This window comes from Salvelinus sp. IW2-2015, linkage group LG30, assembly GCF_002910315.2.
Source record: "Salvelinus sp. IW2-2015 linkage group LG30, ASM291031v2, whole genome shotgun sequence".
Lineage (NCBI taxonomy): Eukaryota > Metazoa > Chordata > Actinopteri > Salmoniformes > Salmonidae > Salvelinus > Salvelinus sp. IW2-2015.
Genome location: NC_036869.1, coordinates 17,746,995 through 17,819,083, shown reverse-complemented (window position 1 = coordinate 17,819,083; position 72,089 = coordinate 17,746,995). Strand labels below are relative to the sequence as shown.

Here is a 72,089-nt window from a genome sequence, read left to right as displayed (position 1 = left end):
ATGTTTGTCTCAGCATAGAAGTGAAGGTTGCTCTCTTAGTCATGTGATGGACATTTGATTATCAAAGCTTGAAAAGGGCTCTTCCCTCACTAATAGGTCAACCTATCACTATTAGGCAACTGATTTCTTAGGGGCTTTACTGGGCTGTAAGCTGCTACATAAGCAAACTCAATAATTGTTCTGTTTAAGTCATAGCATAAAGGTGATTGAATTGTGCTACAGCCATTTACCTAATGTTAACAACGGCCAATAAAACGTATCTATTGTCATTAACAATATACAAATAATAATGCAGACATTGAGTACATTCACCTATGTCCCTGAAGTAAACTCTGTCCGGTGACCCCTGCTCCACATTCTCATGTCAAGCAGGGGCAGGTAGAGCACGAGTGTCATGCTAAAGTCAAAATGACCCCATTAGACTTCTCCCTTCTATCCACAGACGGCCAGCTTGAAGTTCCGTCCTGGCTGCTGTTCATACCCTCACAACCCAGCAACAAATGGCATAGCTTCGCATACCTTCACATACTTGCGCATGTCATCTGTCCAACCCTTCACAATGGAAACCACACACAGGATTGGTTTTTCTATGCAATCATTTCATTCTAAAAATGCTGCAATTAAAGTCGTAAACATCAAAGAGTCTCCGTGCTTACAAAATGTAAGTCTACCCCAATTGATAACACAATGACAAAACACTAACAACCATAGCTATGAAAATGCTACACCCCACGCAATGAAATAAATGACTCAGAATTACGCCCTAAACTCAGTAACCAGGAAAGCTACCCGGACTTCTGCATTTACCCTTTTTGCACTAACCTTTTTGGCTCATCCACATACGCTGCTGCTACCTGTTTATTACTCATCCATTTCCTAGTACATATCTACCTCAATTAACTGGTACCCCTGCATACTTGGACCCGGTACTGGTACACCTTGTCTGAGAGCCAAGTTAGTCGTTACTCATTCGTGTAATTTTATTACTCTCTCAGTGTTTACTTTCTATTATTCTCTATTTCTTTTCTTCTACATCTGTTGGAAGGACCCGTAAGTAACCACATTTACCACGTAGTCCACACCTGTGGGTTTACAAAGGCACCGTGACGATACGATTTTGATTTGATGCGAGTATGTCGGGACAATAATAAGGAACACAACTGAGGCCAAGTTACAGGAACAGCGTACTAGCCTGCTCTTTCAGTCCTACCTGAGGCACTCTAACGTCACTATGCTCCAACAGTGGATCTCCTATGCTTCTGTTTCTCACTGAGTCGTTGAATGACGGTACTCCGACCAATGGGACTGGTGTCAATATGATGCAATAGGGGAAGGAGAGGAATGTACCACTGTGGTGTGAGGGAGGGGTGGGGCTGCAGGGGGAAAACGCAGGGGAAACAGAAGGGCCTTTTGTAGACAGGACGCAGCATAGACGGGCCCAGAGTACAGCAGCAGCTTCGGAGAGGTGATCGGTGAGAGGAGGAAGGGAGGAAGAGCACGAAAAACTGTGAGGCTTCATCCCACACAGCCGTATCTAAGACCAAGCTGGTACAGTGGAAGTGCTTAATAATGACAAATCAGGGCAAACAATATTATACTGTAGGCCACAAGTTATGCCACATATTAAAAACAGCCTGGTACAATTAATCTTTTAAGACCAGTGTACCAGAAAGTCAACCACTTCATGAGTTTCCCAAACTGCAGGAGGGGTTGGGAAAAAGTGAGCACAAATGTGAATAGTCTTCCAATTCCCCATCACACTGATTTGAGCGCCTATACAGGCAAACCAGGATTCTAAACATGGCAAAACAATGACAAATAAGCTCACTGTGGCAACGCATAAATAGTAAAAAAACCCAGACAAAACTAAACAATTTTCATGAGGAGACGTGTGCAATTCCCACAGAAAAAAAGCACCCAATGTACATCTCTCTCTTGTGGGTGTGAAGACATGGAATGCAGTGTTTGGTAAAGACATGGAATGCAGTGTTTGGTGAAGACATGGAATGCAGTGTTTGGTTTTCGCCATACCCATATCATCCAAAAAGTTGACTCAAGTTTGCCAAAAAGCACCTGGAATGACCTGGATGATCGTCAAAATTCCTGGAAGAATGTTCTATGGACAGATGAAACCAGCCTTACAGTCAACGTGTGGTTGACTCTACAGTCTCTCTGATGAAGAGCAATATACTGGTAGCTATTTTACAGATGAAACCAGCCTTACTGTCAACGTGTGGTTGACTCTACAGTCTCTCTGATGAAGAGCTATATTACTGAGATAAAGCGTTTTTAAAGATGAAGCAGCTTATACGGTCACAGTGTGGTTTGATACTCTACTGTGTTTGGATGAAGAGGAGTATATTTACTAGATAAGCTTTTTACAGTGAAAAGAGCTTAACTGAGTTCACGTGTTGGTTGACTCTGACAGTCTCTTGATGAGTAGCTATTATATGTAGCATTTTACCAGATGAACCAGCCTTAATGTCAAGTGTGGTTGACTTACAGTCTCTCATGATGAAAGACTATATACTAGTAGCTATTTACTGGTAGCTATAATATTTTTGGAAGACTAGGTCCCGTTATGTCGTGTATGAAAACTGCATTCAGATAAGCAGTAAAGACCTGATACACTAAGGTCGCAGTGGTGGTGGTAGTGTGATGCTTTGGGATGCTTTGCTGCCTATAGTGGTGAGGAATTACCAAAAATGAGCAGCCTCTAGTGATGAGATGGTGACTTGGAATGAAATCATAAAAGTCATCAAATAAAACAAATGTAAATATACACAACAATTTAATATTTTATTAAAAGTTATGCAAATAAATGGTTAATAAGTGTAAAGAGTAATAGGCAGTCTGTAATGCCTGATTATACAGGAGCGCAGGAGAGCGGAAACGTGTTACAACGGTTGTGTTAGTAACCGTAACCACCGTCAACAGAACAATACAATAAATGGGATCATAACAACCGGTTAATATAGGCAGATGTAAAGTGACAACGCAATACAAAAACATTATGAAGCAAGCATGACAAGAGTCAGTAGGGGACAAGGGTTAAAGGTAAAATTAAATTGAATGGAATTGGAACCAGGTGTGATGGAAGACAAGACAAAACCAATGGAAAATGAAAAATGGATCGGCGATGGCTAGAAGGTCGGTGACGTCGACCGCCGAACGCCGCCCGAACAAGGAGAGGGACCAACTTCGGCGGAAGTCGTGACACAGTCGCTACAGACTTTTATTAATTGTTATATTATGTGATGTAATATAGCCWTCAACCCACATAATGCATAGTGCATTTAATGTAAAAAAWAWATATAAAAAATAAATCGAAACCGAAATGGAAAACCGTGATATTTTTTWWAATAATCGAACCGAAACCGAGCAGACCACAAASAGCACTAATCACACAGCACTACTACCTCAGGACCAGGACGACTTGCCATCATTGAAGAAACCAGAGAATTCTACAGGAGAATGTCAGGCCATCTGTCCATGAGCTAAAAAACACACAATCAAGTTTACATCAGAATGGCTGAAAAGTTTTGGAATGGCCTAGTCAAAGTCCAGACCTAAACCTGATTGAGATAGGGCAGGACCAAAAACTAGAAATGAATGCTTGAAAACCCACAAATGTCGCTGAGTTAAAGCAGTTCTGCATGGAAGAGTGGGCCTAAAWGACCTCCACATCGATGTGAAAGACTGATCAACAACTTCAGAAAATGTTTGGTTGCCGTTGCAGCTACTGTAAAAGTGGCACAACCAGTTATTGAGTGTAAGGGGGCAATTACTTTTTCACACAGGGGCATTGGGTGTTGCATAACTTGGTTTATTAAATTAATGACCAGATTTGTCTTTTTCTTTGGAAGTTTCCATCACAAGACTGCAACCAACCAGCACTAAAGCTATATATCCAAATTGTTTGTCTCACCATAGAAGTGAAGGTTGCCTCTTAGTCATGTGATGGTACATTTGATTTATCAAAGCTTGAAAAGGGCTCTTCCCTCACTAATTAAGGTCAACCTATCACATTATTTAGGCAACTGATTTCATTAGGGCTTTACTGGGCTGGTAAGCTAGCTACATAAGCAACTAATAATTGTTTGTTTAAGTCATAGCATAAGTATGAATGTGCTCAGCCATTTATCTAATGTTAACAACGGCCAAATAAAACGTATCTATTGTCATACAATATACAAATAATAATGCAGACATTGAGTAATTCACTTGTCCCTGAAGGAACTCTGTCGGTGACCCCTGCTCCACATTCTCATGGTCAGCAGGGGCAGGTAGAGCACAGTGTCATGCTAAAGTCAAAATGACCCCCATGACTTTCCCTCTATCCACAGAGGCCAGCTGAAGTTCCGGCCTGGCTGCTGTTTCATACCCTCACAACCAGCAACAAATGGCATAGCTTCCATACCTCACATACTTGCTGCATGTCATCTGTCAACCTTCACAATGGAAACCCACACGACAGGATTGTTTTTCAGTATGGCATCATTTCATTCTAAAATGCTCAATTAAAGTCGTAAACATAAAAGAGTCTCCTGTGCTACAAWATGTAAGTCTACCCCAATGATAACACAAATGACAAAAGCAACGTAACAACATAGCTATGAAATGCTACACCCAGGCATGAACATAAATGACTCAGAATTAGGCCCTAACTCCAGTAACCAGAAAGCTACCCGGACTATCTGCATTGACCCTTTTTGCACTAACYTTTTTGGCTCATCACATACGCTGCTGCTACTGTTTATTATCTATCCATTGCCTAGTACATATCTACCTCAATTAACTTGTACCCCTGCATATTGACTCGGTACTGGTACACCTTGTCTAGAGCCAAGTTATCGTTACTCATTGTGTATTTATTATTACTCTCAGTGTTTTACTTTTCTATTATTTCTCTATTTTCTTTYTCTCTACATTGTTGGGAAGGACCCGTAAGTAAACATTTCACCGTTAGTCCACACCTGTTGTTTACAAAGCACGTGACGAATACATTTTGATTTGATGCGAGTATGTCGGGACAATAATCAAGGAAACAACTGAGGGCCACAGTTTACAGGAACAGGTACTAGGCCTGTTTTCAGTCTACCTGAGGCACTCTAAACGTCCACTATGCTCAACAGTGGATCTCTATGGTTCTGTTCTCACTGAGGTGAATGAGGTACTCCACAATGGGACTGGTCAATATGGAATGCAATAGGGGAAGGAGAGGGAATGTACCACTGGGGTGTTGAGGGAGGGGGTGGGGTGGCAGGGGAAACGCAGGGGAAACAGAAGGGCCTTTTGTGAGACAGGACGCAGCATAGACGGGCCCAGAGGTACAGCAGAGCTTCGGAGGAGGGTGATCGTAGAGGAGGAGGAGAGAGACGAAAACTGTGGAGGCTTCATCCCACACAGCCGTATCTAAGACCAGCTGTACAGTGGAAGTGTTAATAATGATAATTCAGGCAAACAATATATACTGTAGGCACAATATGCCACATATTAAACAGCCTGGTAAATTAACTTTAAGGACCATTGTACCAAAAGTCAACCACTTCATAGTTTCCCAAACTGCAGGAGGGGGTTGGGAAAAAGTGGCACAAATGTGAAATAGTCTTCAATTCCCCATTCACACATGATTTGAGGCTATACAGGCAAACCAGGATTCTAAACATTGGCAAAACAATGACAAATAAGCCACTGTGAGCAACGGCTGAAATAGTAAATAAAACCCAGACAAAATAAACATATTTTCATGAGGAGACCGTGTGCAATTCCCACAGAAAAAAAGCAAATGTACTCAGCACCACAAGCAGCCAGAGYCCATTGGTTTCAACACTCCATTCCAATCCACATGAGATTCCACCTCCCCAGTCAGTTTTGATCCTGCAAAGCCCTTTGGCAGAACTGGACAAATTAAACCATCATCTGATGATATAATTAATTAATGATAATAAGAAGCAGCAGAGACGGGCCCAGTGATCATGCTCTAGAAACAACCCCCAGTCATTGGTTAGAATTGGTTAGGTGTAAGCAATATTGAGAGGGCAAGGTGGAGCAACGACCATATTTCTCATAGCTTACCTATACAATTATTTCTATCTACATGAAGTGCCTAGAGGCTATGGGTTGTTTTTGGACCGGGTCTTATCTACCTCCTAATAGGTGGCCAAGGGTAGGAATTATTCCTCACAATCAATGCATTTTGACGATTGGAGTCCTCCAGGGCTCAGTGCTTGGTTCCTTGCTGTTCTTTGTTTGGATTCCTATGATCACCTCATCAATATATCGAACAAAAGAATCACCAAAGATAAGCACGTGTTCAACCTCAGCAACCAGGCAGAGCCCAACTATGTGATTTTAGTCACGGCACCACAGTAACAGATTAGGTCCCATCCCTGACCCAACCTGGGCGCGAACCTCAGCTCCTTATGATTGGATAACTAACAAAACCCATCTTACATTTGGCGCTAATCCAGCTGCTGACCGTCTGGTCCTGACAAGTCCTGACTCCCGGTTGCAGTTTGCATCAAAGTAAAGCTGTCTGTAGTCCTGTACACAGTGATCCGATCTTACAACCTGGAAAGAGTATAAAAAAATATAGACATTCATAATCACTCATTTACTAATAGTATGTACACTATACGTATCTTATGAGTGCTTATTCATTAAAGTTACCAAATAGCAGGCAAATGATTGGCCTATAAAATATCTCCTCAGTGATCCACAGTGGTGAAACCAACAATAACAAGAAATAGAGATTGGGTATAGTTTGGGGCGGCAGGTAGCCTAGTGGTTAGAGCGTTGGGCCAGTAACCGAAAGGTTGCTGGATTGAATCCCTGAGCTGAACAAGACAGTTAAACCACTGTTCCCCGGTAGGCCGTCATTGTGAATAAGAATTTGTTCTTAACTGACTTGCCTAGTTAAATAAAGGTTAAATAATAATTTAAAAAAAGTTAATCAGGGCAGAGAGCACAATAAAAACAATCCCAAAATGAAAGGAATGTTTGAGGTCAGAAATGTCTGCATTTGGAAAGTCATCAAAGCGGTTCCTTGCTTGATCTCTGATTTTTGATTGGTCACATCCGGCCTATGCTAACACACAGAGAGCCAGTTAGAAGAATAAATAACTATGATGATACAGAATAATAATCCCTCCCTTTCTTCCTTCCTGTCTGTACTCTTCCCTTCCTTTACCCATTTCACCCTTCTCACGTTCACTCCTGGCAAGGACCCCACTACCAATACTCTCGTTTTCTTTGCAATGAATGACTGGCATACATGCCAAATCAATGTTTTTTTACCGTAAATGTTTTATCTACATTTTAGTCTACACTAGAATGTCATTGTTATTTTGCACAATGGGACAAAATATATGTGGGTCTCTGTTGTTTTCTGGTTGTAGATTTATGTTCTGCTCCTTTATGCAACTTCATCACATTGGGCCTCTAAATACTGCTGGCTTTGTGATGTGTGGTACTTTTCTTTTTGGAGCAGAATGGTATTCTCTCAGATCTAGAATTATACCGTATGGGCTGTGTCCATTCCACTTATTGCCCTCTTTAAGCTATTCTTAGAGGCCCTCGATGTCCACTAAATGTACATCTGAGTAGATTTGGCCCACAGTGCCTTCACATGCCCTTACTTTTTTCACATTTTGTTGTGTTACAGCCTGAATTTATTCATTGATTAAATTAAGATGTTGTGCCACTGATCTACAGACAAAACTCAATAATGTCAAAGTGGAATAGTTTGTAGAATTTAAAAAAATAAATGTAAAAAATCCAACGCTGAAATGTCTTGAGTCAATTAGTATGCAACCCTTTTGTTATGGCAAGCCTAAATAAGTTTAGCAGTAAAAATATGTTGAGCAAAAATTATAATAAGTTGCATGGACTCATTTCGTGTTCAATAATGGTGGTTTACATGATTAGAAAAACGACCCCATCTTTGTACCCCACACATACAATTATCTGAATTTCAAGCACATATTCCACCACAAAGACCAGGGAGGTTTTTCAGTGCCTCTCAAAGAAGGGCACCAATTGGTAGATGTGTAAAAATTAACAAAAGCAGACACTGAATATCCCTTTGAGCATGGTGAAGTTATTCATTACGCTTTGGATGGCTTATCAATACACCCAGTCACTACAAAGATACAGGCGTCCTTCCTAACTCAGTTGCCGAAGAGGAAGGAAACTGCTCACGGATTTCACCATGAGGCCAATAGTGATTTTAAAACAGTTACTGAGATTCATGGTTTTAATATTATAAAACTGAGGATGGATCAACAACATTGTAGTTACTCCACAATACTAACCTAAATGACAGCATGTAACGGGTGCGCTGAGAGTCGGGAAGCAAGTTCAGGGAGTGAGTGTTTTAATAAACAAAAGAAACAATGAACACGAGCAACAAACAACGCACTGACATGAAAACAGAGTCAATAACACCTGAGGAAAGAACCAAGGGGAGTGACAGATGTAGGGAAGATAATCAAGGAGGTGATGGAGTCCAGGTGAGTGTCATGAGGCGCCGGTGCGCAAGACGATGGTGACAGGTGTGCGGGATAATCAGCAGCCTGATGACCTAGAGGCCGGACAGGGAGTATACATGACACAGCATGAAAAGAAGGAAGCCTGTACAGAATAAAAATATTCCAAAACATGGATCCTGTTTGCAACAAGGCACAAAAAATGTGCCAAAGAAATTAACTTTTTGTCCTGAATACAAAGCGTTATGTTTGGGGCAAATCCAACAACACATCACTGAGTACCACTCTTCATATTTTAAAGCATGGTGGTGGCTGCATCATGTTATGGGTATGATGGCATCACCAAGGACTAGGGATTTTTTGGGGATAAAAAGAACGGAATACAGCTAGCTATAAGCACAAGCAAGATCCTATAGCAAAACCTGGTTGTCTGCTTTCCWACAGACACTCGGAGACTAGTTCACTTTTCAGCAGGACAATAACTTAAAACAAGGCCAAATCTGCAGTGTAGTTGCTTACCAAGACAACATTGAATGTCGCTGAGTGGCTAGTTACAGTTTTGACTTAAATCGGCTTGAAAATCTATGGCGAGACTTGAAAATGGCTGTCTAGCAATGATCAACAACCAATTTGACAGAGCTTGTACAATCCAGTTGTGCAAAGCTCTTACAGGCAGACTCAAAGCTGTTAATGCTCCCAAAGGTAATTCTAACATGTATTGACTCAGGGGTGTGAATACTTATGTAAATTAGATATTTCTGTATTTAATTTTCAATACATTTGCAAAAATGTCTAAAAACCTGTTTTTACTTTGTCAGTATGCGGTATTGTGTGTTGATGGGTGAAACTTTTTGTTTTTAAATCCATTTTGAATTCAGGCTGTAACAACAAAATGTGGAATAGGTCAAGGGGTATGAATACTTTCTGAAGGCACTGTACCTTCCCCAAGTCTACCTGCATCTTTCACTTTTGACCTTATAGTCATAGAAAGAAACAGGATGGGAGCGAAAGAAGAAAAAACAGGTAGGCTTTGTGAGCGATAACGGGATAGAATAAAGGCAGGGTTAATACTGAGAGAGGAACAAAGCCAGTGTCCTAAATCAGATGATTTAGACAGGAAGGAACAGGTGGGGTTAACAGAAAGAAATGAGATTTAAGAGACACAGCCACGCTGATTAAAACAGATATCAGAGCATGACCTTCGAACCAAGTTCTTCAGTGATAGCGTGTTTAACATGCAAACATATGCTTTAATATCTTAAAAGTGAGTAAAGTGTTTCTTAATTGCACTGTGATTAAAGCAATCAAACAGTACAGAAATCTGAAGCCTTTCCATATGTGAATATTTGCTGAGTCTAAGTGATCAGTACACAGGTTCAATAAAGTTTTGACTGCATGCAGCTAGGTGTGGGAGTTCCTTAACCACACATTGCCCACCAAAATGCTGGCATACGACTTCAAACAAATTGCTTAGTTCTCAAAACTCAGCAATAATATTAATTTAGAGTAATCAAACATTTGAGGCATGAGAGTTTAAAAAGAATGTGGAATTCCGTCCCTCCATGAAGGCCCATTATGCCACCCTTAACACATAGGGAAATGGACAAGGAGGAGAGATGGAGAGGAGTGGGAGGAGAGGAACAGGATTGGGGAGGGACTGGGAGTTGGAAAGGAAAAGTGTTAAAAATAACCTGAGAGAGGTTAAGAAGCCATTTGCAAGAGAGGCCTCCACAGTGTGTGCAGCTGAGAGCAAGGTAGTGTGAAAAACCAGCCACTGCAGATTCTGAAGAATGATTCACTGGCCTTAACAGGTTGTATATATTCCCTTAATTCAAGAATTTCAGCCGATGCATTCAAAACGTTACTAAATATGACTCAAAGATACAGTTGAAGTCAGAAGTTTACATACACCTCAGCCAAATACATTTAAACTCAGTTTTTCACAATTCCTGACATTTAATCCTAGTAAAAATTCTCTGTCTTAGGTCAGTTAGGATCACCACTTTATTTTAAGAATGTGAAATGTCAGAATAATGTAAGAGAGAATTATTTATTTCAGCTTTTATTTCTTTCATCACATTCCCAGTGGGACAGAAGTTTATACACTCAATTAGTATTTGGTAGCATTGCTTCAAATGGTTTAACTTGGGTCAAATGTTTCGGTGTAGCTCTTACAGCTTCCCATGATAAGTTGGGTGAATTTTGGCCCATTCCTCCTGACAGAGCTGGTGTAACTGAGTCAGGTTTGTAGGCCTCCTTGCTCACACACACTTTTTCACTTCTTGCCCACAACTTTTTTATAGGATTGAAGTCAGGGCTTTGTGATGGCCACTCCAATACCTTGACTTTGTTGTCCTTTAGCCATTTTGCCACAACTTTGGAAGGTTGCTTGGGTCATTGTCCATTTGGAAGACCATTGTGCGACCAAGCTTTAACTTCCTGACTGATGTCTTGAGATGTTGCTTTCAATATATCCACATCATTTTCCCACCTCATGATGCCATCTATTTTGTGAAGTGCACCAGTCCCTCCTGCAGCAAGCACCCCCACAACATGATGCTGCCATCCCCGTGCTTCACGGTTGGGATGGTGTTCTTCGGCTTGCAAGCCTCCCCCTTTTCCTCCAAACATAACGATGGTCATTATGGCCAAACAGTTCTATTTTTGTTCATCAGACCAGAGGACATTTCTCTAGAAAGTACGATCTTTGCCCATGTGCAGTTGCAAACCGTAGTCTGGATTTTTTATGGTGGTTTTGGAGGCGGTGGCTCCTCCTTGCTGAGTGGCCTTTCAGGTTATGTCGATATAGGACTCGTTTTACTGTGGATATACATACTTTTGTACCTGTTTCCTCCAGCATCTTCATAAGGTCATTTGCTGTTGTTCTGGGATTGATTTGCACCTTTCACACCAAAGTACGTTCATCTCTAGGAGACAGAACGCGTCTCCTTCCTGAGCGGTATGATGGCTGCGTGGTCCCATGGTCTTTATACTTGCGTACTATTGTTTGTACAGATGAACGTGGTACCTTCAGGCGTTTGGAAATTGCTCCCAAGAATGAACCAGACTTGTGGCGGTCTACAATTTTTTTTCTGAGGTCTTGGCTGATTTCTTTAGATTTTCCCAAAGAGGCACTGAGTTTGAAGGTAGGCCTTGAAATACATCCACAGGTACACTCCTATTGACTTAAATTATGTCAATTACTCTATCAGAAGCTTCTAAAGCCATGACATAATTTTCTGGAATTTTCCAAGCCTGTTTAAAGGCACAGTCAACTTAGTGTATGTAAACTTCTGACCCACTGGAATTGTGATACAGTGAATTATAAATTAAATAATCTGTCTGTAAACAATTTTAGGAAAAATTACTTGTCATGCACAAAGTAGATGTCCTAACGACTTGCCAAAACTATAGTTTGTTAACAAGAAATTTGTGGAGTGTTTGAAAAACGAGTTTTAATGACTCCAACTTAAGTGTATGTAAACTTCCAACTTCAACTGTACATGGGGGTCCATACATAGGCCTAGAATACATTGAACCACTGCTTGACATCAATCATCATGTCTCTGTGTCAGAGGTTATTTATTGTACCATCCTGCATACCACTGCTGGCTTGCTTCTGAAGCTAAGCAGGGTTGGTCCTGGTCAGGCCCTGGATGGGAGACCAGATGCTGCTGGAAGTGGTGTTGGAGGGCCAGTAGGAGGCACTCTTTCCTCTGGTCTAAACAAAGATCCCAATGCCCCAGGGCAGTGATTGGGGACACTGCTCTGTGTAGGGTGCCGTCTTTCGGATGGGACGTTAAAACGGGTGTCCTGACTCTCTGAGGTCATTAAAGATCCCATGGCACTTATCGTAAGAGTAGGGGTGTTAACCCCGGTGTCCTGGCTAAATTCCCAATCTGGCCCTCAACCATCAACGGTCACCTAATAATCCCCAGTTTACAATTGGCTCATTCATCCCCCTCCTCTCCCTGTAACTATTCCCCAGGTCGTTGCTGCAAATGAGAACGTGTTCTCAGTCAACTTACCTGGTAAAATAACGGATAAATAAAATAAAAAAATAAATTGTACGTGCTCCTCTGCCGGACACAATTGGAACAACAGACGCAGCTTCCTGAGTAGACCTACTACTAAATGAGGACAGGCTCCACTTCAGTCAAATGCCACGAATCACAATAAAGTTGGACTTTGTATTGCGTGTTTGACTCGGTATGGTGCCGAAATAACGCGAGTACATAGCAAAATGCCTTTTCAATTTCAGTCATAGCTGCTGCGTGACAGTTATTGACTAAGACGTTTAGACTAGCATACCGCCATTTGCCACAAGGCTACTTTACGCTGACCAAACCTGCAAAACGTCACTTTGAACAGACATGTTTGAAACTATTTAAAAAATAATGGGGAATTCAATTGTAACACGGTAGATACATCTGTGGGACTGTAGCCTCAATAAATGGGGACCATTACTGAAAATGTGCTATAGAAAGTTGTATAGTCCGAGGACTTGTTTTCAATTATATTGTATAGTCTGCTATTTAGGCTATTGACGTGGCCTGTGATATATGTTGGCATTTTACCGACTCGAAATGTACTGTCAATGGGCCCAAATCCTCGGGTTAATTGTGCATATCGTTTTAGAAGTGTTTTGTAATTTTGAGGGGAAAGGCAAACAATTGTTGACCGAGAAGAAATTTAAACCAATGAGTCAAAATTGAGGGAGGAGAAAGGGGCGGGGGGAGAGAACAAAAAATAAACCTGTACAGAGAAGCGGTCATGCCAAACAGCGATGAGAGAAGGACGGACACACTTTCCGCGGCTGGGCAGTTTGTTACAGCAGGCCGGGGTAGAAAGGACACAGGTCGGCGCTCCCTCTGGTGGATTCATGGCTAAACTACAGCGCCACTGGGCACTCGAGGCCCGGGGGTCCTGCTGGACTGAGGACCATACCATCCGATTTCTTGGCATGGGGAATACAAAAGGCCAATCGGGACATTACATTTATTGGACAACAAGTTGTTTTATGTATGAAGGTTGGGGAAAATGCTTACACTGATTTATATCAACTCAGAAGATCAGAATGTATAATTTATCTAAATACAATAAAAATGTAGTCTAATAGTACATGGTTGTCAAGCTTCCAACAAGTCAAATGTTCCACATTGTTCTTTGAATGCTTCTTTTGAAACATGCACTGAAAAGCATGGTACAGTATTAAAACCTTTACTTGGAAATGATACAACAAACAGAAACAGATTCCGAATGACAATTTGTTGTTGTTGCTTTCCATCCCCAAAACACACAAAAGTCTATARTTTGCACATGTATGCTGGAGTCAGAGATAAAAACTAGACAAAGAATTAACATGAGAAAAAGGAAACCCAGGTGATGAAGTTTTTGCATTTGTTTAATACTCCTGAATACAGAAAGATGAACAGCGTGGTCATGGGAAAGAGTCAAACACAGACAAAGAAGCAGTGTATTGTGGTGGGAGTCAATGACAGGACATCTCTAGATCTAATTAAAAAGAAAACAGCTTTTCTTGATCAACAAATCATCATCTGATCAAGTCAAAGTGCCCCACCCTAAACACCTCTCCAACTTTGAAAGCATTCTTTCAACTGGAGAGCACGACCTCCCTCCTATAAAGAGTGGCGTCTACCATGTTGAGTTGGCCCTCCCCTCAAGTTCATTCCATGTAATGGGACACTATCCAGAGGCGTGATTTCAGCGCGCACCTTTGGAGTCCATGCATTGGCTCCACTTTTTTTCTCAGCCGAAGCCAAGGTTTGCTGCAGTGTCCCAACACATATCTTTCGACGTAAACACTCCTGTTTGCGCTGGACATGGAAGATAGAACCGTGATCCAAAAAGCAGAATGATCTGTGCACGTTCCTAGCTTGTAACTCTGCCCTCTTGGCAATCAAAGCAAGGTTGACCCTTAAAAAAAGCACCAATGTATAGCATTAGCACCATAGGGGCCACTGGCCCTCCCCCCTTGCTGTGACACCCTTCTTATAAGGGGCCTTTAGTGACAAAGCACACCCCTCAGCATGGCACAGCATCAACACTGGCCTTCGCACCTGTTTGGCAGTGTTGCATCATCACATGGGTGGCGCAAACCAGCCAACCGCATGGGGTGTTTAGATCATTGCAGAGGGCCTTTGCTCCAGGGTGTCTATGTAAATAAGTATTGCGCCCCGCTACATACCAATACATGACAGCTTCACAGCCCCAGTTTTAATAAAGAAGCATTTTTTATTTATTTAAAGCAAGTGATTTCAAAAGTAAGTTGGAGATACTGAACGTAATCAAAGGTCCAGGCGTCTGCCTTGAGTGCACGCGGTCACGAAGGACACGCATCTTTGGGCCGCACGCCGGCGGTCTGTCTCCAAGGGCGACGACCGCAGCCGCACTGCCATCAAGTAATACCAAATGGCCATTGCACTCCGTTGGCAAGGGAAGAGGAAGAACGTGTTTGCCAATTTACACCSCTTCGCTTGCGCCTTGCTATTCTGTGCATCTTGTTGTTTTGTTGAAAACCTCTCTCCATGCTGCAGCAGACCCGAGCTTGCTGGTATAACCAGAACAAGGCTTCATTGTATGCAGTCAACATCATGACATATCAACATAGCTACATATCAACACAGTGACATATCAGAATACATAAAAAAWAAAAAAAATTACTTGGACCATCTTCTGATAAACTGTCTGCCTGAACAACTTGAAAATGCTTAGCTTATAAAACCTGTATAATTTGCATAGAGCTGTTATATGTATACTGTACTAAATAATCTCTGCTCATAGCAAAACTGCATTTTATAGGATAAAACACAGCATAGCAAGGGATTCACTTTAAATGCACTGTTTTAGCACTAGAAGAGGCAAGTGAGTAATTTTGACTTAATATGAATTTTAAATTGAAATATCTCTGCCAATTTTAAAGTCTGTCCTTGACTTTTCCTAAATAAGTCTGTTTAACACACATATTTTATCATTTCAATATCACAAACAGAATGTGTGTTATACGCAGTTTTAAAAGGACATGTCTTTTTCAGAGTGCCAAAAAGTGACTTTTTCAAATCCTCCTACAGAGTCACACAGGCATTTTGTTTTCGATATAGTATCCAGAATTAGCTCCATTTCAAAATATCACATTTCCCAATAATAACCACTGTTCCATGAGCTCCACACTTGAACATTAGGCAACAGATAGCCTACAGTAACATAAACTAACGAAAATTGTATTTTGTTCTTTGAAATTATAATTTTTTCGTATTCTGATGTTACACAAGACATCCATAAACACAACCAAAATATTATTTATCCGATAGCATATATGAAATGTACTTGTTAGACTTAGAATGTTGGAGTCAAAATGACTCGTTTGGTCCCTCGAGGCCAGGACTTTCTAGTGTTAAAGAAATGGGAGATCACATTAAACTGAGGAAGCTCCATAAAAACATGAGGGAATTGCAGAAAGGGCTGTTGCCAGCATCGTGGAGGTGTGACCAGATCATGGTTCACACTGGGGATGCACACATAAGATAGTCTACCCTGAGGTTCCACTCTGAAACCGTGGTGCGTCAACAAGCAACCGCACCTCTCCTCTGTACATTCACAATCTGGACACTGAGGAACAGAGCATTTTCACATGTATAGACATGCATAAACCAACAGGTATGTAAATAGTCTACAGTGCTCCTATTGCTTGTTCACAGGCTTGGAGTAGGACACACAGGTATAATCCTCCATATCCATATATTACATGGGGGAGGTGTTCCTCTCACCAGAAAGGGCTGACAGCAAGTAAATCTAGGGGATCGGCTGAAAAGAGTACAGCTGAGTGGGAATCCAATTTTAAGTAGCCATCGGTTTCAAGACCAAAAAAGGTGAAGTGTGTGTGTACTTGCACACTCTTAGCCTTGTGTTTGTACTGTGTCTGCGTTGGTGTAAACCAGAGGAGGCTGGTGGGAGGTGCTATAGGAGGACAGGCTCATTGCAATGGCTGGAATGGAATTCATGGAATGGTACCAAATATGCTTTACTCCGTTCCATTTATTCTGTTGCAGCCATTACAATAAGCCCATCCTCCTATAGCTCCTCCCACCAGCCTCCTCTGGTGTAAACAAGCATGTCTATAATTGTAAGACCATATGAGTAGCACCCAGTTTAGGACAGCTGAACTACTGTCCAGTAAGGTGATACAGCAACTTCTATTCTTCATCATCATTTCTGAATGGTAAATAATACCAATCTCTAAATACACTTCAGAAATCACCCATCTAAATCTTTTTATGGCCACAATATGGAAAGGGATACCTACAGTGCCTTGCAAAAGTATTCATTCCCCTTGGCGTTTTTTCTATTTTGTTGCATTACAACCTGTAATTTAATTTCATGTAATGGACATACACAAAATAGTCCAAATTGGTGAAGTGAAATGAAAAAARATTACTTGTTTCAAAAAATTATAAACGGAAAAGTGGTGGGTGCATATGTATACACCCCCTTTGYTATGAAGCCCCTAAATAAGATCTGGTGCAACCAATTACCTTCATAAGACACATAATTAGTTCAATAAAGTCCACCTGTGTGCAATCTAAGTGTCACATGATCTCAATATATATACACCTGTTCTGAAAGGCCCCAGAGTCTGCAACACCACTAAGCAAGGGGTACCACCAAGCAAGCGGTACCATGAAGACCAAAGAGCTCTCCAAACAGATCAGGGACCTGAGTACACCATCCCCATGGTGGCAGCATCAACTGGTCAGAATTGAAGGAATGATGGGTAGCGCTAAATACAGGGAAATTCTTGAGGGAAACCTGTTCCTGTTTCTTTGTGGGCTGTACTCGGCCTTGTCTCAGGATGGTAAGTTGGTGGTTGAAGATATCCCTCTAGTGGTATGGGGGCTGTGCTTTGGCAAAGTGGGTGGGGTTATATCCTTCCTGTTTGGCCCTGTCCGGGGGTATCATCGGATGGGGCCACAGTGTCTCCTGACCCCTCCTGTCTCAGCCTCCAGTATTTATGCTGCAGTAGTTTATGTGTCGGGGGCTAGGGTCAGTTTGTTATATCTGGAGTACTTCTCCTGTCTTATCCGGTGTCCTGTGTGAATTTAAGTGTGCTCTCTCTTCTCTCTTTCTTTCTCTCTCTCGGAGGACCTGAGCCCTAGGACCATGCCTCAGGACTACCTGGCATGATGACTCCTTGCTGTCCCCAGTCCACCTGACCGTGCTGCTGCTCCAGTTTCAACTGTTCTGTCTGCGGCTATGGAACCCTGACCTGTTCACCGGACGTGCTACCTGTCCCAGACCTGCTGTTTTCAACTCTCTAGAGACCCCAGGAGCGGTAGAGATACTCTTAATGATCGACTATGAAAAGCCAACTGACATTTACTCCTGAGGTGCTGACTTGTTGCACCCTCGACAACTACTGTGATTATTATTATTTGACCATGCTGGTCATTTATGAACATTTGAACATCTTGGCCATGTTCTGTTATAATCTCCACCCGGCACAGYCAGAAGAGGACTGGCCACCCCCCTCATAGCCTGGTTCCTCTAGGTTTCTTCCTAGGTTTTGGCCTTTCTAGGGAGTTTTTCCTAGCCACCGTGCTTCTACACCTGCATTGCTTGCTGTTTGGGGTTTTAGGCTGGGTTTCTGTACAGCACTTTGAGATATCAGCTGATGTAAGAAGGGCCATATAAATACATTTGATTTGATTCAGTCTTTCAGAGATTTGAGACTGGGATAGAGGTTCACCTTCCAGCAGGGCAATGACCCGAAGCATAATGCTAAAGGAACACTTGAGTGGTTTAAGGGGAAACATTTAAATGTCTTGGAATGGCCTAGTCAAAGCCCAAGACCTCAGTCCAATAGAGAATCTGTGGTATGACTTAAATAGTGCTGTACACCAGCTGAACCCATCCAACTTGAAGGAGCTGGAGCAGTTTTGCCTTGAAGAATGGGCAAAAATCCCAGGGGCTAGATGTGCCAAACTTATAGAGACATACMCCAAGAGACTTGCAGCTGTAATTGCTGCAAAAGGTGGCTTTACAAAGTATTGACTTTGGGGGGGGTGAACAGTTATGCACGCTCAACAGTTCTGTTTTTTTGTCTTATTTCTTGTTTGTTTCACTAGAAAAAATATTTTAATCTTCAAAGTGGTAGGCATGTTGTGTAAATCAAATGATACAAACCCCCCAAAAATCAATTTTAATTCCAGGTTGTAAGGCAACAAAATAGGAMAAATGCCAAGGGGGGTGACTACTTTCGCAAGCCACTGTATATGGTCTCATTCATTATGCATCCACCGATACTGCTTACGTTGTGTGTAATGATGCTCTTTTTATATTTCTGTTCATAGTTTGTATCTAATGTGTTGACATCCATTTCTGTTATGGGGAGCTGAATCAGCCCCTGGTGCATAGCTTTGTGTAAGCAGACCACACATTACATCCGCTGAAGCCTGCTAAACAGGAAGTATCGTCTGAAGCTGGTCAGCCTAAGGGGGCAGGGTCTATCGCCCTGCCCGTGACACTGCCGACAGTGGCCCGAAAGAATACCATCACAACTACTAGTACAACTACTAGCAACCTACTAGTCAGTGACAATTAGGTGGGTTTTTCAAGCTTAAAATCCAGTCTATTGGTAAAACCCTTAAAGTTTTTTTTACAGTACATGTTGAATGTGTAAAATAGCTGTAGCTCGTGCTATCGGTACATACTTTTTGTTGTGTGTGGGTATTAATATGCTCGCTAACGCCTGTGTCTTCCCTACTGTATGCATAGATTGGGATTACCCAATCGTACTCTAGTGAAGGAGTAGATGTGTCATCTTATTTACAGGTGGTAAAAAGTTAACGGAAAGAGGCTGCAAGCAAGGAAAGAAACAAGCGGAGGATTCAGAAGGGGGGTTTGTAGGGGTATTGTAAGCCAATAGAACAAGATATCCAATGATATCCTGGCTTTCTTAGAACGGACGGCCATTTCACAGAACGAAGCACCCTCATTAACATATTGGTTCTTAAGAAGACATATGATGAAAGATGGGCAGAGGTTCATTCGATGACGTGTGTGTTGTGGTCGCCCCCCAGTTTCTTAAAGATGGGCAGAAGGGTTTCTGCTAAATGTTTACTTACACAGTAACGTTTCACAGAGTGCAAAAATGACCATTAGCAAGGATAGGGTATGAAACAAAAGAAAGATCTACAACAGCACCAATGAGCGCAGTGCTCTTGAACAAGGTTGCACTTTCTGTGCCCAATGGCCCTTGTTGGGACTTGAAGACCAAACGCCACAAAGAAACAAAAGAAAACATCCTATAAGTCACCTTCTTTCTTTGAAAGCCTGGTGTGAGCTTTAAGAAGGGCCAATCAAAGTGCCCCCTCCTTGGATTTCAATGCCTTAAAAATGTCTCCTTTTATGAGTACAGTACTTCAAAACAAATTCAGCGCATTTCAGCGTGAATAAAGCATCGTATTCAAATCACATTCGGATTGGTGAACTGAGAGGGGCGCGTCTGCCTCCGTTGGTTGTGTCCCGACCAATAGAAGCTGGAAAAGTTGGGAGACTTGATTGAAATATTACGCACCTGATTATGACGGGTTTGGGGTAAACCCAAGAGTAAAACCAAAGACAGAGTAAGCCACTCGTCATATCTATGCGTGCAGCAATGTATCTGAATAACCTACGAACCCCACAAGAAGCTGAGAGGTCTACCGGATATCGCAGAAGCGTTTACACTCAAAGCTGAAGGCTACAAACTGATAGCTAACTCATGATAAAACTTGTATATATGGTTAAAAATGAGATATATCCATGTGTCTTAACCACTACTGTGAAAAAGTGTTTGTTTTTGACAGCATATGGTCTTTTGGAGCTGTATCAGCTTGGGGGGATTTAATGAGTGAAGAAGGTTGGTGGGGTTTGTGTGAGCGGGACGTCAAAACCAGCAGACATGGTGAAGTCCCAGAACCAGGGTGCCAGAACTAGAACCCCTGATGGACCAGAGCAGAACCTGGTTCCTAGGTCAGCTGGTGGGGCGCCTCCAGCATCTCCATGAGGAACGTGTCGATAGGGGTGTCGCCAATCAGCTTGAAGAAGAACAGGTGCTCCAGGCACTTCAGGCCAATGGAGCGTAGCGCTGGCAGCCGGAGGAGGAGCTTAGCGAACCTGGGGCGATGGGGGAGAACGAGTGAGGTCAATCATGGCGGTGACGTGGGAGTATTGTGTGTAAGTGCTATAGTATGTCTGTGTGTTTCTCTTGTACCTGCCCTGCTGGTCGGGGTATCTCTGTTTACAATAGGACTCCAGCGATGCGTACACCTTCTCCCTCAGCAATTCCACTTCACTGGAGCTGGAAAGGCCCTTGGCATCTGAACGCAGGAACAAACACCGGCATTATAGCACTGAGATTAATTAACGTGTGATTCTTCCTGACATCATGCTATATTTGGGACGAAATGGCTTATCTTGTCTCAAATTATTATTCGAGCTGAAATAATTACCTGGGTTGAAGAGGATGATGGCTCGGAGGCACCCGAGCTCGGTCTTGTCCATCTGCATGTCTCTCATCTTACTGACCAGCTCAGTGAGAACTCTACAACCGGGGTCGAGGAGAAGGAGGTGTGACAGAGGGACGAGAGAGCGGGAGGAGATGGGTTAGCATCTTCTCTAGCGTTCACCACAGTTCCACTCAACGATGCAGCAGTTATATAGAGAAATTAACAAGGGCAGGGGGGCTGGGATACAAGTCTTACATCCTCTTTACACTTTGTATTTACACTTTACACACAATCTACACATAACCTTATAAATGATAGAAATTGCAACAAAGCAATAGCCCAAACCACCACGTATTTATAGACTACGGCACATCGCAATAATGTTGGGTAATGTAAAGAACACAAAAGGGAGGAAAGTAAGCAGCCTGTGTTTTGTCGACACTGCGCCAGCGACCAGTCGAGCCTAAGGTCCGACAGAAAAGAGGAGAAACAGAACACAACACTCACTGAAACACGTGTGGACAAGATACACACGACCCGCTTTTATTCCTGGGCATATTACAGCACTTTCTTTGCCAGATTCGCTCATTCTCAACAACTGGGCCAAGATTATTTTTTTTGGGGGGGTGGCGTTATTTGTTTTGTTCGTTGTTGATAGGGGAAGGTGGGTGTGTAGTGATGTCATTACCTGTCAAATATGGCCCCAACCTCTGCATTGTGCGCACTCTCCCTGTGTATGCAATTACAATGTGTTATTACAATGTTATTACACAGTTACAATGTTATTACATTGTCCCCCCTGTGTTGGTTTGGGCCCAGAGGAACAGGTAAGTTAGACTCTGCAGTGCATTTTGGTGCCCAGTTCCACTTATGGGAGTAACAGGCTACAGGCTCTTGTTGATGGAGACTTGACCTGATGAAAAGGTTTTAGATAGCACTAAAACTAAAGGAAGTAAGGCACTAAAACTACAGGAAGTAAAGCACCAAAACTACAGGAAGTAAAGCATGAGGAATGACAAAAATACAAAAGATATGACAATGTAACACAGCAACAAATAGATCTGAGACGTTTGAGCAGAGACAAGATCTAGAGGAGAAAACGTTCATATTGGGTCAGATTGAAACAAGATAAATAGTTCTATGCAGTATTACCCAAGACCTCTGCTTAACTTAACTACTGTAGTGTTCATTCATTGTACCCTCGATAATTATCATATACAACTTCCTTGGTAAGTACGCATCATTTAAAAAATTATAAATGTAACTGGTTTATCCAAATCAGCACAAAAAGGGTTATGTGTATTAGCATGAGCCAATGACAGTAGAACAGAAGAATAGGAAAATCGAAGAGCGTAATAAATAGGCATCAAAGGAACAATGCAGTAATATGATCAGGGCTGTTTAATCATGTAAATTCAACCGATTTGGCATAAATCATAAAAGAATGCAAAGAAAATAATATTGTATGAATCAAACAAAAAAAGAGAAGTGAGGATAAAAACATGAGAATTGAGAAATGTCAATAAAAATTAAAAAAAACATTCACTGGACCACAAGGATGTCTAGATTGTGATGAATCTGAAACAAAAGCCTGCGACCGGTTAATCCAAGATATGCTTAAATTCCTGTGGGAATTGGGAGTCTTGCGGCTTATGAACTATTCATAAAGTAGTTACTGTGTAATAAACAATGAATTCACACCATGTGATGTGGCGACCCTACTGAGTTGGGGTGGGCACGCCTGTTCCTTGAGAGCTGCGATGAGCGCAGGATTTTACTCAAGACAGGTGCCATGCTACTGAATAAAATACTGACATCTGCCAATGTAAAACAGAATAGATGAATACTCCCTTCAGTCAGGAAAATGATTCAACTCATTTCAACAAATCATCTGGACTCCAAAGAGAAACGGACATTTAAATGAACAGTAAACTGCATCAGGCATAATTGGCCACCATTTCAATGCTTCAACGGATAACTATGACAGCCAGTGTATATATGACGGCGTGTATGATCAAATAAAACAAACGGCCATTACAAAAACACTAGACATTTATTGTTTAAACCAATGAAGAATGCTTTAATCATTCAGAGGCACCTTTTTTCAATCTTTCTCCCTGCAGTATACGACCTTCTCTTTGAAAATGAACATGCAAAAGGTTGCTTCTATGTGCTTCACCGAGGTCCATGGCACGTGTGTGTGTGTGTGTATGTGTGTGTGTGTGTGTGTGCCTGTTACCTGTCGAAGATGGCTCCCACGCCAGCGCTGTGGGCGCTGTTCCTGTGCACATGCAGGCCGGTGGCCAGTAGGATGCCATCTTTCACGCTGATGGAGCGGTGAGAGAAGGAGGCAATCAGCAGCTCGTTCCAACCTGGAGAGAAGAGAGAGACCGGGTCATCCATCTATTTATTAAGGATCCCCATAAGCTGCTGCCAAGGCAGCAGCTACTCACACGACTGGACAGTAAGTCCAGGTGCGACAAAACCAGGGCCCGTAGGACCTGCAGAGTTGGGACCAAGTCACTATTATTCGAGTCCCGAGCAAGTCTCAAGTCACAAGGTGTGAGTCTCAAGTCAAGACTCGAGTCAAGTCCAAGTCGTGCATTCTAAGAGCAAATCAAGTTGAGTCACGTTTTTCAAGTCAAGTAAAAAATATATATATACAAGCAACAACTTTGTCTATTTATTGAGGCTACYAGAMAGCCATTTTCAWTATTTTGTCTACTTGTAGCAGGCATGAAATCAGCWGAAGGCAAGGCAGTTTGACTGCTCAGAGTGTAGATTTATTTACAGGTCTTGATGATCCAATGGTGAAAGCRCCATATCATACCAAATATACAAGTAGATTTACMAAATATACACGGGMAATAGCCCAAAAGAAATAACCTCGGTCCCTGTATCAGGCTTAACCGGCTCTATCTTAACAGACACAGGTAGAGGGCAAGACTGTGCAGCCTCTCCTGGAGAAACCACATGGAATCAGGAGCTCAAACAGGTAGGCCTACATTTATATACGAACTTGGCTCCCAGGACCAAACAATTACCCAACTGGCAATTACAACCAATCAACTGATTCTACAATGTAAAAGGCAATTTTCACATCAATTGTTACAATCGTCTTAATCAGATTTAATAATTTTTCAAACCCACRCATACATGGAACAATCAGTGCGTTCTATGCACACAACAGAAATGACAGAAATATAGGACACAGACACACCGAACTCTGACATGACCCGGAAAATWTGAACAAAGGAAACCMTATATTTAATTAAACAAACAGAACTTCTACCTCATGAGTCTTGCGAACGTTCATGCGCACTATAAAGTGCACTGCCTACTCAGAGCAGGGTAAGAAATGGTTGGCTAAATGAAAATGTGTTGTAGGCCTATCAAACATGAAACAGAAATGTCTACGTGTTGCAATAAATGGTACGGGATGGAATGATGAAACGCTATTAATGACTTTACTATTAAATGGAATATATGGTGCCTTCCAAAAGTATTCCGACTTTTTCCACCTTTTGAAACGTTACAGCCTTATTCTAAAATGGATTAAATAAAAAATAAAAACTCAGCAATCTACACACAATACCCCCACAATACAATAATGACAAAGGGAAAACAGGTTGTTATTTAAAAAAAATWAAGAAATACCTTATTTACATAAGTATTCAGACCCTTTGCTATGAGACTCGAAATTGAGCTCAGGTGCATCCTGTTTCCATTGATCATCCTTGAGATGTTTCTATAACTTGATTGGAGTCCACCTGTGGTAAATTCAATTGATTGGACATGATTTGGAAAGGCACACACCTGTCTATATAAGGCCCCACAGTTGACAGTGCATGTCAGAGCAAAAACCAAGGGATGAGGTCAAAAGAATTGTCCGTAGGATAGTGTTGAGGCACAGATCTGGGGAAGGGTACCAAAAAATGTCTACTGCATTGAAGGTCCCCAAATACACAGCGGGCTCCATCCTTCTTAAATGGAAGAAGTTTGGAACCACCAGGATTCTTCCTAGAACTGGCCGCCCGGCCAAACTGAGCAATCGGGAAGCATGGTGGTGGCAGCATCATGCTGTGGGGAGGTTTTTCAGCGGCAGGGACTGGGCGACTAGTCAGGATTGAGGGAAAGATGAACGGAGCAAAGTACAGAGAGATCCTTGATGAAAACCTACTCCAGAGAGCTCAGGACCTCAGACTGGGCACGAAGGTTCACCTTCCAACAGGACAACGACCCTAAGCACACAGCCAAAACAATGCAGGAGTGGCTTCGGGACAAGTCTCTGAATGTCCTTGAGTGGCCCAGCCTGAGCTGGACTTGAACCCRATCGAACATCTCTGGAGAGACCTGAAAATAACTGAACAGCAACGCTTCCCATCCAACCTGACAGAGCWTAAGAGGATCTGCAGAGAAGAATGGGAGAAACTCCCCAAAAACAGGTGTGCCAAGCTTGTAGCGTCATACCTAAGAAGACTTGATGCTGTAATCGCTGCCAAAGGTGCTTCAACAAAGTACTGAGTAAAGGCTCTGAATACTCATGTAAATATAATATTTCATTTTTTAAAATATTTTTTTTTACATTTTAGCAACAAAAAAAGTTATCTTTGACATTATGGGGTATTGTGTGTAAATTAATAAGGGCCATTTAAAAAAAAATATATTAGAATAAGGCCGTAACGTAACAAAATGTTTGTAGTTAAAAGTGTTAAAAGTCAAGGGGTCTGAATTCTTTCCGAAGGCACTGTACATTTACCACATAGGGCCTATGCATTTAAAAGTGTGAAAGCAACAGGAAACATTTCATCAAGAGAAAAGGCAAATGCACGCTTCATAAGTAAATGATCAATTTCAAGCAATTGTTAGGCCCACATACTAAAAGACCAATAGGCCTATGCTAGTAATTGTTGCGCCTATGCTAGTAATTGTTGCGCCTATGCTAGTWATTGTTGCCCCATTGCTGGGGARCTTGCAAAGTAAACAGTTAATATTATTGATGGCAAAACATTTTTGAAGTTGCATATTTATTTATTATGACAATTCTCTCTCCCTATAATTTGACGTTTGCGTTGCACCGATCCTATAGCTGTACARAAAATCAGCAATCTGCTCGCCAGCTCATCCAACCTGTGTTGATTGACAGTATGCTGGTGTAATCAGAGTGCAGAGTTTGCATTTCACTAAACAATCTGTTGTAAACACTAAACAACATGTTTTTTTACAAGGGCGATGCGGCGACTACTGTCTCTGGCTGCGTGAGTAATCCACAGAGACTCTGTGCCACAAAATGAGTGACAAAACATTACAAAACCTGGCCAGATAATATCAAGTCATCAGTCAAAGTTGAGTCCCGAGTCTTGAGGCTCCAAGTCAAGTCTCGAGTTATTTTATTTTCTATCAAGTTGAGTCTCAAGTCATCAAATCAGACTCGAGTCCAAGTCATGTGACTGAGTCCACAACTCTGAGGACCTGCCTTGTTTATAGTGTTGTTAAGAAGGCAGAGTAGCGCTTTATCATGGACAGACTTCTCCCCATCTTAGCTACTGTTGCATCAACATGTTTTGACTTGCTCAATTTCATCATTATTAWTTACAAGATTTAGTTGATTGGTTTAGTGAATGATTTGTCCCAAATACAACGCTTTTAGTTTTTTAAATATTTAGGACGGACTTATTTCTTGCCACCCATTCTGAAACTGACTGCAGCTCTTTGTTAAGTGTTGCAGTAATTTCCCTCACTGTAGTAGCTGACGTGTAAAGTGTTGAGTCATCCGCATACAAAGACACTAACCTTACTAAAGGCCAGTAAGGGGCCTAGACAGCTGCCATGGGGAAATCCTGATTCTGCCTGGATTATGTTGGAKAGGCTTCCATTAAAGAGCACCCTCTGTTCTGTTAGACAGGTAACTCTTTATCCACAATATAGCAGGGAGTGTAAAGCCATAACACATACATTTATCCAGCAGCAAACTATGATCAATAATGTCAAAAGCTGCACTGAAGTCTAGCAAAACAGCTCCCACAATTTGATCAGCATCAATTTCTCTCAGCCAATCATCAGTCATTTGTGTAAGTGCCGTGCATGTGCCGTCCTTCCCTATAAGTGTGCTGAAARTCTGTTGTCAATTTGTTTACTGTWAAATAGCATTGTAKCTGGTCAAAATGTGAGGCAACTGTATTATAAAAGATAGTCCACGAGGAGAGTCAGGGTTATCAGCCTATCCATGTAGGGCTGTGTACGGCTGTGTTTTAATGAAGTCAAAGCTGAGCAGGGCCGTGCTCATTAGGGTGCATGAAATAAACTTTTTAAATGGAAAACAAATGTTTTATTGGATATGTCCAGGTATTCCTCCCTGCTTCAGTTTGCTTTCTTCCATTTGGTGGCAATGAACATGAAAGGCGAAGGCTTTTTGAACGTACCGGCGCGTAGCAGGATGACCTGGTCGTCCAGGGCCAGCTCAGAGAAGTGGGGGACCCTCTTGGCCCACTCCACCAGGGTAAACAGCTGCTTGTCTGCAGCCTGGCAAATGTTGGTGACCGGGTCGTTGGGCTGGAGAGARAAACAGAGGGAGAGAGACTGGCTTCAACATAGGGTACAAAATAGAGACTACAGGCCTTATGATCCTTTTTTTTTTTTTAAGTGGGTCTGTGGTCTCAGAATCTACTGTATCACAATAAATTGTTGGTGCAGTCGCACAATCCCATGTCTAGGAATAATAATAGACAGTGTGAGGAACGGAGTAAGAGAAATTGGTATGTGTGCATCGCAGTGCCAGATGGTGGGTCACACACAGAAACACACACACACACACACACATTTACCGAGCTGCCCTCGGAGGTCCCGTCGGCATGCACCTCGGTCTTCTGCTCTACGGCCATCTCGGCCTCCAGGATCTTTTCCACGGGCATCTCCTCGTTGACGGCGCTGGTCGACTCCGCCTCACTCTCCCGCTCCTTGTTCCTCTGGCGCTCTTCCTGTACAGCTACAAGGGCACAGGAAGGGCCGAGGGAAGGAGCGGGAGAGTGAGGCGGAGGGGAAGAGAGTCGGGGGAGCGAGAAGGAGAAAGGCACAGGAGGGGAGGGAGGGTGAGAGGGGAAAGAAAGGGAGGGAGTAGGACGGATGGTGAAAAGAGAAAGAAAGGGCAGGAAAAGGCAGAGTGAGAGGGGGGAGAGCAAACGGGAAGCAAAGTGAAGAAAAAAAGAGAAAGGTGAGAGATAAGGGAGGGGAAATAAAAAGGGAAGAGGAATAGGGAAAAAATAAAGAGAACAAGAAAAAAGTGGATAAAGAGAGGAATGTAAGTAAAGCAGAGAGTAAAGAATGACAGGTAGAGAAAAAGAGAGCGAGATACACAGATATGTACATTTCCCAGTTAGTTCAAACAACAATGCTTTCTTTACCTTTCACACCAGGGGTCTCAAACTCAAGGCCTGGGGGCCACATCAGGCTCGCAAGCTGCTTTCTTGTGGCCCCAAGACTGATATCTGATTCCCATCAGCCCTCAAGAGGATTTTCCTATTAGAATCAACCCACAATAAGGTTTCTCACTATGGCACATTACAGGTTATATATATCTTTGGAGTCACCCCAGACCACATAAACTGGCACAGCAATACCAATCATCGGTGCACTACTATCAGAGAAGGCAGGGAAATATGTTAATCAGACCCTGACACCACAGTAATATATGATTGCAATACGATTATCCACAATGTCAGTGATACTGACAACACTAACACTTCCGCCCCACTAGAAGCGTCGCRCTGCGTTGCCATTAGCGTTGTGTCAATGTGATGTTTTTCCTGCTACAAGCACATTGTTGCTAGTGGTTGTACTAAATTGCCTGTTCAAGGGCAGAACGACAGATTGTACCTTGTCAGCTCGGGGATTTGAACTTACAACCTTTCGGTTACTWGTCCAACGCTCTAACCACTAGGCTACCCTGCAGCACTAGGCTACCCGGAATGGCCCTAGTCCTCACCCTCCGATCCAACAGGTCCCAGACGTGCTCAATATGAAAGATCCGGGCTCTTCACTGGCCATGCCAGAACACTGACATTCCTGTCTTGCACGAAATCACGCACAGAACGAGCAGTATGGCTGTTGGCATTGTCATCCTGGAGGGTCATGTCAGGATGAGCCTGCAGGAAGGGTACCACATGAGGGAGGAGGATGTCTTCCCTGTAACGCACAGCGTTGAGATTGCCTGCAGTGACAACAAGCTCAGTCCGATGATGCTGTGACACATCGCCCCAGACCATGACGRACCCTCCACCTCCAAATCRATCYYRCTCCAGAGTAYAGGCCTCRGTGTAACKCTMATTCCTTCRACGATAAACGCGAATCCGACCATCACCCCTGGTGARACAAAACCGCRACTCGTCAGTGAAGAGCACTTTTTGCCAGTCCTGTCTGGTCCAGCGACGGTGGGTTTGTGCCAATAGGCGACGTTGTTGCCGGTGATGTCTGGTGAGGACCTGCCTTACAACAGGCCTACAAGCCCTCAGTCCAGCCTCTCTCAGCCTATTGAAGACAGTCTGAGCACTGATGGAGGGATTGTGCGTTCCTGGTGTAACTCRGGCAGTTGTTGTTGCCATCCTGTACCTGTCCTGCAGGTGTGATGTTCGGATGTACCGATCCTGTGCAGGCGTTGTTACACGTGGTCTGCCACTACCAGGACGATCAGCTGTCCGTCCTGTATCCCTGTAGCGCTGTCTTAGGCGTCTGACAGTACGGACATGGCAATTTATTGCCCTGGCCATATCTGCAGTCCTCATGCCTCCTTGCAGCATGCCTAAGGCATGTTCACACAAATGAGCAGGGACCATGGKCATCTTACTTTTGGTGTTTTTCAGAGTCAGTAGAAAGGCCTCTTTAGTGTCCTAAGTTTTCATAACTGTGACCTTAATTGCCTACCGTCTGTAAGCTATTAGTGTCTTAATGACCGTTCCACCGGTTAATGGTTCATTGAACAAGCATGGGAAACAGTGTTTAAACTCTTTGCAATGAAGATCTGTGAAGTTATTTGCATTTTTACRAATTATCTTTGAAAGACAGGGTCCTGCAAAAGGGACGTTTCTTTTTTTGCTGAGTTTATTAGCTTCTTGACTTCATAAATCTTTGTACAATAACCAGTGGTGTATAGTCGAGGCCATATGCAACCAAAATCAACTTTATTTCTCATTACTCCAAATCACAAGATAGAATGAACGCGCGCGTCAAGTATTGAACCTCTGCGATTCTTGRGCTTGGACGCTGACATTGGATGTGATGCAACGTGAGTGCAACACGGGCAGTGAAGCAGCTTTCATTGATTTAAAAGGAACCATTTCCTCAACGGCTGACGGCAATGCCCGACGCCTGATGGCTATAGTGTAGCAGGGCCATAAGACTTACTTTGCGCCTGAAAATTTGAGTTTCAGACCCGTTTCATACCAATACATTCTGCAACGTACCTCACACAGAAATGGGCCATCAGAACAAAACAACATAAAATATTGTTTCTCACACACTCCCACATCACTCCTTCCCTCCCTCTTTTCTCCTTACATCTCTGTCGTTCATCTTGGACCACTACAGAAGAAGGGAGAGAAAATGAGAGGAAACAAGAGGGGAGAGAGGGGGACAGGGGTTAGTGTTTACAAGGCTCTCCATCCCCCTCTCTCCACCTCCTTTTCTCGCTCTTTCCATCYCCTTTGAGTACAATCAATACTCTCCCCKTAGAAATGTATATTACAATATTCRAATAAAATCTTAACGGCTCTTAGACATCTTTATTATGCATAAATTATTTCAGTGGATTTAAGACAGATATTTGAAATAGTTTCATAGCAAGTAGGCTATACAATCTTTTTGTCAACAATGTCAATGTTATTACAGCAGGACGGTTGGTGAGTGGAGGTTTTCCGGTTAGGGTACACCTGACCACACACAAGGTGTCCCATCAATCTTCTTTCTACTTTCTTACTGTAGCAAGTCAGACCCAATTTCAATAAGGATCCTAGCTCTCCCTCCCGCTTTCATCAGCCTCTCCTCTCCCTTGCTCGGTCTCRCTCTTTAGATCTCCCATTGCATCCCTCTCAGTCTCTCCCTCCATGTCAAGCCTTTACCCTACCTGGCGATAGCGTTGCCCTTTAATAAGATATATTGAACGCGAGTTGAGGACAGCAGACTGCCAGGCACCCCTACCTTCCCTCTTCATGCCACAGGCCAGGCACTTCTGGTAGCGGCAGTACTGGCAGCGGTTGCGCTGGCGCTTGTCCACCAGGCAGTCCTTGCTGTCCCGGCAGGTGTAGCTCAGGTCCTTGCGCACCGTGCGCTTGAAGAAACCCTTGCAGCCTTCGCAGCTGTACACTCCGTAGTGCTTACCTATAGAGAGAGAGGGAGAGAGAGAGAGAGAGAGAGAGAGAGAGAAACAAAGAGGAAGAGAGAAAGACAAAAAAGAGGAATGTAAAAAGACATGACAGAAAGAGAGGGAAGAGGGGGATAGAAAAAGGAGGGAAGGTAACTTCAGTAACAAACAACTTTCAATAATTCAGGCACAAAGCCTACAGCACATAGTTCTTCAGGTGTGATGGCAATGAAAGTACATGAAGTGTTTCGGTCCGTTTTAGTAGAACTGAACTCGTAAACAAACTGAGTAAATGCTTCGCACAGACAAGGGAGATATGAAAAACAATTCCCTGCTGGGTTTTTTATTTTATGCAGCTTTTTAAAAATGTTCTATGAAGAGGAAAGGAGTAGTTCACCCCAAAATCAAGGGTTATCTGATGTTTCCATACCTCAAGTGGTATAAGTCCATGTAGCCAATGCCATCTGTTGTGTAGATCCCACTATGCACAGCAGAAATCTGTGGGTGTCAATCCCAAATTCATGGGAAAAGAAAATCGACACACACCACCTAACTAAATTTCATTCAACGCCTGTCAAATTTCGGGCAGAACAATCCTTTAATAAACAAAGCATATCGCACCACAAGTGCGTCTCTCTCTGACACAGACCCTCAATCCCAAATCAAAATCCCACCCCAGCCTGTCCTAAAGATGGAAGAGTAAACAGTTCAACTTGTCTTCTCACAGGCTGGGTGGGATTTTTTGCCATATTACTTACACCATTCAATTTCTCTCCGATCTCCACCACAAGTGCATAGGGTCTAGGGGCCGATTTGGGACTCACCGGAGGAGCGGTCGCCGCAGATGGCACACAGGCGCTTCTGGGAGAGCATGGGGCCCCCTGGGCTGTGGCCCCCCAGCCCGAACGGAGGCTTCACGTCGTCCGAGCTGCTGACCGCGTGCAGTCCCGACATGGACACTGTGGAGTTGATCTGGAGGCCGAGAGAAAGGAGGAGGATAGGGGCAGAAGTGAGAGGGGAACTACTGAATTGAAGGGGGTGGGAGGAAAAGTCACTTATGTGTGACTTACTGGCAGCACATCAGTCATTAGTTCGATTACTTGGAGTCATCGATAYAGAGTTGTCATCAAAAAACATAATTTACCTTCATGCATTTAACAATGACATACATACTGCCAGTTCTCTCTTTGAGTGGGCTGATTGATCAGTATTAAAGCAACATTCAATTTCCTGTTCGCATGCCCAGGCATCATCGGCTGAGAAAGGAGCATCTGGGCCTCGCCTCCCTCGCCCTCAATGCAGTAGAGATTACAGAGCACTTCTCACCAACACCAGCTTAACTTCTTATGGCTGAAGGGGCAGTATTGAGTAGCTTGGATGAAAGGTGYCCATTGTAAACGGCCAGCTCCTCAGTCTCAGTTGCTAATATATGCATATTATTATTAGTATTGGATAGAAAACACTCTAAAGTTTCTAAAACTGTTTGAATTAAGTCTGTGAGATTAACAGAACTCATATGGCAGGCAAAAACCTGAGAAGTTCCACTTCCTGTTTGTATTTTTTCTGGGGGTGCCATATTTTCAACCAAGCTCTTATTCAAAATACAGAGACATATGGATGAGTTTTCACTTCCTAYGGCTTCCACTAGATGTCAGCAGTCAACAGAACTAAGTCTGATGACTCTAATGTGAAGGGGGGTCGAAGGAGACAGAATTTAGTATGAGGTGCCATGAGGTGACCATGCATTCAACACGCGCGTTCACGTGAGAGGCAGCTCTGTTCCATCTCTCAATTGAAGTCGATGTAGTTCTCCGGTTGGAACGTTATTCAAGATGTATGTTAACTACATTCTAAAGATTGATTCAGTACATCGTTTGCCATGTTTCTACTGACTGTAACGGAACGTTTGGACATTTCGTTCACTTTATATGTCGCGCTTTGAGGACTTTGGTTAGGTTTGGTAAACAATTCGAAAGTAGCTAATTTGACATAAATAACGGACATAACGAACAAATCAAGCATTTATTGTGACCTGGGATTCCTAGGACTGCATTCTGATGAATTCCTCAAAGGTAAGGAAACATTTATCATGTATTTTCTGTTTCTGTTGAGTCCAACTGATGGGCTAATTTGGCTAATCACCTGAGCTCCGTCTCAGATATTGCATGGTTTATATTTCCGTAAAGTTTTTTTTAAATCTGACACAGCGGTTGCATTAAGGAGAGTATATCTATAATTCCATGTGTATATATGTATTATCATCTATATTTATGATGAGTATTCTGTTTAAACGATGTGGCATGCAAAGTCACTTGATGTTTTTGCAACTAGTGAATCTAGTCGCCTCAATGTAAACTCAGATTTTTTGATATAAATATGAATTTAATCAAACAAAACATGCATATTGTTTAACATGAAGTCCTAGAGTGTCATCTGAGTAAAATAATCGAAGTTAGTGATTAATTTTATCTCTATTCTGGCTTTTGTGAAGCTATCTTTAGCTGGRAAAAATGGCTGTGATTATTGTGGTTTTGTGGTGAACTAACATAATCGTTTGTAGTGCTTTCGCTGAAAAGCCTATTTGAAATCGRACACTTTGGTGGGATTAACAACAAGATTACCTTTAAAATGATATAAGACACATGAATGTCTGAGGAATTTTAATTATGAGATTTCTGTTTTTTKAATTTGGCGCCCTGCACTTCGACTGGCTGTTGTCATATCGATCCCGTTAACGGGACTTCAGYCATAAGAAGTTTTAAGCAGGTTAWGTCTCAGGGCATCCTCATAGCCTGATTAAATCATGAGGACGTTTGAGTAGAATCAGAGGGAAAAAGTGAAATGAGGGGAGGAGAATGAAAGCGAAAATGCCAGGGAGGGATATGAGGGRAAAAAACACTGAGAAGGACCATCTGACATGAGAGAAGATAGAGGGAATAAAACAAATTTGTTTGGATATTCACTACAGTGTTGCCACTGCGAGCCCCTTGGACAAATAATATTGTACCTAGATGAAAAAAAKTAATAATTACAATGTTCACAGATGCACATACATTCAAAGTAGATTTAAAAACTGTACTTTGTGCATGTGAATTTATGCTTTTTATGTATATCTTTCATTGAAATATTGCAGAATACGTTCTCTATTTTCTAGACATAYACAGGAGGACAGGGAGAGTTTGACCTTTTGATGTGTGATTTTGAGGGCAACCAATGATTCATCCACTGGCACCCTTCATCTAAAATGTCAGAAATGAATCATTACTGAATTCATTTAATATTTTTGGAGGTTTTAAAAGTATGAACACGTTCAAAGTGTACGACCGAGAGACGAATAGCCTACTTCTACCATACAATTAAGAGCGGGGCAACATGTTAAAAAAGGACCCAGATAATGCTGTTTCATGGTTGATTTTGCAGACAAAAACTGAATTGTTACCTGGATTTTTAAGAATTACAATATCTATACTGAACAAAAAATATAAAATGCAACATGTAAAGTGTTGGTCACATGTTTCATGAGCTGAAATAAAAGATTCCAGAAATTCTCCATAACCACAAAAGACGTATTTCTCTAAAATGTTGCGCACAAATTTGTTTACATCCCTGTTAGTGAGCATTTCTCCTTTGCCAAGATAATCCATCAACCTGACAGGTGTGGAAAATCAAGAAGCTGATTAATCAGCATGATCATTACACAGGTGCACCTTGTGCTGGGGACAATAAAATGCTCACCTTCTAATTTGCCCTGTTTATCAAAAGTGTTGGAAAAACTTGTCAATAATCAACTGACTGTCTTTCTTGATGTCTATAGTATTCTCTCTGGTATGCAATCTGGAGTACTGGTGTCTCTGAGGGCTCAGGTTATGGATGTGTCACCATTGCCCTTCATTCTAAGCAATGTTGTGCTGCTATTTTTATTGACTTGGCCAAAGCTTTTGATACAGTTGAGCATTCCATTCCTGTGGGCCGGCTAAGGAGTACTGGTGTCTCTGAGGGGTCTTTGGCCTGGTTTACAAACTACCTCTCTCAAAGAGTGCAGTGTATAAAGTCAGAACATCTACTGTCTCAGCCACTGCCTGTCACCAAGAGTGTACCCCAAGGCTCGATCCTAGGCCCCACACTCTTCTCAATTTACATCAACAACATAGCTCTGGCAGTAGGAAGCTCTCTCATCCATTTATATGCAGATGATACAGTCTTATACTCAGCTGGCCCCTGCCTGGATTTTGTGTTAAACGTTCTACAACAAAGCTATCTTAGTGTCCAACAAGCTTTCTCCGCCCTTAACCTTGTTCTGAACACCTCCAAAACAAAGGTCATGTGGTTTGGTAAGAAGAATGCCCCTCTCCCCACAGGTGTGACCTCTGAAGGTATAGAGCTTGAGRTAGTCACCTCATACAAGTACTTGGGAGTATGGCTAGATGGTACAMTGTCCTTCTCAGCACCATTCGGCCATCAGATTTGCCACCAATACTCCTTATAGGACACATCACTGCACTCTATACTCCTCTGTAAATTGGTCATCTCTGTATACCCGTCTCAAGACCCACTGGTTGATGCTTATTTATAAAATCCTCTTAGGCCTCACTCCCCCCTATCTGAGATGCCTACTGCAGCCCTCATCCTCCACATACAACACCCGTTCTGCCAGTCACATTCTGTTAAAGGTCCCCAAAGCACACACATCCCTGGGTCGCTCCTCTTTTCAGTTCGCTGCAGCTAGCGACTGGAACGAGCTGCAACAAACACTCCAACTGGACAATTTTATCTCCATCTCTTCATTCAAAGACTCAATCGTGGACACTCTTACTGAAGTTGTGGCTGCTTCGCGTGATGTATTGTTCAAATCAAATCTTATTAGTCACCGCCGAATACAACAGGTGTAGACCTTACAGTGAAATGCTTACTTACAAGCCCTTAACCAACAATGCAGTTTAAAAAATATGAATGAGAATAAGAAATAAAAATAAGTAGTTAAAGAGCAGMAATAAAATAACAATAGCGAGACTATATACAGGKGTACCGTTACAGTCAATGTGCGGGGGCACCGGTTAGTCGAGGTAATTGAGGTAATATGTACACGTAGGTAGAGTTATTAAAGTGAATATGCATAGATAATAACAGAGATTAGCAGCGGCGTAATGATTAGATGTTCAGGAGTCTTATGGCTTGGGGGTAGAAGCTGCTTAGAAGCCTCTTGGAACTAGACTTGGCGCTCCGGTACCGCTTGCCTAGTCTATGACTGGGTTGGCTGGAGTCTGACAATTTTTAGGGCCTTCCTCTGACACCACCTGGTAGAGGTCCTGGATGGCAGGATGCTTGGCCCCAGTGATGTACTGGGCTCTACTCACTACCCTCTGTAGTGCCATGCGGTCGGAGGCTGAGCAGTTGCCATACCAAGCGTTGATGCAACCAGTCAGGATACTCTCAATGGTGCAGCTGTAGAACCTTTTGAGGATCTGAGGACCCATGCCAAATCTTTTCAGTCTCCTGAGGGGGAATAGGTTTTGTCGTGCCCTCTTCACGACTGTCTTGGTGTGCGTGGACCATGTTAGTTTGTTGGTGATGTGTACACCAAGGAACTTGAAGCTCTCAACCTGCTCCACTACAGCCCCGTCGATGAGAATGGGGGTGTGCTCGGTCCTCTTTTTCGTGTAGTCCACAATCATCTCCTTAGTCTTGATCACGTTGAGGGAGAGGTTGTTGTCCTGGCACCACACGGCCAGGTCTCGGACCTCCTCCCTATAGGCTGTCTCGTTGTTGTTGGTGATCACTGTTGTGTCATCTAATGATGGTGTTGGAGTCGTGCCTGGCCGTGTAGTCATATGAGTGAACAGGGAGTACAGGAAGGGACTGAGCACGCACCACTGAGGGGCCCCTGTGTTGAGGATCAGCGTGGCGGATGTGTTGTTACCTACCCTTACTGCCTGTGGGGCGGCCCGTCAGGAAGTCCAGGATCCAGTTGCAGAGGAAGATGTTTAGTCCCTTATCGATGAGCTTTGAGGGMACTATGGTGTTGAACGCTGAGCTGTAGTCAATGAATAGCATTCTCACATAGGTGTTCCTTTGTCCAGGTGGGAAAGGGCAGTGTGGAGTGCAATACAGATTGCATCATCTGTGGAGCTGTTAGGGCGGTATGCAAATTGGAGTGGGTCTAGGGTTTCTGGGATAATGGTGTTGATGTGAGCCATGACCAGCCTTTCAAAGCACTTCATGGCTACAGACGTGAGTGCTATGGGTCGGTAGTCATTTAGGCAGGTTATCTTAGTGTTCTTGGGCACAGGGACTATGGTGGTCTGCTTAAAACATGTTGGTATTACAGACTCGGACAGGAAGAGGTTGAAAATGTCAGTGAAGACACTTGCCAGTTGGTCAGCGCATGCTCGTACTACACGTCCTGGTAATCCGTCTGGCCCTGCGGCCTTGTGAATGTTGACTTGTTTAAAGATCTTACTCACATCGGCTGCGGAGAGCGCAATCACACAGGTGCCCGGGAACAGCTGGTGCTCTCATGCATGYTTCTGTGTTATTTGCCTCGAAGCGAGCATAGAAGTAGTTTAGCTCGTCTGGTAGRCTCGTGTCACTGGGCAGCTCTCGGCTGTGCTTCTCTTCGTAGTCTGTAATGGTTTGCAAGCCCTGCCACATCCGACGAGCGTCGGAGCCAGTGTAGTACGATTCAATCTTAGTCCTGTATTGACACTTTGCCTGTTTGATGGTTTGTCGGAGGGCATAACGGGATTWCTTATCAGCTTCCGGGTTAGAGTCCCGCTCCTTGAAAGCGGAAGCTCTAGCCTTTAGCTCAGTGCGGATGTTGCCTATAATCCATGGCTTCTGGTTGGGGTATGTACGTACAGTCACTGTGGTGGGGACGTCATCGATGCACTTATTGATGAAGCCAATGACTGATGTGGTGTACTCCTCAATGCCATCATTTTACCACTTTTTTATTGATCGAGTCACTGGTGCATCCTGCCTTAATTTTTGCGTGTAAGCCGGAATCAGGAGGATAGAATTATGGTCAGATTTTCAAATGGAGGGTGAGGGAGAGCTTTGTACGCGTCTCTGTGTGTGGAGTAACATGCTGATAGAAATTTGGTAAAACAGATGTAAGTTTTTCTGCATTAAAGTCCCCGGCCAGTAGGAGCGCCGCCTCTGGATGAGCATTTTACTGTCAGATTGTTGTCTCTACCTTCTTGCCCTTTGTGCTGTTGTCTGTGCCCAATAACGTTTGTACCGTGTTTTGTGCTGCTACCATGTTGTGTTTCTACCATGTTGTTGTCATGTTGTGTTGCTAYCATGCTGTGTTGTCATGTGTTGCTGCCATGCTGTTGTTGTCTTAGGTCTCTCTTTATGTAGAGTTGTGGTGTCTCTCTTGTCGTGATGTGTTTTGTCCTATATTTGTATTTTATTTTTAATCCCTACCCACCTCCTGTTGCAGCATGATAATGSACGGCCCTATGTCGCAAGGATCTGTACACAATTCCTARAAGCGGAAAATGTYCCAGTTTTTCCATGGCCTGCATACTCACCAGACCCATTGAGCATGTTTGGGTAGCTTTGGATCGACATGTAYGACAGTTTGTTCCAGTTCCCACCAATATCCTGCAACTTCGCAACAGCCATTGAAGGAGTGGGACAACATCCCACAGGCCACAAACAGCCTGATCAAATCTAYGCGAAGGTCAAATCTATGTCGCGCTGCATGAGTCAAATGGTGGTCACACCAGATACTGACTGGTTTTCTGATATACGCCCCTACCTTTTTTAAAGGTATCTGTGACCAAMAGACGCATATCTGTATTCCCAGTCATGTGAAACCCATAGATTAGGGCGTAATTAATTTATTTCAATGGACTGATTGAAATTGTTGCATGTTGCGTTWATATTTTTGTTCAGTGTAGATATGTATTGTTTCACGTTAGCCTTTGGTAGTTCTCCGCAATTTCACTTGACCTACAGGGCTGGGAATTGCCAGGGACCTCACGATATTATCACGACGCTAAGCTGTCGATACGACATGTATTGCAATTCTCACGATTCAATACGAATTTAAATGAGATACTTTGATTTTATTGCGATTCAATGTTCCAAACATATTGCTCAGCATATTTCTGCTGCAGAGAGACAAGACAGAGCCATGATAATACGATCAGTCATGGAAATTAAAGTGCTGAAAACAAAAATATGGAATACTGGAGTTTTGGTGCAGGTATAGCCAACTAGTGCACAAATAATATAGCGATATTGCCAAAACGATACAATATATCGTCACAAATAATATCCCGATATGTAACTATCAATTTTTCCCCCATCACCATTGCCCTACAACATAAATCACAGTATATAGCAAATTTTGGGGGCCATAAAATAGCAGCCAAGGTTTATTTACCATAAAAGTGCCCTCAACAAGTGATATTCTTCTCAACCAATCACCAAAGAGGCTGATGATGCTGGCAGAGACGCACACGTTGACTGCAGCCTATAAAGTCACACTTGGTTCTCACAGGCCACTAGTGTAAAGCAGCATTTATTGACCCATAACGCTAACTTTCCATCTCTGAATGGCCCTGAGAGGTGATGGATGAAAGGTAAGGCAGAAGGAGAGGAGTGGTAGAATAGAAGTGTTAGCTACCTGTCTGGAACTCAGGGCTCACCTGGGGGCTGCWAATGGGGCCGTAGCCCACCGAGGGTGTCCCGGGCAGGCTTGGCGACCCCAAAGAGGAGCTGATGACAGAGAAGGGCGAGCCCATGCTGCTGATGGGGCTGTTGATGTCCGAGGTGAAGGGCGGCAGAGACGTCATGGCGGCAGCTGTGGGGGTCAGAGGGGGTGAGCGCTGGCCCGAGGGAGGGGAGGACACAGAGGAGCTGTCTGGGCTGCGGGAATCTGGTGAAAAGGACAGGGATTACATGGCAGAGAGTGATGATACCCTACATACAACTCAAGTTTAAGAAAATATCATTATTGATAGTTTCCCTAGCTACAATGAAGTTAGTCRCCATACCCTAGCTCAACACCAACAATTTAAAACAGGCAACCAAAATACTTCCAATCCCGATTAAAAGAMAAATAGAGTGTAGCGCAGTGGTCACCAACTGGTAGATCTTCAATGSATTCCTAGTCGATCAACAAACATTTCTGTAGAAAAGTCCAAAATAAAGGCTTGCGCTCCTTTTATTTTTTGCGGTGTTGGCGGTGGGTGCACTTGATTCAAAAGCCCTGCGCAACGGGTAGGCAAAGTGTTCCCATTTTCAACCATTTCATTTGTCTGAAAAGGCAAACTCTGCCTAGCCGGCAGATCCGTGGCTAAATCGAGTGTGCCTTCTGCGCTGGCCAATCGGAYAGCTCACAACACCGCGTACGGCTTCCACGACCCTGGCCACAGCAAAGTTTGATACAAGCCTACGTGAGATTTCATAACTTTAAAATCATGACCAGAGAGAGACTGTGAATACAGCAAAGAGCATTTGTTTCTATGAGCGAGTTCATGTCGAAGGTTATTCAGCAYTGTCAACACTATTACAAAACATAAAACACTACTATAAGTAGCCAAGTGTATCCGATAACCCTGCGTTTTTATTATTATTAGTGGCTCGTCATGTCTATTTTAATATTAATAAATATTTCACTTTCTCTGGTCATAGGAATAACAGGAATTTGTGCAGAAGGAAGATGAGGTGCGACTCAAGTTTAGCCATTAGGTGGAAGATGATATCCCCTCTCTCTGGTCAGTCTCACCTTTATTTAACTAGGCAAGTCAGCTAAGAACAAATTCTTATTTACAATGACGGCCTACCCCGGCCAAACCCGGACGACGCTGTGCCAATTGTGCGCCGCCCTATGGGACTCCCAATCACGGCCGGATGTGATAGGAGCCATACAAAAAAGGAGAGAGCAGGGACTGCTGCTCTCTCCCTTCCTCTGCTGAGACTAATGCCATGTTCAATACAACTCAGACTTACGTGCGTTCAAGACAACTGGGAACTCAGTTCTCAGTCGAGTTCCCAGTTGTCTTGAAAGCACCATGACCATCAGATGCAGGTACCATCAGTCCAGTAAAATAGAAAAGCAAWTTWTTTGCGAATTATTTCAATTCATGCTCAGCTGTGGCTCACAAGTGCTACACCAACTGATCTATTTTGTTATCAAAGCTTGAGTTTTGAAATATAATATGGTCTGAGAAGAACAATATTGGCAGGCCAGGTATATAGACAACATGCTGTGATAATGTATTAGGCCTACTGCACAAACCTCATTCTTACAGAACTGTTTTTATTAGGTTAATATTACATTTTTAAAGAAAAGAATCTGAGCGATAGATCTCGGCTTGCTTTTTCTTTTTGGTACTTTTACCCCTTTTCTCCCCAATTTCGTGATATCCAATATACAGTCTTGTCCCATCGCTGCAACTCCCGTACGGACTCCGGAGAGGCGAAGRTCGAAAGCCATGCGTCCTCCGAAACACGACCCCGCCAAGCCGCACTGCTTCTTGACAAATGCTTGCTTAACTCAGAAGCCAGCTGCACCAATGCGTCTCCTCCGTACAGCTGGCGACCGAAATCAGTGTGCATGCGCCCGGCCGCCACAAGGAGTTGCTAGAGCGAGATGGGACAAGGACATCCCAGCCGGCCAAACCCTCCCCTAACCCGGACGCCGCTGGGCCAATTCTGCGCCGCCTGATAGGTCTCCCGGTCGCGGCCGGCTGCGACACAGCCCGGGATCAAACACGGACCTGTAGTGGCGCCTCTAGCACTGCAGTGCCTTAGACCGCTGCGTCACCCAGGAGGCCCACGGCTGGCTTCAGGACCGTGCAGACGGCTCAGAGCATGGCAGGAAGGCTGTTTGCCCGGCTGGCTGGCTTTAGGACAGCGCATAGATGCAGCTCTGCATTGAACAGTGCAACTTCTCTCAAAACAGTGCAGAGGTGAAGATAGCAGAAGATGGCTAGTTAACTGCTGTTAACATATAGCAGCTAATTGCTATATGACGTGTGTTGTAGAATGTTAAGTTCCCTATCGACTGAGGTGAATGAAGTTACAGCAGCCAATGTGATAATGGTTGGAGTCAATTTATTATCTTTTTTTTTTTTGCATTTGTAGTTTTTACAGTGTAGAAATACAATAAATGAGCTTCAACTTTATAATAAACCCCCCCCCAACCCACTTTGCCATACCCTAGSTTTAGCTGAAATGAAGCTAGGCCTTATATATCTCTGGGAATAATTATGTATAAGCAATAATTAATAACAACAACCACGTTTCCATCCAACCATTTAATGCGGATGAATTACCTAACATGAAAAAAGTAATGACCGGGCTGATGGAAACATGAAATGTTGGTACAAATTTAAAATGCCGACAGACAATTTGTTCGTTTAACATGGTGGGATCTTTTTGTGTGCAAATATAATGTGCAAATATTGATATCATAACCATCATATCGAAGTCATGCCGTGTGGTCTTCCCACTACGACTCGGGAAAGCATGCAGTTTATTAGGCTACAGATTAAATACATTCACAAGGTGATGATGAGCTTGATGCTCCTTTTGAATAAATATCGAGGGTCTTATTCTGATGACATGATGATCGATGCTTGGCTGCCGTTTGATATATACAAATAATGTCGCTCTTATCCATAATAATCTCATAATATAGGTAGCCTACCCGCACTGTATCTGCGAGCTGTTGGCTAGAGCGCATGTACCAAGACCAGAGAGGGCACATTTGTTATATAAGGGTTTTCGTGACAAAACCATCAGTTGAAAATGCGATTGAAACAAATTGAACTTGTCTTTTTTTACTTGTACATGGGAATTTGACGGCAAAAGTTATTTTCATGTGCACTACGTCATCATGCACAGGCTTTTAGCCACAAAACTAAGTTTGATGGAAACATCTCTGGTGGGTAAAATGCACATATTGTTTTATGCAGATTTTAGAATATTTGCATGAAAATCTGTCACAAATTGGATGGAAACCTAGCTAGTAATAATAATTCATTTTGTAAAGCGCATTTCCGACGCTCATTGCACATCAACAAGTATACACACCCCTTGACATTTTCAAAATGTTGTGTTACAAAGTGGGATAAAAATGTATTTATTTGTCATTTTTTTGTCAACGATCTACACAAAAAACTCTGTAATGTAAAAGTTGAAGAAAAAGTTTATTTTTATTTTTTTATCAATGGAAAATAAAACAAATATATCTTGATATATCTTGATTAGATAAGTATTCAACCCCGAGTCAATACATGATAGAATAACCTTTGGCAGCTATTACAGCTGTGAGTCTTTCTAAATCGAAGATCTTTGCACACCTGGATTGTACAATATTTAAAAAAAATATTCAAGCTCTGTCAAGTCGGTTGTTGATCACTGATAGACTACCATTTAAGTCTTGCCATAGATTTCCAGGGCAGATTTAAGTCAAAACTGTATCTAGGCCACTCAAGAACAGTCAATATAGTCTTGGTAAGTAACGCCAGTCTATATTAGGCCTTGTGTTTTAGGTAATTGTTCTGCTGAAAGTTACATAACATTGTTTAAATCAATTCAAACTTTATTTGTCACATGCGCCGAATACAACGCTTACTTATAAGCCCTTAACCAACCATGCTTCTAAGAAGTTATTAAGAAAAAAAGTGAACAAAAAAAATAGATAAGAAATAGAAAATAAATGTAACAAATAATTCAACAGCAGCAGTAAAATAACAATAGCGAGGCTATATACAAGGGGTACCGGTACAGAGTCAATGTGCGGGGGGCACCGGTTATTCGAGGTAATATGTACATGTAGGTAGAGTTAAAGTGACTATGCATAGATAATAAACAGATTAGCAGCAGCGTAAAAGAGGGGTCTGGGTAGCCCTTTGATTAGCTGTTCAGGAGTCTTATGGCTTGGGGGTAGAAGCTGTTAAGAAGCCTTTTGGACCTAGACTTGGCGCTCCGGTATCGCTTGCCGTGMAGTAGCAGAGAGAACAGTCCATGACTAGGGTATCTCCAAGTGTCTGGTGGAATAGACTGAACCAGGTTTTCCTCTAGGATTTTGCTTGTGCTTAGCTCTATTCCGTTTCTTTGTACCCTAAAAAACTCCCTAGTCCTTGCCGGTGACAAGAAAACCCATAAAATGATGCAACTACCACCATGCTTGAAAATATGAAGAGTGGTACTTAGTGATGTGTTTGATTTGCCCCGTACATAACTTTCTGTCCTGAATACAACTTTTTTGCAGTATTACTTTAGTGCCTTATTGCAAACAGGATGCATGTTTTGGATTATTTATATTCTGTACAGGCTTCCTTTTCACTGTTATTTCTGTTAGTATTGTGGAATAACTACAATGTTGTTGATCCATCTTCAGTTTTCTCCTATCACAGCCATTAAACTCTGATTTAAAATCACCATTGGCCTCATGGTGAAATCCCTGAGCGTTTTTTCCCTCTTTGGCAACTCGAATTAGGAAGGGCGCCTGTATCTTTGTAGTGACACACTGTCCAAAGTGTAATTAATAAATACTTTAAGGGATATTCAATGTCTGCTTCTATTTTTTTACCCACCTACCAATAGGTGCCCTTCTTTGGAAACCATTGGAAAACTTCCCTCGTCTTTATAGTTGAATCGGTGCTTGAAATTCACTGCTCGACTGAGGGACCTTACAGATAATTGTATGTGTGGGGTACAGCAATGGGGTAGTCATTGAAAAATCAAGTTAAACACTATTATTGTACACAGATTGAGTCTATGCAACTTATTAAGCACATTTCTACTCCTGAAATAATTTAGGTTTGCCATAATAACAGGGTTGAATACTTGACAAGACATTTCAGCTTTTCATTTTTTATTAATTTGTAATCATTTCGAAAAACAAAATTCCACTGTGACATAGGGTATTATGTGTAGATCAGTGACGAAATCTAAATGTAATACATTTTAAATTCAGGCTGTAAAACATAATGTGGAAAAAGTCAAGGGGAGGTGGGGTACTTTTTGAAGGCACTGTTAGAAAACAAAATTCAGCAACAATACAGTAAGATGTACAGAAAACAAATCACAATACATCAAACCATTGCCTACTAATACAAAACAAGAGATTAAGCAATTCATTTTGTATTTATTTATTTAACCTTTATTTAACTAGGCAAGTCAGTTAAGAATAAATTCTTATTTACAATGACGGCCTACACCATCATAAAACATAAAAAGCTAGCTCGAATAGGTAGGTCTTTAGTTGTGTTTTAAAAAATGAAATTGAAGCTGCCTCCTTGACATGTGTAGGTCACCCATGATGCACAGGCTTGTAGCTGGTGTGACCAGCCTGTTTGAGTCTGACAATCGTAGTGTGCGTGCAGGAGAATAGTTCTCTATACGTTGGCATATGTATTTAGGTGCATCACCCTTGAGGGCCTGTATTGAACAGGAAGCCAATGGAGGTTGAATAAAGCAGAGTAGTTTGATTAATCAGGCTGTATTTAAACAATTGGTATATACAGCCTGAAACAAATGACTGTAAAATAGTGTAAATGTTCCTTACCAGCCAGAATGTTGAATAAAATTACATTTGAACTTAATCTACCAGTTGTCTGTGGTGTTGGTCCTTCAGATGGTCGAAATACAAGACAAAATATCAACAGGAAAGTATTGTTTATTGTTAAGAGCGCCGGTAGTGAAGTTTCTATTAACACCTGGCACGTGCAAAACCATGTAAATACCTGATGACTTCAGTTCGTATGCATGCATCGTTTGCGCATGACCGAAGGCATGTGCACAAGATGGAAGTACATGCACGCAAAGCCCGCATACTTACTGAAGTCAAGTTATATTAKTCGTATGTACGGGATACACAGTCCAACTAAACGCATACTTGCAGGTTCCTTCTCGACAATGCAACAATAAGAAATAATAAAATATAAGAATACAAAGTCAAAGGCTCAGTAGAATAGTTAATACAGGAAAACACAATGTATAGCCCAATATTTCCACAGGTTTAGGCTGAAGGGAGATTTGGGGGCAAGTGTTTAAATTGTGCAGTATTTAATACTCATAATAAGAGTCTGGTAGCAGCAGTTGTGTTGTATGAGTGGATATCTGTGTGTGAGTGCATGTGTGCGTAGAGTCAGTGCAGGTGGTCCATCCCGTTCAGCAGTCTCATGGCTTGTAGAAAGAAACTGTCTCGGAGCCTGTTGATATCAGACATACTCCAATACTGTCTGCCCGACGATAGGGGAGTGAACACTTCGGGGCTGTGGTCCTTGATGCTGATGGCTTTCCTCAGGCACCATTTTGAGCAGACGTTTTGAGTTAGACGTCCTGCATGGGTCGGGAGCAGGTCTCATTACGTACTTATGTCTCCTGACTTCTCCTGTCTCAGCTCCAGTATTTATGCTGCAGTAGTTTGTTGTCGGGGGGTTAGGTCAGTCTGTTATATCTGGAGTACTTCTCCAGTGTCCTGTGGTGAATTTAAGTGTGCTCTCTCTAATTCTTCTCTCGGGGGACTGAGCCCTAGACATGCCTCAGGACTACCTGGCATGATGACTCCTTGTTGTCCCCAGTCCACCTGGCTGTGCTGCTGCTCCAGTTTCAACTGTTCTGCCTGCGGCTTATGGAACCCTGACCTGTTTCACCGGACGTGCTACCTGTCAGACCTGCTGTTGTCAACTCTCTAGAGACAGGCAGGAGCGGTAAGAGATACTCTCAATTGATCGGCTATGAAATTCACTGCCATTTACTCCTGAGGTGCTGACCTGTTGCACCCTTGACACCACTGTGAATTAATTATTATGTTGACCATGCTGGTCATTTATGAACATCTTGAACATCTTGGCCATGTTCTTTATAATCTCCACCGGCACAGCCAGAAGCAGACTGGCCACCCCTCAATAGCCTGGTTCCTCTCTAGGTTTTCTTCTAGGTTTTTTGCCTTTCTAGGGAGTTTTTCCTAGCCACCATGCTTCTAAACTGCCATTGTTGCTGTTTGGGGTTTTAGGCTGGGTTTCTGTACATCACTTTGAGATATCAGCTGATGTAAGAAGGGCTATATAAATTCATTTGATTTGATTTGATACTTGTGTCASCAGGTGTTTACATGGTTTTACGCATGTGCCAGGTGATAGACATTTCTAATTCAGTACCAGCACTCTAAACAGTTTGGTAAACAATACTTTCCTATTAAATTTCGATCATCTGAAGGACTTACACCACAGACAACCGGTAAATTCAAATATMATTTTATTCAACATTCTGGCTTGAAAGGAACATTTACACAATTTAGCGGTCATTATTTTCAAGCAGTATATACCAATAATTGTGTATTAGATGCTAAATAATCAGACAATTGGGGTGATRTGGTTTTTTTGTGTAGTTTGTGAGAGCATCCTGGTAGCTATAGCTAACTAAGCTATTCAGTAAGGTAACGTTAGCTTAGTAACTTATGTTAGTAACTTATGCCTTGAGCCAATGTTTTATTTAACTAGGCAAGTCAAATATTGTTAGCAAGCTAACTAGTATAGTTAACCACTGGAACATAAAGACAAAGTGTAAACGTGGCTTGACAGCTAGCGAACTTCATTCAAAACACCGATGGCCTTCTTACCTCTRCTGTCGCCCATGACTGCCTCCTTGGTGGAAAAGACGCGCTGCGACACCGATARACGTGCTTCAATCACCCTGCCCAACTCAAGACCGCGGACTGAGTGAGCCCGGGCCAGAGTTGTTTTTGGCGGACCAAAAACAGCGCTGAAAAAAATCCAAAACAAAATAATGAAATAACAGCCGCAAATGTCTACATTTGGCATGAGACCCGTGCGTTGACAGTTAAGTCTTCCCTAACATGAGCCATGAGGACCCATTCTCATTAGTGTATGTGTGCATTTTGGCCAAGAAGCATATCGTTTGCTGGCTAACTAGCCTAGCCCGACTGGGTAACAGAACAAGCTAATAACAAACCACTTAGCTAGCTAACGTCAGCTATCTACAATTACTATCTAACTAGGTCGCTGAGTCGACAAAATATTGGCCTGTAGACAGTGCAAAATAAAGGAATGAGCGTTTTGTATCATTGGTACAGCTAGCTGGCTAGCGTAGTGCAACAACCAACCAGAGAAAACTCGCAGGTGATAACGTTAGTTGGTCAGATTGGAAACAATTCATATTAGCTATTCATTTCCCCAACAGTAAGATATAACGTTAATGGTAAAACAAACTATGCTATGCATCAACAATAATTATAACCAGCTACTAACGTTATTGATCGTGCAGTTTCTTCGCATGAAAATATATGGTGGTAGGTCAGGCAGGCCACGAGTTCTTCCTCTCTCCCCACTTTCCCTCGTCGTCAGTCCTCCCTTCCCCTGCCCTGCTGCCTGTGGTTGACTGAGTAACAGCTACGTTAGCTACTGTACCAAAGACAGTACAGTCTGAAGAAAATACTATAAATCTGAACGTCTGTAATGAGCATTATGATACATTTACATGACACTTTAATAACATGCAGCCAGGTTCCCCATTAACATTACATGGGGAATATTAACACTGGGGCCTCTCAAGGGTGTGTACTTAGTCGCCTCCTGTATTCCCTGTTCACCCACGACTGCGTGGCCNATTAACATTACATGGGGAATATTAACACTGGGGCCTCTCAAGGGTGTGTACTTAGTCGCCTCCTGTATTCCCTGTTCACCCACGACTGCGTGGCCAAACATGACTCCAACACCATCATTAAGTTTGCTGACGACACAACAAGTGGTAGGCCTGATCACAGACAACGATGAGACGGCCTATAGGGAGGAGGTCAGAGAACTGGCAGTGCGGTGCCAAGGCAACAACCTCTCTCTCAATGTGAGTAAGACAAAGGAGCTGATCGTGGACTACAGGAAAAGGTGGTCCGATCAGGCCCCCATTAACATCGACAGGGCTGTAGTGGAGCGGGTCGAGAGTTTCAAGTTCCTTGGTGTAAACATCACCAACAAACTATCATGGTCCAAACATACCAAGACAGTCGTGAAGAGGGCCCGACAACACCTTTTCCTCCTCAGGAGACTGAAAAGATTTGGCATGGGTCCCCAGATCCTGAAAAGGTTCTACAGCTGCACCATCGAGAGCATCCTGACCGGTTGTATCACTGCCTGGTATGGCAACTGCTCGGCATCTGACCGCAAGGCGCTACAGAGAGTAGTGCGAACGGCCCAGTACATCACTAGGGCCAAGCTTCCTGCCATCTAGGACCTATATAATAGGCGGTGTCAGAGGAAAGCCCATAAAATTGTCAGAGACTCCAGTCACCCAAGTCATAGACTGTTTTCTCTGCTACCGCACGGCAATCGGTACCCGGAGCGCCAAGTCTAGGACCAAAAGGCTCATCAACAGCTTGTACCCCCAACCCATTCGACTGCTGAACAATTCATAAAAATTGCCACCAGACAATTTACGTTGACCCACCCCTCCTCCCCTCTTGTACACTACTGCTACTCGCTGTTTGTTTGTTACCTATGCATAGTCACTTTGCCCCCACCTACATGTACAGATTACCTCAACTAGCTTGTACTCCTGCACACTGACTCGGTACCGGTGCCCCCTGTATATAGCCTCGTTATTCTTATTGTGTTACTTTTTATTTTAGCATACTTGGTAAATAATTTCCTCTTCTTGAACTGCACTGTTGGTTAAGGGCTTGTAAGTAAGCGTTTCACGGTAAAGTCTACACTTGTTGTATTCAGCGCATGTTGATTTAAACAATGGTATGTAACTGAATGTCTAGAATTAGAACAATATTCAAAATTCTAAAAGTTGGCCAAACTCTAAATATATACTGCTTCTCCAATAGAGTGGTTGGTTGTTTAGCAACAAAAATGACGTGTAAATAAATGAACAATGAGCACTAGTCTCTCAAATACATTGTTACAATTCTAACCATATTAGCATAGACTTGACATCAGTCAACACCTCAAAACAAGTCATGGTATTGTAGTGACCTTTCACAGACAGCTGTGTGTTATGAGTTATGSTGTTCATTTGTTGTGTTGTACTTTCATTTTTTTTAGGGGGTGGATCAGCTTTAGTATTGCGGATAGATTGTCGCTTCAATCAATGTAAATGTCTGCATCATTTCCAATCCCCCATATATTTTTTGGGGGTAAATATATATATTCATAAACAATAACACTTAGGCTTCTACTTCCAGCTTATACATACTATTATATCATTTACAGACACAATCTATTTTACAATGGTTATATTTTGTTAATTTTTTGTCCTGGCTTCCTCTATTTCTGATGTCCATCCAGTTTGATTTCTATTTAACCAATATATTTGTGTTGTGTTGTACTTATCAGTACCCAGTGTTCGCGGGGTCCGACATGCCAGTCAATTTAMTATCTGCCAACCACGGGAATGCCTGGAATGTTCCGGTGCCGGGCATCCTTGTGGTTGGTGGAGCGGCGAGGGGTTCGGAAGGTGGTTGGAGCATCGCAAGTTTAAATTATGATTATTATATTTTTTTTATGTAACCTTTACTTAGCTAGGCAAGTCAGTTAAGAACAATTTCTTATTTACAATGACGGCCAAACCCGGACGACGCTGGGCCAATTGTGCGCCGCCGGATGGGACTCCAAATCACGGCCGGATGTGATACAGCCTGGACCATGCTTAGGCATTGTTCTCGCTCTTTACGTCTGGTCTTAACAAGAGATGGGTCACTGCTGTTTGATACTGTTTTCCTTGGTTTATTTGGTGTGGGCTACGGCCAAACAGTAGCCTGTGTTGAATTTGGTTAATAAACCGGGAATTCGTAAACGCGATAATCTGTCTGGACATTTGCTAATTTATGGATCATCTAGCCAGGTCATTACAGTATCAAGACCAAACTAGATGATMACTTTACAAGTAAAGTTGTGGAGCTTGTTTGAACTCTTTCAATTATTTTTGTGATAATGGAATAAGTTAAGTTTTACTATACTATTTAAAGCAAAGCAGTTACATACACYGAGTGTACAAAACATTAGGAACTGCTCTTTCCATGACAGACTGACCAGGTGAAAGCTATGATCCCTTACTGATGTCACCTGCTAAATCCACTTCAATCAGTGTAGAGGAAGGGGAGGAGACAGGTTAAAGAAGGATTTTTAAGCCTTGAGACAATTGAAACATGGATTGTGTATGTGTGCCATTCAGAGGGTGAATGGGCAAGACAGAAGATTTACGTTTTAAAACTTTGAATGGGGTATGGTAGTAGGTGATAGGTGCACCAGTTTGAGTGTGTCAACCTTATTACTTTGGATTGTGGGGAAGTTGGATCACAAAAATGTCAAAACTACGGTTGTTGCGTGTGAAAGCTGMCACGAGACAAAATGATCTTCTGTCAGAAGATGGGAATAAAAGGCAGGATCATAAGGACAACAATCTCAGGAAAACAAAGCAACTCTGAAWCAATGTTTTTTTTTWAATAAATGCACGATTTACTTTTGTAAAACATTTGTGTAAATGAAGGTTGATTTTAGTTGTATGATGTAATGATTAGAATGTTTTAGGTTATTATTTGAGAGAAATATTATGGTGCATCTAGTGATGACATCTCTTTTAAAAGTATTTTTGTGGTAAGTTGAACTATGTAGAATAGGTTTGTATGTAGACCTACTGCTAGCTAGCTGTAAGTCTAATTAATAAACTCTTTAGGCTAACAATGAGTACATTTCATGAAGAAAATGTGGTGCGCTTGCTAGCTTGTTTTTTTWAATGTGATTTGGTGACTGGTTATAGTTGAAAAAGTAGGTAGATAGGATAGCCTGAATATGTGAAAGTTGGTTTGGTGTCTAATTTGAACGGTTAAAGAGTTAAAATTATTGTTGGTGGGTATTATGTGCACATTTATGCAAATGTGAGTCGTTATAATTTATAGTGCAGACCAGAGCTATTTCGAACCAGTGCTAGCTAGCTKCACCCTCGACCAGAGCTAATGCACACCAGACCAATAGTTGTGGTTGTGTTGCAGGTTCTTTGGGCCTGTCATGGGATTTGATCAATTGTTAGTGTCCGTTGCTATATCAATGGTGTGATGATGTAATGATTAGAATTTTGGAGATCATTACAGCCTACATGACATTCTTTTCATTATCGCTACGCAAACAAGACCGAGGTAAAGACAGTTTCAAGTTGGATATTCACACTTTCAAACCTCAATAGCTTTCAAACCACTTGAACCACAGACTCCAAATAAGTGTTATTATGTTGGAAAAATTGCGCGCAACATTGCATAGGTCTTATTTTCACGATTTGGACATTACGTCGCTTTCCAAAGCTAATAAACATGTGGAAATGTGAGCAGCATTTTGTATTCCTAGTTTAATTCATTTTTCTTTTTTTACATTTGAATTTCAACAGCCTATTGGTCATGTGACCTACTTGACTCAAACAAGGTMCGGAACGTCTACTGATTACCCTTCTATATTGCACACCCTTTAGTTTGTCCATTTTCATCTCACAAGATTTTACATGAATTTTTCAACATTTAGAATTTCAGTAGCTCCTTGGTCACGTGACCTCTTGACCTCAAACAATGTTCAGAATGTCCACTGACTATACCTTAATATCGCACACTCTGTTTTTCTACTTTCATATCATGCTATTAGACTTAAATCTGTAAGCTTTGCAGGCCTCCATTTCACATGGGTGTTAAATTTTTTTTGAAGTTAACAAATGTTCCATCCTCGCAATAACTATCATTCACATGGACATTGAAAAGACCCGCAAATGGCTGTATGTGGAATGGATCAAGGACAGGAGAGGTGTTCAAACAGAGATRCTTAAAGGAAGGCGCACAGATAGGCCTCATGAAAAACAATGTTTCATATGCTCTTTTTACACACTGTAATATTTGTATGTCAGAGTGAGCTTGATAAGGTGAAAGAATCATTTTCATAGCATCACTTTCATATACTGTACATTAAGACAAATCCTTCTACGTTGAGTATTAGAACGCAGAGACATCCTCCTTTGTATTTATGGGAACAAATATTTCCTAACACTTTGGATCCTATTCTTGTACAGTTAGAAGACACAATGCATCAACGCAACAAAAAAAATATTTATAATGACTGTCCATGAGTAACCTCAACCTTGTGGGTCTGTGGGTGTTTGGGCAAATAAAGTGCCAACTCAATTCTACCAGTGACGAGTCTCTCATGCCCCTATGAACGGGGACATGGGGCAATAGTTTTTAATCTAAACCAGCCCTTTTTTACTGGAGTACACTAAMCCCTAATTGGGGCYCTTTTYTTGACACATAGTAACAGTTTACCAGATAAGAAGTCAAGAAGATMAAAAAATAGATTGTTGTAAGGGTGTATTACATCCTGTGCTGTCCACATTGTCATATCCATTCTGGATTCTGAGTGGTAAAATCATAGCTGAAAAATGCCTATATGTATGTGTATACATTTTCCCTCAAGACAGAACTGCCAAAGGGGGTGGAGTTGCAATCTACTGCAGAGTTCTGTCATGCTATCCAGGTCTGTGCCCAAACAGTTTGAGCTTCTACTTTTAAAAATCCACCTTTCCAAAAATAAGTCTCTCACTGTTGCTGCTTGTTACAGNATTTATAATGACTGTCCATGAGTAACCTCAACCTTGTGGGTCTGTGGGTGTTTGGGCAAATAAAGTGCCAACTCAATTCTACCAGTGACGAGTCTCTCATGCCCCTATGAACGGGGACATGGGGCAATAGTTTTTAATCTAAACCAGCCCTTTTTTACTGGAGTACACTAAMCCCTAATTGGGGCYCTTTTYTTGACACATAGTAACAGTTTACCAGATAAGAAGTCAAGAAGATMAAAAAATAGATTGTTGTAAGGGTGTATTACATCCTGTGCTGTCCACATTGTCATATCCATTCTGGATTCTGAGTGGTAAAATCATAGCTGAAAAATGCCTATATGTATGTGTATACATTTTCCCTCAAGACAGAACTGCCAAAGGGGGTGGAGTTGCAATCTACTGCAGAGTTCTGTCATGCTATCCAGGTCTGTGCCCAAACAGTTTGAGCTTCTACTTTTAAAAATCCACCTTTCCAAAAATAAGTCTCTCACTGTTGCTGCTTGTTACAGCCCCCCCTCAGCCCCCAGCTGCGCCCTGGACACCTTCTGTGAATTAATTGCCCCCCATTTATCTTCAGAGTTTGTACTGTTAGGTGACCTAAACTGGGATATGTTTAACACCCCGGCCTTCCTACAATCTAAGCTAGATGCCCTCAATCTCACCCAAATTATCATGGAACCTACCAGGTACAACCCTAAATCCGTAAACTTGGGCACCCTCATAGATATCATCCTGACCAACCTGTCCTCGAAATACACCTCTACTGTCTTCAACCAGGATCTCAGCGATCACTGCCTCATTGACTGCATCCGTAATGGGTTCGCGGTCAAACGACCAGCCCTCATCACAGTCAAACGCTCCCTAAAACACTAAAGCGAGTAGGCCTTTCTAATCGACCTGGCCCCCTTTCTAATCGACCTGGCCCGGGTATCCTGGAAAGACATTTACCTCATTCCGTCAGTAGAGGATGCCTGGTTATTCTTTAAAAGTGCTTTCCTCGCCATCTTAAATAAGCATGCCCCATTCAAAAAATGTAGAACCAGGAACAGTTATAGCCGTTGGTTCACTTCAGAACTGACTGCCCTTGACCAGCCTGGTTCACCAACTACTTCTCAGATAGAGTTCAGTGTGTCAAATCGGAGGGCCTGTTGTCCGGACCTCTGGCAGTCTCTATGGGGGTGCCACAGGGTTCAGTTATCGGGTCGACTCTTTTCTCTGTATACATCAATGATGTCGCTCTTGCGGCTGGTGATTCTCTGATCCACTTCTACGCAGACGACACCATTCTGTCTATTTCTTGCCCTTCTTTGGACACTGTGTAACTAACCATACAACTCTCCTTCCGTGGCCTCCAACTGCTCTTAAATACAAGTAAAACTAAATGCATGCTCTCCAATCGATCGCTGCCTGCACCTGCCCCCGCCTAGCATCACTACTTTGTACGGTTCTGACTTAGAATATGTTGACAACTACAAATTACCCGGTGTCTGGCTAGACTGTAAACTCTCCTTCAAGACTCATATTAAGCATCTCCAATCCAAATTAAATCTAGAATTGGCTTCCTATTTCGCAACAAAGCATCCTTCACTCATGCTGCCAAACATACCCTCGTAAAACTGACTATCCTACTGATCCTTGACTTCGCGATGTCATTTACAAAATAACCTCCAACACTCTTACTCGCAAATTGGTCAGTCTATTACAGTGCCATTCGTTTCGTCACCCAGCCCCATATACTACCACCACTGCGACCTGTATCTCGTTGGCTGGCCTCGCACATTTTCGTCGCCAAACCCCCCTGCTCCAGGTCAATAAGTCTCGGTAAAGCCCCGCCTTATCTCAGCTCACTGTCATCATAGCAGCACCCACCGTAGCACGGCTCCAGCAGGTATATTTCACTGGTCACCCCCAAAGCCAATTCCTTCTTTGGCCGCCTTTCCTTCCAGTTCTCTGCTGCCAATGCTGGAACGAATTGCAAAAATCACTGAAGCTGGAGACTCATATCTCTCCACTATCTTTAGCATCAGCTATCAGAGCAGTATAGATCATTGCACCTGTACATAGCACATCAACTACCTCATCCCCATATTGTTATTTTTTATATATATTTTTTTGCTCCTTTGCACCCAGTATCTCTACTTGCACATTCATCTTCTGCACATCTATCACTCCAGTGTTTATTCGCGAAATTGTAATTATTTCGCCACCAAGCCTATTTATTGCCTTACCTCCCTAATCTTACTACATTTGCACACCACTGTATATAAACTTTTCTATTGTTTATTGGCTGTATGTTTTTTATTCCATGTGTAACTCTGTGTGTTTGTCACACTGCTTTGCTTTATCTTGCCAGGTCGCAGTTGTAAATAAGACTTGTCTCAACTGGCTTACCTGGTGAATAAAGGTGGAATAAAAAATGTCATTAAAAAAAATACTGTATGTGGGAATGTTTATTGTCTGTTCTACATGTATTGTTGGTACATGGAATATTCCTCAACTGCATATATCATAAATGCTATTGCAAATAGAAGTATTATGTTCAACAACTGCAATTTTCTATTATTTTGACTAACACAATTTGGTGCTTACAATTATCTCTATTGTCATAGATTTTGTGGGCACTGTCATCTGTGATCTTTGTGATTACTTTCTTTCAGCACGATTACTTGAAAACTGTCACTTAATATTTTTTTCTTAAAGTCTACAAAGCTCTACATTTATTCACTCTGTGATAGGGTTGGATCGTTTATGATACTTTATTGTTGTCCTGTAAATGTTCAGTGCTATAATTTTAGGCTGTGTGTAGAATGGGGCAAAGGAAATTACCTTACTACAAATTACTACTAGATTATAGTGATAAGGAACACGCATACAAATTTGGCTTGTTGTATTATTGCCTATAACTAATCATAATTCCATTTGTTTACATAAAACGAGATACTTCAAAATGAGAAGATCCTGCCATGGAAAAACCAATGGTTGGACATAAAGGTAAAGGAGGGGAAATAATCACACCATGCACGCAGGACCTTCACTCCGCGGTCTTTGTAATGCAGGTTAGATATATTTTCATATAATATGGTTAGCTATTATGTGACAATTAGATCAAAGCTCCTTTTTTTTTTTGGCTGTAGATGGCCAAGGGAAGTTGCACAGAACTTCGCCAACATCCCCTCCCAAATTGATATGGAACCTTCAAAAACACATGGCGCAACTGCGAAAAGAAATGGCTGAGGATATACTAAAAATGTCTGGTATGTAATGACATTTAATTMAAAGTAAATGTAAATTCTTTATTTTTATGTAGTTGTGTGGGGTAGTTGTGTGGGACAGCCATATGTTCAGTTTATGCCTATGATTTCAGAGTTCAACAAAGCCAACAACTGCTTCATGTGTGCCACTGATAAAGAACCTGGATGTGGCCCAAAGACTGACTGGGTTAGTAACTTTATTTAACATGTTAATAATCTCTTATTAACAGTTGTCTTAACAGTAAGACAATTTATGATATAACACAATGGATGGCTAATCCGTCATTCATCGTACTGCATTGATATGATTTATAACGTGTTACGCTTTGTTTTGTTTTAGAATTTTTTGCATGCCAACTGTGGTTCCATGTGCTGTAACTAGGAATGAAGACAAAAGAGTTCAACAGAGTAATGAACACAAACTGGAAGTGCAGTCTGAAATGTACATCAACCAGGGATAAAGAGAAAGTTAACACTGTGATATGTTTCATACTTATTTGAAGTTAACTGTTTGTTGACATTTTGGAAAAGATTAAAGGTCTCCAATTTCTGTTTAATTTGTCTATTACATTTTTTTTCATTGATTTACTGGCCACAATTACTGTGGTTACATGTTCAGTATATGTATTGACCAGCAAACCCACTGCAGCCTACCTCACTAGCTCACTCTCCATCCCTGCTTTGGACAATTAATAGCATGACTCTCRTACTTTGCCCTTTATGGTTGATATTAACGACGAAAGGAGATATTATCTGTCTCTCTCCTATTGTGTACCGCTGTTAAATACTGTGGGAAAATAAGTACTTTGAACTACCAATTATTATTATAGATAAATATGAAAGAAAAAGGTAAACACAACACTGGACTGAACCCCCTAATTGTCAAACTAATATTAATGTACAACAATATAGAAGAGACATAACTAGAGGTTATGCAAAATGGGTGTATATCCACTGCACACTTCTTAGGTGTGTCATTTATTTKTACATTTATTTAACTAGGCAAGTCAGTTAAGAACAAATTCTTATTTTCAATAACAGCCTAAGAACAGTGGGTTAACTGCCTTGTTCAGGGGCAGAACGACAGATTTGTACCTTGTTAGCTCGGGGATTTGAACTTGCAACCTTTCGGTTACTAGTCCAATGCTCTAACCACTAGGCTACGCTGCCACCCCATTGACATGACCAAGGAGCTATTAATATTTAAAATTATGAAAAATGTACGTTACACCGCATGATTTTACAGTACACAAACAAGAGTGTGCAATATAGAAGGGTACATTCTGCACCATGTTTGAAGTCACTAGGTCACATGACCAAGGAGCTATTGAAATTCTAAATGTTGAAAAAKTCATGTAAAATCTTGTGAGATGAAAATTGACAAACTAAAGGGTGTGCAATATGTAGGCCCRCTGAGTGGACATTCTGAACCTTGATTKAAGTCACTAGGTCACATGACCAAGGAGCTATTGAAATTTTACATTTAGAAAAATTCATGTAAAATCATGTGAGATGAAAATGGACAAACTAAAGGGTGTGCAATATAGAAGGGTAGTCAGTGGACATTCTGAACCTTGTTTGAGTCCAGTAGGTCATATGATCAATGAGCTATTGAAATTAAAAATTGTAAATCATTTAAAATAGTGAGAGATGTAAATTGACAAAAAATAAACGTGTGCAATGTGTGTCTATGCCATCGGGTTAGCTAGAACCAGTTTTAGGCGTAATAGCTATTGAAATGTGAAAAATTTGATTTGTCACTATGTTGACGGTCCCTAACTGCTGTTGGTGRACGGAAGTCAAACTACAGGCGAATAACCAACCTGAAACTGTTTTACCTCGGTCATTAAAACATGGACCGGCGGAGAAGCGCGCGGCCTTCATTCGCTTTTCAAGTGCATACTGATGAAGTATTTTTTCCCCTGCCTCTGTTCCTGCCTATTTAATAATGGGCCATTCTAAATCGAAACTAATTTGACATATTACTAAAGACTAGATTCAATTTAGAATAGTCTGATGGGTGAAAATGTGATAATTTGATGAGAGAACAGTTTGAGTCAAGGACGCTTTTTCCCGACTTTCTCAAATCATCAATAGCCTATAGTCGCATCATGCAGCCCATTTATGTTTTGATTTCTAAGACATACTAAGGTTTGTATCAACTAAAGTTGCCATGTAACTCTAAATAATGTGTATAGGACCTGTTTCAAATGATCACTTTGACGCTCAACATAGAGGAAGGCCCTAAAAAGTGTCAGACTTCAGCCACCCTAGTCGTAGTCTGGGGCAAAGTGACTATTGTGAGGATCTGTGTTTTATGCACGATAGCCCGCCACCACATCATTTGTGATTGAATATTGTATGCTGTATCTGCTTTGTGCATGAGTGCCTGTGTGTGTGTGCTGGAAGTAACATTTTKCCCCAGATAGTGTGCTGAGAAGCTGTGGTTAACCTTGAGCGAGAACAGTATGCTTTCTATGCAGGTGCAAATAGCCCAACAGTGTTACAAAACTGTCTGACCTCAGTCTCTAGGGTGTGGGAGCGTAATCTACAYAGCAACAGCGCCGGACACCAAGGTGCGCCAAGAGGCTGGGACCAGCCTGAGCGCCGGCGATAGGCTGAGCAAGTTTAAACCACGCTCAGCCTCTACTGTGATAGGCCAACAGACGGGTTGGAATTACTTCTGTCAAAGTATAATAACTGTTGTTTGTACACATTTGATCAGTTCTCTGCTTTACCCTGCGTGGTGATACAGTGAATATACGAAAATTGCATTTACCATTTATTGCTTATGTTAAATAAAAATACTTAAAGTATATTCGGTAGGGGGCCTCCCGGGTGGCGCAGTGGTCTAGGGAACTGCTTCGCAGTGCTAGCTGCGCCACCAGAGTCTCTCGGTTCGCACTCTGTCGCAGCCGGCCGCGACCGGGAGGTCCGTGGGGCGACGCACAATTGGCCTAGCGTCGTCCGGGTTAGGGAGGGTTTGGCCGGTAGGGATATCCTTGTCTCATCGCGCTCCAGCGACTCCTGTTGCGGGCCGGGCGCAGTGCGCGCTAACCAAGGGGGCCAGGAGCACAGTGTTTCCTCCGACACATTGGTGCGGCTGGCTTCYGGGTTGGAGGCGCGCTGTGTTAAGAAGCAGTGCGGCTTGGTTGGGTTGTGCTTCGGAGGACGCATGGCTTTCGACCTGATGAGAAGGCCTATAGATGAGACGGCCTATAGGGARGAGGTCAGAGAWCTGGCAGTGTGGTGCCAGGACAACAACCTCTCCCTCAATGTGAGCAAKATAAAGGAGCTGATCGTGCTGCTCTGACAGCTGGTGCTTAAAGCTTGTGAGGGAGATATGAGTCTCCAGCTTCAGTGATTTTTGTAGTTTGTTCCAGTCATTGGCAGCAGAGAATTGGAAGGAAAGGCGACCAAAGGAGGAATTGGCTTTGGGGGTGACCAGTGAGATATACCTGCTGGAGCGCGTGCTACGRGTGGGTGCTGCTATGGTGACAAGTGAGCTGAGATAAGGCGGTGCTTTACCTAGCAGAGACTTGTAGATAACCTGTAGCCAGTGGGTTTGGCGACGAGTATGAAGCGAGGGCCAACCAACGAGAGCGTACAGGTYGCAGTGGTGGGTAGTGTATGGGGCTTTGGTGACAAAACGGATGGCACTGTGATAGCCTGCATCCAATATGTTGAGTAGAGTGTTGGAGGCTATTTTATAGATGACATCGCCGAAGTCGAGGATCGGTAGGATGGTCAGTTTTACTAGGGTATGTTTGGCAGCATGAGTGAAGGATGCTTTGTTGTGATATAGGAAGCCGATTTAATTTTGGATTGGAGATGCTTAATGTGAGTCTGGAAGGAGAGTTTACAGTCTAACCAGACACCAAGGTATTTGTAGTTGTCCACGCATTCTAAGTCAGAGCTGTCCAGAATAGTGATGCTGGACGGGCGGGCAGGTGCGGGCAGTGATCGATTGAATAGCATGCATTTAGGTTTACTTGCATTTAAGAGCAGTTGGAGGCCACGGAAGGAGAGTTGTATGGCATTGAAGCTCATCTGGAGGTTAGTTAACACAGTGTCCAAGGAGGGGCCAGAGTATACAGAATGGTGTYGTCTGCGTAGAGGTGGATCAGAGAATCACCAGCAGCAAGAGCGACATCATTGATGTATACAGAGAAGAGAGTCGGCCCGAGAATTAAACCCCGTGGCACCCCCATAGAGACTGCCAGAGGTCCGGACAACAGGACCTCCGATTTGACACACTGAACTCTATCTGAGAAGTAGTTGGTAAGCCAGGCGAGGCAATCATTTGAGAAACCAAGGCTGTTGAGTCTGCCAATAAGAATGTGGTGATTGACAGAGTCGAAAGCCTTGGCCAGGTAGATGAATACGGCTGCACAGTAATGTGTCTTATCGATGGCGGTTATGATGTCGTTTAGGACCTTGAGCRTGGCTGAGGTGCACCCATGACCAGCTCTGAAACCAGATTGCATAGCGGAGAAGGTACGGTGGGATTCGAAATGGTCGGTAATATGTTTGTTAACTTGGCTTTCGAAGACCTTAGAAAGACAGGGTAGGATAAATATAGGTCTGTAGCAGTTTGGGTCTAGAGTGTCAMCCCCTTTGAAGACGGGGATGACCGCGGCAGCTTTCCAATCTTTGGGAATCTCAGACGATACGAAAGAGAGGTTGAACAGGCTAGTAATAGGGGTTGCAACAATTTCAGCAGATAATTTTAGAAAGAGAGGGTCCAGATTGTCTAGCCCGGCTGATTTGTAGAGGTCCAGATTTTGCAGCTCTTTCAGAACATCAGCTATCTGGATTTGGGTGAAGGAGAAATGGTGGGGGCTTTGGCGGGTTGCTGTGGAGGGTGCCGGGCAGTTGACCGGGGCATGGCCAGCCATAGAGAAATGCTTATTGTAGGTCCGTTATGCTCTGGTTTGAGTCACGTTTTACGAACTGGCGAGAGCTTTCCGAGCTAAAGGTTAGCTGATGACGACTAGCAGTGGTTTGCTGACTGATAGCTGGTAGCTAGTTAGCTGGCTAGCTTCAGTYGAGGGATTCCAGATCCGAAGTAAATAGAAATACTTTAGGGGAAAAAAACTGATCCACGCCACATTGGGTGAGGCGGGTTGCAGGAGAGTATTTAGAAGTTGAGGTTTAGGAAAATATTTTTTTAAAGATATGCGAAGAAAAATATATATACAAGGGACACGACAAGACAAAGACGTCTGACTACTAAACCATCTTGGATTTTTTAGGGAGCAGAACGTAAAATAATAATAATTTGTTCTTAACTGACTTGCCTAGTTAAATAAAGGTTCAATAAAAAAATATTAAATAATGTAAGTGTACAGCCAAAATCTGACCATAGAAATGTATATCCATCTCTGTCACAGTATAAAACCGCTCGCATCAGGTGCGCGTTTGAGAATGGTGTTCTCACGTAATAGCATTTTGGAATGTCCACGCATATGGCCGAGAGAGTGAACACATTGTTGAGCTTGGAATGGGAATTATTCATAGTTTATCAAGCTGAATGTTGTGATTTGTTTCATCAGCCTCATCTTTGTGTTTAAACATTTTATTATGGAACCACTGTTGTATGCATTTGACATTTTTCTGGCCTATTGTCCCGCAACTGTCCCAAAGTCTGTTTTGAAGCGTCCCAGACATATTTTTTAACGTCCCCGGGACGATAAAAAATTTGAGCCCTGGTTGTATGTGATCCAGAATCTGATTCCACCAACATACACAAGGTGAAGGTAAAATGGCCAAAATACACACACCTACAGTATGTATATGTATATAGTTACTTAGCTAAGTTAGCAAACAGTAAAATTATTTGATTTCCCACCACTGTAACACAGTAGTATGTTAGCCAGCAGTACACCATATGGGTTTCAGTAGATAAACTAAAGTTAGCTAGGTGGCTTGCACGAAAAAAAWWWWTACTTAGCTAGGCACSGTATTTGTCATCTGCCCTCTTGGTGCTGACATCGGCTGTAGCTGAGCTACTAACGTTAGCTAAATCCAACTCTTTGTTTCGAATCCTCATCGCTATATTCCGGTTGAAACATGGATGTCACTATATAGCTAATAGATGTTCCATCGTCTAATTTGTGTTGATGAGAGGAATCACTTGAAGCCATTGCGTCTGGTCAGTTCTTTCAGTTGTGCCCAAAGGATTGTTATTAGTGTCCACCTCCTTTTCAAAAAAGCCCGCCTTGGGGGACGGACGGGGGCCAGAGAACAAGGCCCATCCCAAATTGTAGTGTTTCAGAAACTGGAAAAAATGTGTCTGCTTGTATATTTAGCAATGAATCCAGTGATAGGAACATCGTTGAAAGACGTCCAATGGCTTTATCGAACAAGGACAAYCATATCTACACCCATAAAAACGTATAGTCCGATCAGTTAACATAGAGCCTTCACGAAATGCCACAAAGCAGGACTACATTTATTTTTACATTTTTAAATTCCCCTTTAAGTGACCCTCTTACTCCCCAACATGCATCCGATTATATTCGCCCTCATCACAGGTGTTATCTGTCTTCAATCAAAACTTTGATAAGTTGAATCAGACGTACACAGAAACTATGAGAGAAATACAGTATGTATATAGTTTTATTACGCATTGATTAGAATACAGATAGCAGAATGAAACAAAGCACAATTTGTTATCGGTATAGAGGGCTTATAAATTGTAAATAAGAATTTGTTCTTAACTGACTTAGCCTAGTTAAAAAAAAAAAATTATACGTTCTATTCAGTTACATAATAAATACATAGCAAACATAACTCCACTAAAAGTTAATTAAATATCTCCACATCCTCAAAAGGGAAAAGTATAACTGCTWACCAAAATACTAATAGGAAGTGATTCACAATAAAGCATTTGATAAAAAAAGGGAAAGCACACAGAGCATACAAAGAATACAAGCTACAACAATTGATCACACATGAAATAGCACAATATGATAACATTATATCACATTTCTCTGAGATTTAACTCACATTCAATTGTTATACTCCGTTATGCTATAATACATGTTGTTGACCGCTGCAATTGTTTTTAATGTTTTGTCCCCGTCTTTGCTCTTGTATTGTATGTTCACACTGCCCTCGCAAAAGAGGTTCAAGGGTCTTTTCCTGGTTAAACAAAGGTTAACTATATCAAATCCAATAAATACTCTCTATAATCTATACTACTTGGAACATTCTCCCTCAATATTACTATATCTAACTGTGCAACATCTAACACAAAACTGCAGTACCCCTATCCGACTCCTACTACTATTTTAGCTGCAACTGCTACCATTAAGAGACACTCAGTAGTAAGACCTCACACTAGAGTTTCTTAGCTATGTTGCTGGATTGCTGCTGGATTCTCTATAGACAGAAATGTGTCAAAGTATTTGTCGTCTTTGAGCTCTATCTCCAGGATGTCGGGAATCTGTGAAGTTGGAGTCAGAAGGTACAGAGACACATCTTTAGTCATCCACCAACAGGAATGTCAATTATGTGATATAAAATGAAAACAAAGTGTTGGTTCCTTTTTGTGCCCTCGAGATGTTCCTCTTCATCGTCAACAAGATTATGTTAATTTACCTGCATGTCATCGTCTGATTTTCTTCTCTTAGTCTTGGACTCCGTGTTCACAAATGCCACAAAATGGATCAGAGTGTAAATTCTAAAGGAACAAAAACAAAAYGATAATAATGTAATAGCAATAAAATGGGTACGATTTCATGGGTTAATTTATCATAATATCAAGGCAAACTAAATTACTTTAAGAAAATAGTATTTTGAAAATGTGGTTTAGAATTTGGTGATCCTGCCTATAAATAAATACATCAATAATTTAAATAATCACCTGTGGTAGAACATGGCAAAGAACTGAATCAGCAGTAAGGATGCAAATCCCAAAAGGAACATCAGTCCTACTGGATCGATAAATAGATACTCCCTAGTCTGAGTCAGATTGAGATTGGATTTTGGGATTCTGATGGTGAGTGAGGTTCCAATGGCCTGAAGAGTGAACGTTGCCACCAGCCACATGGCATTGCAGATGAAAAAGAGAAAAGTCGCCTGTATGAAGAGAGAATGAGTTTCATTTAAAGGGATATGAACAAGACAGGCAAGCATGCACAAACAGTGGATTTCTCCGACTAGTGATAGTTTAGTGCTATTGAAACAATCTCTTTAATACYAGAGACAGACATAAAGTTCTACATCTTCTACTTGATGCTAATATCATGTACATTGAAATGAAAAGACAGCATACAGCCATAGCCGCAGGGAAGTAGGAGTGTTGCAGCACCCCCTGATAAATTGAAATAATTTAGCTTAAATTAAATTAAGAAAATTWAAAAAATGTGACTCGTTTCAGGAAACAAGGCGTATGTTGCGCATCATTACTTCACAGGAAGTCATGTTGCGCATCATTACTAAAATGTGTTTTTTGGGCAGAAATGCCTTCTGGAATATGAACTTTAATGTGCCTTAATAACAAACTTTTATGCATCCTGTAAAAAAGAAGAAAGTTGTTAAATTACGAGTCTAGTTGGTTTAGCCATGGAAAAAGTCAGGGAACCTTCCCGCTAGCYGTGATTGGCTGAGATAATGTATGGGCAGGACATCCGAGAGATGAGTTCGGATTGGTCTGCCATGTAGCAAGATTCTGTCTATAACATGAGCTGCTCGGTATGTGTAGGTAATCCTTTCTAACGCAGCTTTTTTGAAAAACATGAAGAACTGCATAGGTCTAGCTAATGCTTTTCACTTTCTGGAGGACTGAGTTTTGAGATTAGTGGAATGCCCAGTTGATGCAGAGTATGATAGCTAAGGAGATGAAGAAAATTCTGGCGTTGGATTGCAAATATGCGGAGGGAGTCAAAAAGAGAACACACAGAAAGCTGTTGTATAAAACATCTGACTCCGGATTACATCTTCAAACTAAGGGCAACCATGGCATACGTGACATGCAGGTAAGAGAGTCTAGCTAGCTACATTTTCAGATATTATACGTTTCTAATTTTGTCMGAAAATAATTTTCATTACAAGTTAAAGCTTACTGTTAGCTAGCAAGCTAACGTTACCTGGCTGGCAGGGCTAGCTAATGTTAGGTGTATGATCTGTGTAGTAATATTATTTGTATCTCAGAGCCATTTGCATTGCTAGTTATAGCACAATGTTAGCTAGTTGGCTAACATTGAACTTAGTTGGTTGGCTCTAGCTCCAKATTCAGGCAGGGTAGTAACGTAGCAATGGTGCCAGGTTTCCTACAGACATGGAGCTTGGCATTCAATCTTCGTTTAATCAGACCMGAGAATCTCTGAGAGTCCTTCAGGTGCCTTTTGGCAAACTCCCAGTGGGCTGTCATTTGCTTCCGTCTGGCCACTCTACCATAAAGACCTAATTGGTGGAGTACTGCAGAGATGGTTGTCGTTCTGGAAGGATCTCCCATCTCCACAGAGGAACTCTAGAGCTCTATCAGAGTGACCATCAGGTTCCTGGTCACCTCCCCGACCAAGGCCCTTTCCAACAATTGCTCAGTTTTTCCGGGCAACCAGCTCTAGGAAGAGTCTTGGTGGTTCCAAACTTCTTCCATTTAAGAAAAATGCAGGCCACTGTGTTCTTGGGGATCTTCAATGCTRCAGACATTTCTTTTATACCTTTCCCCAGATCTGTGCCTCGACACAATCCTGTATCAGAGCTCTACTGACAATTCCTTCGACCTCATGGCTTAGTTTTTGATCTGACATGCACTGTCAACTGTGGGACCTTATATAGACAGRTGTGTGCCTTTCCAAATCATGTCCAATCAATTGAAATTACCACAATCAAGTTGTAGAAAAATCTCAAGGATGATCAATGGAAACAGGATTCACCTGAGCTCAATTTCGAGTCTCATAGTAAAGGGTCTGAATACTTATTTAAATAGTTTTATTTGTAATACATTTTTATGTATATTCCTATTAATATTGTACAATCTGTGTGTCTCTTTATTGGCCTGGGCTATTGTTTGCATTCAAGACCCAGGCCCAGTTTCCCAAAAGCATCTTGCTGTCAGTTTGTCACTGTCAGAGTAGCCACTCATTTCTGTCATTTGTGTGGTATTAAAAAAGATAATGCTAATATCTTATTTCATGTAAATGTTGAAATGGGTTTATAAAAAGGCCCATTTCTTCCCAGACCCTGCAACAACAAAAAAGCCCCAAAAAGCCCCTAAAAACGCATCTTCTAAACTGTATGACACAACACAAATGTGATTATAGATGCATGCAATGCTTTATCATAAAGGGGACCCCCCCCCCCCAGAACCGCCCAGTCAAAACAGGAGCTATGCATACAGCATACCTTGTTTCTCAGTTCCTTTAGGTCATTTGTGATTTTCTTCTGTTTTTCTTTATCCTCAGCCAGAGGTTCCAAATAGAGCTTCTGGAGCTSTCTCCAAAAGTCCTCCTCTTCCTGAAGCACACCAAGAGACACTTATTAAATAGTCAAGTCAGATATCTACAGTGTATAGTGAAACATATGTGATTCTGGATATAGTGACATACCAACAACGTGAAGCGGTTAGACAACTTTATATGTATCTTGTAACTTTTATGTCATTCATAATATTATGTTGGTAATAATATAGGAAATCTACCTTGACAAGAAAATCTTCATTTAGAGGGAAGTCAAAGGACTTAGTCTGCAGTTGTGTTACCCAGTCTGTAGATACAAAGAATCAAATCAAATCTTAGTTATCACATGCGCCRAATACAACTGGTGTAAACTTTACAGAGAAATGCTTTGTTATGAACCTTTCCCAACGATGCAGTTTAAAAAKATATAAAATAAACTAGTAACTTACACAAGAGGAACAAAATAAAATACACTAAAATGTAGCTATATACAGGGAGTATCAGTATAATGAAGAGGGGACATAGTTAGCACAGTGTGCAGAGTAACGGTTACTAGGTGAAGTCTAAATGTGCGTGTTATTATCTTACAAATGTGAGAAAGTATCTTAATGTCTTTATCTTAAAGTCACATAGTGGAAAGATTGTAATAGATCTATTAAAAAATATACTCACTTTGTTCAGTAGACTGATGAGAACTGATGAGAACGAAATAAATCAAACATTATTTGGTGTGCATTCCACACAACTTTCTCAATACACACATCAAAATAGGAGAAAATTMAAATACACACTTTAAGAGAAAGATTTGAAGACGTTAGATAGACAAATATTGTATATGCAAATAATGAAACACTCCCGAACCAGAGCCTTGCGGAATACAACATATAGCCTTGGAGAATAAGGACTTATCATTGAGGTGCACAAATTGGTACCTGTCAAGTATTTCACATATTGGAGTTATGCTTAAAAAAAAAACAGATCCAATGCTTAGCTTTTACACAGAAGTGGTGGGATCATGTAAACACTCCAGACACTCAAAATGTAAATACCTGTTATTGTCTTGAGAGGTCAGATTAGGTTTCACCTTTGGCTCATTAGCCAACACAACAGTTTCTGGCGCCTGACTATTCTGRTCTGCCACTTTGCCACTGTCCCAGCAGAGAAACTTGCAGCACTTGGCCTGTAGGATGCGCTGTGTGATGGACTTGGTTGGTGGCGCAGCGACTTGGACACCTGTCTCCCGAGTGCCCCAGGACACGTTGTTCATGTTGACCATGGAGTAGATGGTCAGCAGGAGGTAACCACTGGGGATAGAGATGAAGTAGAGGAGGCCGTAGACGACCAGATGGAACTCCTTGGGGTGGAGCGCTGCTGTGATGATGTTCATCAGCACCAGGCCTATGATAAACAGGCCGCTAGGAGTCCAAATGGTTTGCTGCTCAACCATAGCACCTGAGATGAACAGAGATAGTTAACATAATGACAAAGAATTGACGTTTTGTATTTAATGAATGTCCCAGTTTGATATTGCCCATTACGTTGACCGGTTAGTCCGTAAATCTGAGGTTTGTATTCTTGAGGTTCTAATTTATGTTGATGGCGAWGAAGTCTAGTGTCATCATTTACCTACGATGGATAATGCCGTTCCTATCATGAGGAAAGCGTACAAGACACTCATGACGGCTGCTATGGTGATCTGTGTGTCCGATTTCAGCTTGAAGCAGAGCAACAGGTACACCACAGGGGGCACTGTTGCAAGGACCAAAGCAACGTTGGGATCGATGTCTAGGATGAATGACAAGCTTCCTGAAAAAGAGAAAGGACCAGAATTATTATGAACGATATTCATCTTCCTTCAGTTTACAAAATGTTTGTATCCTGTTACATTCCAACAACAAACTACCCCAAAGCTAGAGCTGTATGAGGCCCCTGACAGGCAGGTTGCCATGGATACCTGAGATCATTAGGCAGATTGTGGCCGGGCCTAGGATGGAGGCGGCCATGCTGAGAATCTGGTAGAGGATGAAGGGTTTGGAGATGGAGCTGTTCCTCTGGGAGGTCAGAGACCCTGAGCCAAGCAGATCGATGGTGTTGGCCATGGTGGAGGGCCCCCAGCGCCGCCGCTGGTTATAGAACTCCTTGAAGTCCTGGGGGGCGTTGGTGTAGGCGTCGGAYGCAGCGTTGTACTCCACCCTCCAGCCCTGCTGCAGCAGGAGAGTGCACAGCCAGCGGTCTTCACCTGTGACAGAGCAGAGGGAGGAACTGTAGACGAGAGAGGACTACACAGACAAGCAGCTGTGTTCTTCGAATGAGTGTTGTCCAGCAATAAAGATTTACCTTGATCATACTGTACGTAGTGGCAAGCCTCCGTGGCCTTAGTGGTGTATCTCTTCATGACGTTGTCGTCCATGAGGGCTGCGCCCCTGAACAAACTGAAGCAGCCGGGGCTGCAGAGCACGCTACCAAACACGTGCTCTGCAGTCTTCTGAAGCCAGTGGGCCACCGCGTACTCAAACTTCTGATACCATACCATAGGACCTGGGGCAATATAACAGAATGATCCGACGTGTGTTAGCACACCWTAGGATATATTCTTGCCTTTAATCTCTAGTGTTATATTGTAAAAACTGTTATGAATGTACTTTAAACACATTTTATTCCATTTGACCATAGGACCTGAGTAGATATCTGTATGATAGATGATGTATATTATACCCTAACTGTACATATAGTGTTCACATACAATATTGTTTTAGGACCGGGTACATATAGTAAAAAAAGCAGGTACCATTGCACTCAAACTTTAACTTAAATAGTCTTGGTTGGTGAGTACATCCAATAAACAATTTAACCAAAAAGATGATCCGGGTACATTGTTCAGTTGTGGCTGTCTATCAGATATGACATCTCCCTAACAATCATTTGATTCTTATTACGATTCACACGAAAGATTTACCTACCTGTGCCTGTTGGGTGAATCCTCCCACATGCCGCACCCACACGTGGATAAAGGTTCAGTCGATCTATTAGGAGCATTACAGCAGAGGGCTGGAAGTCGGTGTCTCCATCCAAAGCCAGTAGATAGGTATTGTCCTTCTCTTTCTAACAGAATACACGAGTATCAGTCCCATTTCCTTTATAAGAGTAATTTAACAATTTATCCAAGTAAAGATGCTAAAATTATAAAAAATGATTGTTTATGCTGTTTACCATCATCTTTTCCCTTAGCTCGCTCTCATCTTCACCCTGCTCAAACTTCTTGAAATACTTCCTGGTGAGTCGCCAGCCGAGAATGTAGTACAAGTACATAATCTGAAACAGTGAGTGAACTAATCAAGTCTGTGGTTTCATGTCTAATTTAACTCCATCATCCAACTTTAATTCAAGTATATCACTTTCAATGAAAGCATAGCTTCGTGATTGTACAATCAAAATTGAAATAGTGTTAGACCTTTCACAGAGACATGGTAAACTGTATATTGACAGCATTGTCTCACCTGAGACCATCTCTTCTTGTGGCGGATCAGTAGCTTGTCCTTAAAGTGCACCATCAGCAGGTTGCCATTAGGGAGGGTGTACTCCAGTCGACCTCCGTAAGGGGTGCGCAGGATCCTCTGGCATGGAAGGGGTGGGCTCTCTCTGAAGATGCATGAATCCTCCTCATTGAAGATACTGAGGTTTAAAGGATGAAATGAGGGAAAGTTTATGTACATTATTATTCTCACCCGTACTGTTAAATCTGCAGTGTACACTGGGTTAGCAGTGCTGGGATTGAGTTACATTAGCACACTGATCACCACAGCAGTAGGGACCAAACTCACTGCTTTGACGCATGCAGGTATTTTTCACTACACCAAATGCCCTTTGGCCTCAATCCAGCACCTGTCTGCTGTCAGAGGAGATGTCAACTGTGCGCGTTCCCTGAAGTGACAATTTACCCTGATGACATTGTCATGGAAAGTCCCATTAGGTTTTTATGCTTACTTTAGACTCAACTTTTTACCCTTTTTTAAACGTTTTTCCCTACTGTCTGAGTTTGTTTTCTACTTGGACAAAAATGACATTCCTGATTGCGTAAGAGTTATTAAAATCATTAATTTGGCCATCATTCCAGTTCTTCAGATTTKTTTTTATCAGGCACACACTTCAACAAACAATGACATTGGTTTGGGATTTGTTACAAATGGAGGAGAATGTGGGTAGAGCACCCCCTGGTGGTTTTCAGAGGAATATGTGGTTTCTTTTTTTTAAACTTATTCTTGATAAATGTCTCTTGTTTTTTCTAGTACATCGACATTATGATATCATGTATKAATTTCTTTACAGATTAAACATTACATAAAGTATATATGCAGTTAATTCTGTGCATATTGGATCATCATTTATTTTAACATTTGTTACACTGCTTACTTGTAAACCTCTCGGATAACCTCCACCAGGTTCTCTGCGTATTCGTTCACATGCCGTTCTTTACTACCATTCACGTCTTTAAAAGCATC

At 42.2% G+C, this 72,089-nt stretch overlaps 2 protein-coding genes and 1 long non-coding RNA gene across 4 annotated transcripts in view; 1 reads left to right on the top strand and 2 right to left on the bottom strand.

Moving 5' to 3' along the window:
• Positions 1-13,875: 13,875 nt before the first annotated feature.
• On the bottom strand, positions 13,876-48,925 carry LOC111955045 (retinoic acid receptor RXR-beta-A). 2 transcript variants are annotated; one of them, XM_023975084.2, is made up of 13 exons: positions 48,587-48,925; positions 47,938-48,080; positions 40,004-40,233; positions 32,171-32,318; positions 31,184-31,363; positions 30,545-30,568; positions 27,814-27,980; positions 27,418-27,547; positions 23,235-23,367; positions 21,684-21,725; positions 20,999-21,090; positions 20,761-20,866; positions 13,876-20,663 (listed from the first exon to the last, which is right to left on the bottom strand). In XM_023975084.2, exons 2-13 carry the CDS (start codon positions 47,951-47,953, stop codon positions 20,516-20,518), a joined length of 1,416 nt encoding a protein of 471 aa, XP_023830852.1. In that variant the 5' UTR covers positions 47,954-48,080; positions 48,587-48,925; the 3' UTR covers positions 13,876-20,515. The 2 variants fall into 2 exon arrangements, with proteins under 2 accessions (XP_023830852.1, XP_023830853.1); XM_023975085.2 differs by having other exon boundaries at positions 27,820-27,980; positions 48,587-48,924.
• An 8,154-nt stretch (positions 48,926-57,079) lies between these two features.
• LOC139023305 (uncharacterized) lies at positions 57,080-57,915 on the top strand. The gene is made up of 3 exons (XR_011474440.1): positions 57,080-57,184; positions 57,295-57,368; positions 57,522-57,915. It is a non-coding gene; the product is annotated as an uncharacterized lncRNA (long non-coding RNA).
• A 6,620-nt stretch (positions 57,916-64,535) lies between these two features.
• The window catches only part of LOC111954842 (chitin synthase chs-2-like), a 15,135-nt gene continuing 7,581 nt past the window's right edge, over positions 64,536-72,089 (bottom strand). Inside the window, exons 6-17 of the mRNA XM_070436141.1 lie at positions 72,001-72,089; positions 71,088-71,262; positions 70,801-70,902; positions 70,551-70,692; positions 69,928-70,128; positions 69,545-69,829; positions 69,217-69,396; positions 68,614-69,042; positions 67,538-67,668; positions 65,052-65,266; positions 64,787-64,868; positions 64,536-64,631 (exon numbers count right to left, since the gene is read on the bottom strand). The exon at positions 72,001-72,089 is cut by the window's right edge and continues 70 nt beyond it. Of these exons, the coding sequence (XP_070292242.1) occupies positions 64,536-64,631; positions 64,787-64,868; positions 65,052-65,266; positions 67,538-67,668; positions 68,614-69,042; positions 69,217-69,396; positions 69,545-69,829; positions 69,928-70,128; positions 70,551-70,692; positions 70,801-70,902; positions 71,088-71,262; positions 72,001-72,089 (2,127 nt within the window). The remainder of the gene's footprint in view (positions 64,632-64,786; positions 64,869-65,051; positions 65,267-67,537; positions 67,669-68,613; positions 69,043-69,216; positions 69,397-69,544; positions 69,830-69,927; positions 70,129-70,550; positions 70,693-70,800; positions 70,903-71,087; positions 71,263-72,000) is intronic.